Source organism: Salvelinus alpinus, chromosome 11 (assembly GCF_045679555.1).
Source record: "Salvelinus alpinus chromosome 11, SLU_Salpinus.1, whole genome shotgun sequence".
Lineage (NCBI taxonomy): Eukaryota > Metazoa > Chordata > Actinopteri > Salmoniformes > Salmonidae > Salvelinus > Salvelinus alpinus.
Window position 1 is genome coordinate 73,195,940 of NC_092096.1, and position 71,882 is coordinate 73,267,821.

General features: G+C 45.7%; 3 protein-coding genes across 12 annotated transcripts in view; 1 reads left to right on the plus strand and 2 right to left on the minus strand.

Annotated features, from left to right (window-relative positions):
* LOC139534773 (uncharacterized) overlaps nt 1–12,154 on the plus strand; it is a 27,171-nt gene extending 15,017 nt beyond the window's left edge. For both annotated transcript variants that reach the window (XM_071334204.1, XM_071334205.1), the window contains one exon: nt 10,720–12,154. In XM_071334204.1, the coding sequence (XP_071190305.1) occupies nt 10,720–10,776 (57 nt within the window). In that variant the 3' untranslated portion in view covers nt 10,777–12,154. The remainder of the gene's footprint in view (nt 1–10,719) is intronic.
* Nucleotides 12,155–23,316: 11,162 nt separating this feature from the next.
* LOC139534774 (putative nuclease HARBI1) lies at nt 23,317–27,783 on the minus strand. Of its 3 annotated transcripts, none has more exons than XM_071334208.1 (11): nt 26,690–27,783; nt 26,294–26,364; nt 26,030–26,206; nt 25,878–25,939; nt 25,709–25,795; nt 25,580–25,621; nt 25,338–25,511; nt 25,223–25,258; nt 24,570–25,124; nt 24,177–24,288; nt 23,317–24,082 (listed from the first exon to the last, which is right to left on the minus strand). In XM_071334208.1, the coding sequence occupies exons 1-8, from the start codon at nt 26,845–26,847 to the stop codon at nt 25,223–25,225; spliced, it is 807 nt and encodes a 268-aa protein (XP_071190309.1). In that variant the 5' UTR covers nt 26,848–27,783; the 3' UTR covers nt 23,317–24,082; nt 24,177–24,288; nt 24,570–25,124. The 3 variants fall into 3 exon arrangements, with proteins under 3 accessions (XP_071190309.1, XP_071190308.1, XP_071190307.1); XM_071334207.1 differs by adding an exon at nt 24,385–24,500 and having other exon boundaries at nt 25,338–25,621; XM_071334206.1 differs by adding an exon at nt 24,385–24,500 and having other exon boundaries at nt 25,338–25,795.
* A 1,810-nt stretch (nt 27,784–29,593) lies between these two features.
* On the minus strand, nt 29,594–60,371 carry LOC139534776 (E3 ubiquitin-protein ligase Topors-like). 7 transcript variants are annotated; one of them, XM_071334216.1, is made up of 12 exons: nt 59,992–60,371; nt 58,636–58,811; nt 57,610–57,661; nt 56,879–57,236; nt 52,629–52,936; nt 46,002–46,169; nt 45,743–45,886; nt 43,121–44,595; nt 38,761–40,972; nt 36,819–38,730; nt 35,147–35,693; nt 29,594–30,327 (listed from the first exon to the last, which is right to left on the minus strand). In XM_071334216.1, the coding sequence occupies exons 2-10, from the start codon at nt 58,806–58,808 to the stop codon at nt 38,503–38,505; spliced, it is 5,118 nt and encodes a 1,705-aa protein (XP_071190317.1). In that variant the 5' UTR covers nt 58,809–58,811; nt 59,992–60,371; the 3' UTR covers nt 29,594–30,327; nt 35,147–35,693; nt 36,819–38,502. The 7 variants fall into 7 exon arrangements, with proteins under 7 accessions (XP_071190317.1, XP_071190316.1, XP_071190315.1 ...); XM_071334215.1 differs by having other exon boundaries at nt 36,819–37,601; nt 37,714–40,972; nt 59,992–60,368; XM_071334214.1 differs by having other exon boundaries at nt 36,819–37,629; nt 37,714–40,972; nt 59,992–60,368.
* Nucleotides 60,372–71,882: the final 11,511 nt, after the last annotated feature.

Here is a 71,882-nt window from a genome sequence, read left to right on the forward strand (position 1 = left end):
CGCTCTCTCTCTCTCTGGGTTATTCAACTCTTCCCACACTGCTCTGCCAGCTCCAATTAACTGTAATTACCAGTACGTGTGTGTGTGAGCGTGTGTCATCAATGCATGTCTGTGTGTTAGCGTGTGTGTGTAAGCATGTGTGTGTTAGCGTGTGTGTGTAAGTGTGTGTGTTAGCGTGTGTGTGTTAGTGTGTATGTTAGTGTGTGTGTGTGTAAGCGTGTGTGTGTTAGTGTGTATGTTAGTGTGTGTGTGTAAGCGTGTGTGTATTAGTGTGTATGTTAGTGTGTGTGTGTAAGTGTGTGTGTGTAAGTGTGTGTGTGTAAGTGTGTGTGTGTAAGTGTGTGTGTGTTAGCGTGTGTGTGTAAGCGTGTGTGTGTTAGCGTGTGTGTGTTAGCATGTGTGTGTGCCACTTCAGGTTTTCAGGTTCCTTTAGGGAACCAGTGCTCGTCACCAGCTGCTCTCAGTTCTGTTAGAGAGGTAACCACCACGGCACACTACACATCACACATTATCACACTGTCACTGTCTCTGTCTCTCTCTCTCTCTCTCTCTCTCTCTCTCTCTCTCTCTCTCTCTCTCTCTCTCTCTCTCTCTCTCTCTCTCTCTGTCTCTCTCTCTGTCTCTCTCTCTCTCTCTCTGTCTCTCTCTCTGTCTCTCTCTCTCTCTCTCTGTCTCTCTCTCTGTCTCTCTCTCTCTCTCTCTCTCTGCTCTCTCTCTCTCTCTCTCTCTCTCTCTCTCTCTCTCTCTCTCTCTCTCTCTCTCTCTCTCTCTCTCTCTCTCTCTCTCTGTCTCTCTCTCTGTCTCTCTCTCTCTCTCTGTCTCTCTCTCTGTCTCTCTCTCTCTCTCTCTGTCTCTCTCTCTGTCTCTCTCTCTCTCTCTCTCTCTCTCTGCTCTCTCTCTCTCTCTCTCTCTCTCTCTCTCTCTCTCTCTCTCTCTCTCTCTCTCTCTCTCTCTCTCTCTCTCTCTCTCTCTCTCTCTCTCTCTCTCTCTCTCTCTCTGTATGTCTCTCTGTCTCTGTCTCTCTCTCTCTCTCTGTATGTCTCTCTCTCTCTCTCTCTCTCTCTCTCTCTCTCTCTCTCTCTCTCTCTCTCTCTCTCTCTCTCTCTCTCTCTCTCTCTCTCTCTCTCTCTCTCTCTCTCTCTCTCTCTCTCTCTCTCTCTCTCTCTCTCTCTCTCTCTCTCTCTCTCTCTCTCTCTCTCTCTCTCTCTCTCTCTCTCTCTCTTTCTCTCACACACACACACACACACACACACACCCTGCAGAGAGATGCAGAGTGTGTCAGACTGATAGCTGGTGGTGTGAACTGAGGTCTGCAGTGATAATACAAAACTAATGAAAATCAGTGTAGAGGAAAGGTGTGTTCACGTCAACATTAGACCTCTGAGTCCTCGCCGCACTCACACCACGCTAGGGGAGAGGGGGAGTTAGCAGTGTTAACCTTCTAATGTAGCATCAAATGGGAGGATAGCTGTGTGTGACTACCCCAACGTGTGTTCAGAGGCTCATTAGAATGTTCCCTTGCTGCAAGCAGAGGGATAATCTCTGTTCCTCTGGGAGAGGAGGGGAGAGGGAGAAGAGAATGAGAGAGGAGGAGGGAGGGAGAGAGGAGGGAGGGAGAGAGGAGGGAGAGGAGGGAGGGAGGGAGAGAGGAGGAGGGAGGGAGAGAGGAGGGAGGGAGAGAGGAGGGAGAGGAGGGAGGGAGGGAGAGAGGAGGGAGGGAGAGGAGGAGGGAGAGAAGAGGGAGAGAGAGAGGAAGAGAGAGGAGGGAGGGATGAGGATGGAGGGAGAGGAGAGGAGGAGGAAGGGAGAGAGAAGGGAGGGAGAGAGGAGGGAGGAATGAGTGAGAGAGGAAGGAGGGAGGGAGGGATGAGAGGGAGGAATGTATGTGTATGTATTATGGATCCCCATTAGTTCCTGCCAAGGCAGCAGCTACTCTTCCTGGGGTTTATTATGGAACCCCATTAGTTCCTGTCAAGGAAGCAGCTACTCTTCCTGGGGTTTATTATGGATCCCCATTAGTTCCTGCCAAGGCAGCAGCTACTCTTCCTGGGGTTTATTATGGATCCACATTAGTTCCTGCCAAGGCAGCAGCTACTCTTCTTGGGGTTTATTATGGATCCACATTACTTCCTGCCAAGGCAGCAGCTACTCTTCCTGGGGTTTATTATGGATCCCCATTAGTTCCTGCCAAGGCAGCAGCTACTCTTCTTGGGGTTTATTATGGATCCACATTACTTCCTGCCAAGGCAGCAGCTACTCTTCTTGGGGTTTATTATGGATCCACATTACTTCCTGCCAAGGCAGCAGCTACTTTTCCTGGGGTTTATTATGGATCCCCATTAGTTCCTGCCAAGGCAGCAGCTACTCTTCCTGGGGTTTATTATGGATCCCCATTAGTTCCTGACAAGGCAGCAGCTACTCTTCCTGGGGTTTATTAAGGATCCACATTACTTCCTGCCAAGGCAGCAGCTACTCTTCCTGGGGTTTATTATGGATCCCCATTAGTTCCTCCCAAGGCAGCAGCTACTCTTCCTGGGGTTTATTATGGATCCCCATTAGTTCCTGCCAAGGCAGCAGCTACTCTTCCTGGGGTTTATTATGGATCCCATTTAGTTCCTGCCAAGGCAGCAGCTACTCTTCCTGGGGTTTATTATGGATCCACATTATTTCCTGCCAAGGCAGCAGCTACTCTTCTTGGGGTTTATTATGGATCCACATTACTTCCTGCCAAGGCAGCAGCTACTCTTCCTGGGGTTTATTATGGATCCCCATTAGTTCCTGCCAAGACAGCAGCTACTCTTCCTGGGGTTTATTATGGATCCCCATTAGTTCCTGCCAAGGCAGCAGCTACTCTTCTTGGGGTTTATTATGGATCCCCTTTAGTTCCTGCCAAGGCAGCAGCTACTCTTCCTGGGGTTTATTATGGATCCACATTAGTTCCTGCCAAGGCAGCAGCTACTCTTCCTGGGGTTTATTATTGATCCCCATTAGTTCCTGCCAAGGCAGCAGCTGCTCTTCCTGGGGTTTATTATGGATCCCCATTAGTTCCTGCCAAGGCAGAAGCTACTCTTCCTGGGGTTTATTATGGATCCACATTAGTTCCTGCCAAGGCAGCAGCTACTCTTCCTGGGGTTTATTATGGATCCCCATTAGTTCCTGTCAAGGCAGCAGCTACTCTTCCTGGGGTTTATTATGGATCCACATTACTTCCTGCCAAGGCAGCAGCTACTCTTCCTGGGGTTTATTAGGGATCCCCATTAGTTCCTGCCAAGGCAGCAGCTACTCTTCCTGGGGTTTATTATGGATCCCCATTAGTTCCTGCCAAGGCAGCAGCTACTCTTCCTGGGGTTTATTATGGATCCCCATTAGTTCCTGCCAAGGCAGCAGCTACTCTTCCTGGGGTTTATTATGGATCCCCATTAGTTCCTGTCAAGGCAGCAGCTACTCTTCCTGGGGTTTATTATGGATCCACATTACTTCCTGCCAAGGCAGCAGCTACTCTTCCTGGGGTTTATTAGGGATCCCCATTAGTTCCTGCCAAGGCAGCAGCTACTCTTCCTGGGGTTTATTATGGATCCCCATTAGTTCCTGCCAAGGCAGCAGCTACTCTTCCTGGGGTTTATTATGGATCCCCATTAGTTCCTGCCAAGGCAGCAGCTACTCTTCCTGGGGTTTATTATGGATCCCCATTAGTTCCTGCCAAGGCAGCAGCTACTCTTCCTGGGGTTTATTATGGATCCCATTTAGTTCCTGCCAAGGCAGCAGCTACTCTTCCTGGGGTTTATTATGGATCCACATTATTTCCTGCCAAGGCAGCAGCTACTCTTCTTGGGGTTTATTATGGATCCACATTACTTCCTGCCAAGGCAGCAGCTACTCTTCCTGGGGTTTATTATGGATCCCCATTAGTTCCTGCCAAGACAGCAGCTACTCTTCCTGGGGTTTATTATGGATCCCCATTAGTTCCTGCCAAGGCAGCAGCTACTCTTCCTGGGGTTTATTATGGATCCCCTTTAGTTCCTGCCAAGGCAGCAGCTACTCTTCCTGGGGTTTATTATGGATCCACATTAGTTCCTGCCAAGGCAGCAGCTACTCTTCCTGGGGTTTATTATTGATCCCCATTAGTTCCTGCCAAGGCAGCAGCTGCTCTTCCTGGGGTTTATTATGGATCCCCATTAGTTCCTGCCAAGGCAGAAGCTACTCTTCCTGGGGTTTATTATGGATCCACATTAGTTCCTGCCAATGCAGCAGCTACTCTTCCTGGGGTTTATTGTGGATCCCCATTAGTTCCTGCCAAGGCAGCAGCTACTCTTCCTGGGGTTTATTATGGATCCCCATTAGTTCCTGCCAAGGCAGCAGCTACTCTTCCTGGGGTTTATTAAGGATCCACATTACTTCCTGCCAAGGCAGCAGCTACTCTTCCTGGGGTTTATTATGGATCCCCATTAGTTCCTGCCAAGGCAGCAGCTACTCTTCCTGGGGTTTATTATGGATCCCCATTAGTTCCTGCCAAGGCAGCAGCTACTCTTCCTGGGGTTTATTATGGATCCCATTTAGTTCCTGCCAAGGCAGCAGCTACTCTTCCTGGGGTTTATTATGGATCCACATTATTTCCTGCCAAGGCAGCAGCTACTCTTCTTGGGGTTTATTATGGATCCACATTACTTCCTGCCAAGGCAGCAGCTACTCTTCCTGGGGTTTATTATGGATCCCCATTAGTTCCTGCCAAGACAGCAGCTACTCTTCCTGGGGTTTATTATGGATCCCCATTAGTTCCTGCCAAGGCAGCAGCTACTCTTCTTGGGGTTTATTATGGATCCCCTTTAGTTCCTGCCAAGGCAGCAGCTACTCTTTCTGGGGTTTATTATGGATCCACATTAGTTCCTGCCAAGGCAGCAGCTACTCTTCCTGGGGTTTATTATTGATCCCCATTAGTTCCTGCCAAGGCAGCAGCTGCTCTTCCTGGGGTTTATTATGGATCCCCATTAGTTCCTGCCAAGGCAGAAGCTACTCTTCCTGGGGTTTATTATGGATCCACATTAGTTCCTGCCAAGGCAGCAGCTACTCTTCCTGGGTTTTTTTTATGGATCCCCATTAGTTCCTGTCAAGGCAGCAGCTACTCTTCCTGGGGTTTATTATGGATCCACATTACTTCCTGCCAAGGCAGCAGCTACTCTTCCTGGGGTTTATTAGGGATCCCCATTAGTTCCTGCCAAGGCAGCAGCTACTCTTCCTGGGGTTTATTATGGATCCCCATTAGTTCCTGCCAAGGCAGCAGCTACTCTTCCTGGGGTTTATTATGGATCCCCATTAGTTCCTGCCAAGGCAGCAGCTACTCTTCCTGGGGTTTATTATGGATCCCCATTAGTTCCTGCCAAGGCAGCAGCTACTCTTCCTGGGGTTTATTATGGATCCCCATTAGTTCCTGCCAAGGCAGCAGCTACTCTTCCTGGGGTTTATTATGGATCCCATTTAGTTCCTGCCAAGGCAGCAGCTACTCTTCCTGGGGTTTATTATGGATCCACATTATTTCCTGCCAAGGCAGCAGCTACTCTTCTTGGGGTTTATTATGGATCCACATTACTTCCTGCCAAGGCAGCAGCTACTCTTCCTGGGGTTTATTATGGATCCCCATTAGTTCCTGCCAAGACAGCAGCTACTCTTCCTGGGGTTTATTATGGATCCCCATTAGTTCCTGCCAAGGCAGCAGCTACTCTTCTTGGGGTTTATTATGGATCCCCTTTAGTTCCTGCCAAGGCAGCAGCTACTCTTCCTGGGGTTTATTATGGATCCACATTAGTTCCTGCCAAGGCAGCAGCTACTCTTCCTGGGGTTTATTATTGATCCCCATTAGTTCCTGCCAAGGCAGCAGCTGCTCTTCCTGGGGTTTATTATGGATCCCCATTAGTTCCTGCCAAGGCAGAAGCTACTCTTCCTGGGGTTTATTATGGATCCACATTAGTTCCTGCCAAGGCAGCAGCTACTCTTCCTGGGGTTTATTATGGATCCCCATTAGTTCCTGTCAAGGCAGCAGCTACTCTTCCTGGGGTTTATTATGGATCCACATTACTTCCTGCCAAGGCAGCAGCTACTCTTCCTGGGGTTTATTAGGGATCCCCATTAGTTCCTGCCAAGGCAGCAGCTACTCTTCCTGGGGTTTATTATGGATCCCCATTAGTTCCTGCCAAGGCAGCAGCTACTCTTCTTGGGGTTTATTATAGATCCCCATTAGTTCCTGCCAAGGCAGCAGCTACTCTTCCTGGGTTTTATTTTGGATCCCCATTAGTTCCTGCCAAGGCAGCAGTTACTCTTCCTGGGGTTTATTATGGATCCCCATTAGTTCCTGCCAAGGCAGCAGCTACTCTTCCTGGGGTTTATTATGGATCCCCATTAGTTCCTGCCAAGGCAGCAGCTACTCTTCCTGGGGTTTATTATGGATCCCCATTAGTTCCTGCCAAGGCAGCAGCTACTCTTCCTGGGGTTTATTATGGATCCCCATTAGTTCCTGCCAAGGCAGCAGCTACTCTTCTTGGGGTTTATTATAGATCCCCATTAGTTCCTGCCAAGGCAGCAGCTACTCTTCCTGGGTTTTATTATGGATCCCCATTAGTTCCTGCCAAGGCAGCAGCTACTCTTCCTGGGGTTTATTATGGATCCCCATTAGTTCCTGCCAAGGCAGCAGCTACTCTTCCTGGGGTTTATTATGGATCCCCATTAGTTCCTGCCAAGGCAGCAGCTACTCTTCCTGGGGTTTATTATGGATCCACATTAGTTCCTGCCAAGGCAGCAGCTACTCTTCCTGGGGTTTATTATTGATCCCCATTAGTTCCTGCCAAGGCAGCAGCTGCTCTTCCTGGGGTTTATTATGGATCCCCATTAGTTCCTGCCAAGGCAGCAGCTACTCTTCCTGGGGTTTATTATGGATCCACATTAGTTCCTGCCAAGGCAGCAGCTACTCTTCCTGTGGTTTATTATGGATCCCCATTAGTTCCTGTCAAGGCAGCAGCTACTCTTCCTGGGGTTTATTATGGATCCACATTACTTCCTGCCAAGGCAGCAGCTACTCTTCCTGGGGTTTATTAGGGATCCCCATTAGTTCCTGCCAAGGCAGCAGCTACTCTTCCTGGGGTTTATTATGGATCCCCATTAGTTCCTGCCAAGGCAGCAGCTACTCTTCCTGGGGTTTATTATGGATCCCCATTAGTTCCTGCCAAGGCAGCAGCTACTCTTCCTGGGGTTTATTATGGATCCTCATTAGTTCCTGCCAAGGCAGCAGCTACTCTTCTTGGGGTTTATTATAGATCCCCATTAGTTCCTGCCAAGGCAGCAGCTACTCTTCCTGGGTTTTATTATGGATCCCCATTAGTTCCTGCCAAGGCAGCAGCTACTCTTCCTGGGGTTTATTATTGATCCCCATTAGTTCCTGCCAAGGCAGCAGCTACTCTTCCTGGGGTTAAAAAACATTACAATACATTCATTACATAATTCACATCACACTTAGGCCCATACTCCACTACCACATATCTACAACACAAAATCCATGTGTACGTGTGTGTATAGTGAGTATGTTATCGTGTGTGTGTCTGTGTTTGTGTCTCTTCACAGTCCCTGCTGTTCCATAAGGTGTATTTTTATCTGTTTTTTAAAATCTGATTCTCCTGCTGCATCAGTTACCTGATGTGGAATAGAGTTCCATGTAGTCATGGCTCTATGTAGTACTGTGCACCTCCCATAGTCTGTTCTGGACTTGGGGACTGTGAAGAGACCTCTGGTGGCATGTCTTGTGGGGTATGTATGGGTGTCTGAGCTGTGTGTCTGAGCACTAGTTTCAATACCAAAAGCTGCACTGAAGTCTAACAAAACAGCCCCCGCAATCCTTTTATCACCAATTTCTCTCAGCCAATCATCAGTCATTTGTGTAAGTGCTGTGCTTGTTGAATGTCCTTCCCTATAAGCATGCTGAAATTCTGTTGTCAATTTGTTTACTGTGAAATAGCATTGTATCTGGTTAAACACCATTTTTTCCAGAAGTTTACTGATGGTTGGTAACAGGCTGATTGGTGGGCTATTTGAGACAGCAAAGGGGGCTTTACTATTCTTAGGTAGAGGAATGACTTTAGCTTCCCTCCAGGCCTGAGGGCACACGCTCTCTAGTCGGCTTAAATAGAAGATGTGGCAAATAGGAGTGGCAATATCGTCTGCTATTCTCCTCAGTAAGTTTCCATCCAGGTCGTCAGACCTCAGTGTCTTGTCATTGTTGACAGACAACAATACTTTTTTCACCTCTTCCACACCGACTTCACTTTACGGAATTCAAAAGTACAATTCTTGTCTTTCATAATTTGGTCCGATATACTTGGATGTGTCAGTGTTTGTTGCTGGCATGTCATCTCTACGATTGCTAATCTTGCCAATGAAAAAAAATCATTAAGGTCGGTTAAGGTTTTGTAATGAATGAGCCATCTGATTCAATGAATTTAGCCTTTTTACCCACAAAATGTCATTGAAGGTGCTCCAAAGCTTTTTACTGTCATTCTTTATGTCATTTATCTTTGTTTCATAGTGTAGTTTCTTCCTCTTTATATTCAGTTTAGTCACATGATTTCTCAACTTGCTGTACGTTTTGCCAATCGGTTGTGCAGCTGCACCATCGAGAGCATCCTGACCGGTTGCATCACTGACTGGTATGGCAACTGCTCAGCCTCCGACCGCAAGGCGCTTCAGAGGGTAGTGCGTACAGCCCAGTACATCACTGGGGCCAAGCTTCCTGCCATCCAGGACCTCTATACCAGGCGGTGTCAGAGGAAGGCCCTAAAAATTGTCAAAGACTCCAGCCACCCTAGTCATAGACTGTTTTCTCTGCTACCTCACGGCAAGCGGTACCGGAGCGCCAAGTCTAGGTCCAAGAGGCTTCTAAACAGCTTCTACCCCCAAACCATAAGACTCCTGAACATCTAATCAAATGGCTACCCAGACTATTCACATTGCCCCCCCCCCCTTTACACCACTGCTACCCTCTGTTGTTATCTATGCATAGTCACTTAATTAACTCTACCTACATGTACATATTACCTCAACTAACGGGTGCCCCCGCACATTGACTCTATACCGGTAACCCCCTGTATATAGCCTCGCTATTGTTATTTTACTGCTGCTCTTTAATTATATGTTACAACAAACAAACAAAAAGTTACATTTTTTAGGTATTTTTTCTGAAAACTACATTGTTGGTTAAGGGCTTGTAAGTAAGCATTTCACTTGTTGTATATGGTGAATGTGACAAATACAATTTGATTTGTCATGAGATCCTCTCTAATCTTTACAGGAAGGTGGTTCTGAATATAAACAGCAACACCTCCACCTTTGGCATTTCTGTCTCTTCTGTAAACGTTACAACTGTTAGGTTCTAATTTTCAGAGTAAATAACTCACGGACACTAGAGAAGATTGACCTAGTTTAATTACTCCCAAAGGGTCGACAAAGCTGTATTCAGACACAGACATGGCTTCCCCCGTGGTGGATTCATACCCCACTGTGGGTGGAGTCTCCTCCTTATCGCTAAACATTGCATCATTATTGCTAAGCAGGGAACTAAGTGATATGAGCCTTCAACGGTTTCTCCCCTTATCAGTACTGTCACATGCGATCGTGTTCCCTGCACTCAGCCCCTCCCAAGCTTCGTTATGGCACCCCTCATGTCTCTTTCCAGTCTCTATTCCCACTGGTCAGTATTCTAACAGTCCAGTCTCTATTCCCACTGGTCAGTATTCTAACAGTCCAGTCTCTATTCCCACTTGTCAGTCTCTAACAGTCCAGTCTCTATTCCCACTGGTCAGTATTTAACAGTGTGTTTCCTTCTCTCCTCAGAGTCCTCCCTCTATTCCCACTGGTCAGTATTTAACAGTGTGTTTCCTTCTCTCCTCAGAGTCCTCCCTCGGTGCCCAGTGGTCAGTATTTAACAGTGTGTTTCCTTCTCTCCTCAGAGTCCTCCCTCTATTCCCACTGGTCAGTATTTAACAGTGTGTTTCTGTTAGTGGAATTAAATAATTCCTACAATATACTCATTAATTAAACTCAATCTGTCTATCTATAAGAATTTGTAAGATACTTATCAACATAAAATAGACAGGATACAGTCATATCAAAACTAGACAATAGTGTTTATTCTCGGAGCAAGCTCCCATTTGATCATAAACACAGGTTTATATACAATATATGACGTCATAGATTACAGAATGAGTCTTATTGTCCTAACAAATAGAAAACAGGTTCAAAAGTTCATTCTAACCTCACAGGACACTCACATGAAACACCATATAATCATTTATCCTGAAGGCTCACTATAATTGATTACCACTTCAGCAGACAACTCAAGATAATGAAAGACCTAAAAAGTGACCCACAGCCTTATCTAAACATCTCAGGGCTAAGTTGGGTCAGTTCAACCAGAGTTGAATGACCCTTTCTGCTTACTTTATAACCCACAACACAAATCTCTTTTCACCAGGCATGCAGAGTTCAATTTGTTATATTTTTATCTAAAGCTAGAATTTGTTTTAACTATTTATTAACAAAATTCCTAACAGTTTCCTTCTCTCCTCAGAGTCCTCCCTCGGTGCCCACTGGTCAGTATTTAACAGTGTGTTTCCTTCTCTCCTCAGAGTCCTCCCTCTATTCCCACTGGTCAGTATTTAACAGTGTGTTTCCTTCTCTCCTCAGAGTCCTCCCTCTATTCCCTCGGTGCCCAGTGGAGAAGCTTTCAGATGGTTCTTCTAGATGTCGGACCACAACCTCCCTCCAACGTGACCACAACCTCCCTCCAATGTGACCACAACCGCCCTCCAATGTGACCACAACCTCCCTCCAATGTGATCACAACCAACCTCCAATGTGACCACAACCTCCCTCCAATGTGACCACAACCTCACTCCAATGTGACCACAACCTCCCTCCAACGTGACCACAACCTCACTCCAATGTGACCACAACCTCCCTCCAATGTGACCACAACCTCCCTCCAATGTGACCACAACCTCCCTCCAATGTGACCACAACCTCCCTCCAATGTGACCACAACCTCCCTCCAATGTGACCACAACCTCCCTCCAATGTGACCACAACCTCCATCCAATGTGACCACAACCTCCCTCCAATGTGACCACAACCTCACTCCAATGTGACCACAACCTCCCTCCAATGTGACCACAATCTCCCTCCAATGTGACCACAACCTCCCTCCAATGTGACAACAACCTCCCTCCAATGTGACCACAACCTCCCTCCAATGTGACCACAACCTCCCTCCAATGTGACCACAACCTCACTCCAATGTGACCACAACCTCCCTCCAATGTGACCACAACCTCCCTCCAATGTGACCACAACCTCACTCCAATGTGACCACAACCTCCCTCCAATGTGACCACAACCTCCCTCCAATGTGACCACAACCTCCCTCCAATGTGACCACAACCTCCCTCCAATGTGACAACAACCTCCCTCCAATGTGACCACAACCTCCCTCCAATGTGACCACAACCTCCCTCCAATGTGACCACAACCTCCCTCCAATGTGACCACAACCTCCCCCCAACGTGACCACGGTTGAATAGTGTGGTCCAACCACGACTACACTACTACTACTATACTACTACTATACTACAGTGGACTACACTACCACTATACTACAGTGGACTACACTACCACTATACTACAGTGGACTACTATACTACAGTGGACTACACTACTACAGTGGACTACACTACTACTATACTACAGCGGACTACACTACTACAGTGGACTACACTACTACTATACTACAGCGGACTACACTACTACTATACCACAGTGGACTACACTACTCCTATACTACAGCAGACTACTATACTACTATACTACAGTGGACTAAACTACTACTATACTACAGTGGACTACACTACTAATACTATACTACAGCGGACTACACTACTACTATACTACAGCGGACTACACTACTACTATACTACAGGGGACTACACTACTACTATACTACAGTGGACTACACTACTACAGTGGACTACACTACTACTATACTACAGTGGACTACACTACCACTATACTACAGTGGACTACACTACTACTATACTACAGTGGACTACACTACTACTATACTACAGTGGACTACACTACCACTATACTACAGTGGACTACACTACTACTATACTACAGTGGACTACACTACTACTATACTACAGTGGACTACACTACTACTATACTACAGTGGACTACACTACCACTATACTACAGTGGACTACACTACTACTATACTACAGTGGACTACACTACCACTATACTACAGTGGACTACACTACTACTATACTACAGTGGACTACACTACTACAGTGGACTACACTACTACTATACTACAGCGGACAACACTACTACTATACTACAGCGGACTACACTACTACAGTGGACTACACTACTACTATACTACAGTGGACTACACTACCACTATACTACAGTGGACTACACTACTACAGTGGACTACACTACTACTATACTACAGCGGACTACACTACTACAGTGGACTACACTACTACTATACTACAGTGGACTACACTACCACTATACTACAGTGGACTACACTACTACTATACTACAGTGGACTACACTACTACTATACTACAGTGGACTACACTACTACTATACTACAGTGGACTACACTACTACTATACTACAGTAGACTACACTACTACTATACTACAGTGGACTACACTACTACTATACTACAGTGGACTACACTACTACAGTGGACTACACTACTACTATACTACAGTGGACTACACTACCACTATACTACAGTGGACTACACTACTACTATACTACAGTAGACTACACTAATACTATACTACAGTGGGCTACACTACTACTATACTACAGTAGACTACACTACTACAGTGGACTACACTACTACTATACTACAGTAGACTACACTAATACTATACTACAGTGGACTACACTACTACTATACTTCCAGGACTTCTCCCTATGTGAAACTATGGATCTTTATTGCCTCACCTCTCTCTAAACTCCAGACCGTTCTTCAACACTGGGCTGACCTTTAACCAGATCTAAAACCAGGACAATACCAGGTCTACAACCAGGATATTACCAGGTCTCAAACCAGGACAATACCCGGTCTAAAACCAGGACAATACCAGGTCTCAAACCAGGACAATACCAGGTCTAAAACCAGGACAAAACCAGGTCTCAAACCAGGACAATACCAGGTCTAAAACCAGGACAATACCAGGTCTAAAACCAGGACAATACCAGGTCTAAAACCAGGACAATACCAGGTCTAAAACCAGGACAAAACCAGGTCTAAAACCAGGACAATACCAGGTCTAAAACCAGGACAATACCAGGTCTAAAACCAGGACAATACCAGGTATGAAACCAGGACAATACCAGGTCTCAAACCAGGACAATACCAGGTCTAAAACCAGGACAATACCAGGTCTAAAATCAGGACAATACCAGGTCTAAAACCAGGACAATACCAGGTCTAAAACCAGGACAAAACCAGGTCTAAAACCAGGACAATACCAGGTCTAAAACCAGGACAATACCAGGTCTAAAACCAGGACAATACCAGGTATGAAACCAGGGCAATACCAGGTATGAAACCAGGGCAATACCAGGTATGAAACCAGGGCGAACCGTTGGACCATCATTTAACTTAACCATGGATGATGTTATCATGGATTATAACAAGGGTTCTTTTTTGGAACTCTGAAGACAAGTATTGTTAGACCACAACTAACTGACTGGCAAAGGAACAGAACTTTAAGAACTCTAGAAGGTTCCGCTCATTTCCTCACGTTCCAAGAGGAGTGCAACTACAGAGCTGTCAGGAGTCATCACATAATATTCCAGAAACATTTTGTTTCCATCCCAAACAGCACCCTATTCCCTATATCGTGCACTATTTTTGAATTTTGCATATAGTGCATTATATAGTGTATTACTTTGAAAGTAGTACACTATATAGGGAATAATAGGGTGCCCTTTGGGACCCTTTTCATTGAATAAGCCCCTCCTCACTAAACTGTCTGGGACCCTTTTCGTTGAATAAGCCCCTCCTCTCTAAACTGTCTGGGACCCTTTTCATTGAATAAGCCCCTCCTCACTAAACTGTCTGGGACCCTTTTCATTGAATAAGCCCCTCCTCACTAAACTGTCTGGGACCCTTTTCGTTGAATAAGCCCCTCCTCTCTAAACTGTCTGGGACCCTTTTCATTGAATAAGCCCCTCCTCTCTAAACTGTCTGGGACCCTTTTCGTTGAATAAGCTCCTCCTCTCTAAACTGTCTGGAACCCTTTTCGTTGAATAAGCCCCTCCTCTCTAAACTGTCTGGGACCCTTTTCATTGAATAAGCCCCTCCTCTCTAAACTGTCTGGGACCCTTTTCGTTGAATAAGCTCCTCCTCTCTAAACTGTCTGGAACCCTTTTCATTGAATAAGCTCCTCCTCTCTAAACTGTCTGGAACCCTTTTCGTTGAATAACCCCCTCCTCTCTAAACTGTCTGGGACCCTTTTCATTGAATAAGCTCCTCCTCTCTAAACTGTCTGGGACCCTTTTCATTGAATAAGCCCCTCCTCTCTAAACTGTCTGGAACCCTTTTCATTGAATAACCCCCTCCTCACTAAACTGTCTGGAACCCTTTTCGTTGAATAAGCCCCTCCTCACTAAACTGTCTGGAACCCTTTTCGTTGAATAAGCCCCTCCTCACTAAACTGTCTGGGACCCTTTTCATTGAATAAGCTCCTCCTCTCTAAACTGTCTGGGACCCTTTTTATTGAATAACCCCCTCCTCTCTAAACTGTCTGGAACCCTTTTCATTGAATAAGCCCCTCCTCACTAAACTGTCTGGGACCCTTTTCGTTGAATAAGCCCCTCCTCTCTAAACTGTCTGGGAACCTTTTCATTGAATAAGCCATTATGGATCTTTATTGCCTCACCTCTCTCTAAACTCCAGACCATTCTTCAACACTGGGCTGACCTTTAACCTTCTCTAAACTGTCTGTCGCATGGATAATAACGTGTTTTGGTTTTTGAAAGGTTCCAAAACGTTTGTATATTAACGTTGTGATTCCTCCATGTGTCGAGTAATAAAAAAGTTTGAAATAATCTGTGTGTGTGTGTGTGTGGGTGGTGTGTGTGTGTACACATGTGTTTGTGAATATGTAGAGAAGTACGATTATAACACAAAATGGACCTGGATAGGTATTTTACATATCAGTTCACCACATCATATGTTATAGCAAACTGTCAGTCGGTGACGTGGCACGTGTCACGTCTACTCCTGCTTCTTTCCTCCGGCGCTCGACGTCGCCGGTCTACTAACCACCGGTTCTGGCAACCATCATTAAGCACACCTACTCCCCATCGTTACGCACACCTGGACTTCATCACCATCCTGTTTACTCTCCCTTCAGAGATGTTCCATCGGGTTTGCTCCGTTCATCTTTCCCTCGATCCTGCCGCTGAAAAACTTCCCCACAGCATGATGCTGCCACCACCATGCTTCACCGTAGGGGTGGTGCCAGGTTTCCTCCAGACGTGACGCTTGGCATTGAGGCCAAAAAGTTCAATCTTGGTTTCATCAGACCAGAGAATCTTGTTTCGCATGGTCTGAGAGTCTTTAGGTGCCTATTGGCAAACTCCCAGCGGGCTGTCATGTGCCTTTTTACTGAGGAGTGACTTCAGTCTGGCCACTCTACCATTAAGGCCTGATTGGTGGAGTGCTGCAGAGATGGTTGTCCTTCTGGAAGGTTCTCCCACCTCCACAGAGGAACTGGAGCTGTCAGAGTGACCATCAGGTTCTTGGTCACCTCCCTGACCAAGGCCCTTCTCCCTCCATTGCTCAGTTTGGTCGAGCGGCCAGCTCTAGGAAGCGTCTTGGTGGTTCCAAACTTCTTCCATTTCAGAATGATGGAGGCCACTGTGTTCTTGGGGACCTTCAATGTTGCAGACATTTTTTGGTACCCTTCCCCAGATCTGTGCCTCAACACAATCCTGTTTCGGAGCTCTACGGACAATTCCTTTGATCTCATGTCTTGATTTTTGCTCTGACGTGCACTGTCAACTGTGGGACCTTATATAGACAGGTGGGTGCCTTTCCAAATAATGTCCAATCAAGTTGTAGAAACATCTCAAGGATGATCAATGGAAACAGGATGCACCTGAGCTCAATTTCGAGTCTCATAGCAAAGAGTCTGAATACTTACGTAAATAAGGTATTTCTCTTTTTTTATTGTAACAGACATTTTTGCAAATGTATTTTCTCTTTGTCATTATGGGGCATTGTGATGTCATTATGGTGCATTGTGATGTCATTATGGGGCATTGTGAAGTCATTATGGGGCATTGTGATGTCATTATGGGGCATTGTGTATAGTTTGATGAGGATTTTTTCAAATCAATTTTAGAATAAGGCTGTGATGTAACAAAATGTGGAAAAAGGGAAGGGGTCTGAATACTTTCCGAATGCCCTGTATGTACATATCTATCTCAATACCTGGTACCCCTGCTCATTGGCTCAGTACTGGTACCCCGTGTATTTAGCCAAGTTAACGTTACCCATTGGCTCGGTTCTGGTACCCCATGTATTTAGCCAAGTTAACGTTACCCATTGGCTCAGTACTGGTACCCCGTGTATTTAGCCAAGTTAACGTTACCCATTGACTCGGTACTGGTACTCCGGTTCTATCCAGATCAGTTGGGTGACGGAGGGTTCTATCCAGATCAGTTGGGTGAATAGAGGGTTCTATTCAGATCAGTTGGGTGACGGAGGGTTCTATCCAGATCAGTTGGGTGACGGAGGGTTCTATCCAGATCAGTTGGGTGACGGAGGGTTCTATCCAGATCAGTTGGGTGACGGAGGGTTCTATCCAGATCAGTTGGGTGAAGGAGGGTTCTATCCAGATAAGGTTGGGTGAAGGAGGGTTCTATCCAGATCAGTTGGGTGAAGGAGGGTTCTATCCAGATAAGGTTGGGTGAAGGAGGGTTCTATCCAGATAAGTTGGGTGAAGGAGGGTTCTATCCAGATCAGTTGGGTGAAGGAGGGTTCTATCCAGATAAGGTTGGGTGACGGAAGGTTCTATCCAGATCAGTTGGGTGAAGGAGGGTTCTATCCAGATCAGTTGGGTGAAGGAGGGTTCTATCCAGAATAGTTGGGTGACGGAGGGTTCTATCCAGATAAGGTTGGGTGAAGGATGGTTCTATCCAGATCAGTTGGGTGAAGGAGGGTTCTATCCAGATCAGTTGGGTGAAGGAGGGTTCTATCCAGATCAGTTGGGTGAAGGAGGGTTCTATCCAGATCAGTTGGGTGAAGGAGGGTTCTATCCAGATCAGTTGGGTGAAGGAGGGTTCTATCCAGATCAGTTGGGTGACGGAGGGTTCTATCTAGATAAGGTTGGGTGAAGGAGGGTTCTATCCAGATCAGTTGGGTGAAGGAGGGTTCTATCCAGATCAGTTGGGTGACGGAGGGTTCTATCCAGATAAGGTTGGGTGACAGAGGGTTCTATCCAGAGGAGACAGTAGCAAAAGCTAGACAAAGAGCCATTTTACTGGTTGAAGTTGAAGTGTTTAAGTATTATGCAGTTGATTGATGATGACAAACATTATATTAAGCAGGACATTCATACAAGCCTTAAAATCCAATTATAATCCTAAAGTAGTAGTGTGAAATGCACTCATAGAGGCCTTTTGGCATGTGTTCTATGAGAACGCCCCCTTGTTCTGCCACCACGCGCATCGCCCTCTATAACCCTTACCCTTTTTATTTTAATTTCAATGGGATACGGATGTCACAAGACCAAAGTGGAAACCACCATGGCTGCCCCGCCGGAGATACTTTGAGGAGATGAGAAACGTTGACCGTACGTTGTCAATGGGCCACGCGGTGCATTCTGGGTATACTGCAGTAGAGGCTCCTCCGAGCCAGTTATAATTTTCAGATAAAACTATGCTACATATATTGATATGTCACCAAATAATTGATTCAAACACAGTTTTGCAATGAAGGTCTACAGTAGCCTCAACAGCACTCTGTAGAGTAGCACCATGGTGTAGCTGGAGGACAGCTAGCTTCCATCCTCCTCTAGGTACATTGACTTCAATACAAAACCTAGGAGGCTCATGGTTCTCAACCCCTTCCATAGACCTACATGGTAATTATGACAACTTACAGAGTACGACCTCAGTAGTGAACTAACATGTTGTCCATCCAATCATATAATTAGGATCAGAGAATGAACCTAGTGTGTAGCATTGGGGTTGTGCCGCAGAGCATTATGGGGGGGTTCTATGTGTTGAGAAGCTTGGTGAGTTGGTGACATTATTGGAGAGATTGAAAAGTGATAGTTGAGCATTTTTTTGATAATATTAAATTCAAATTTGTTTCTTCAAATTACAGGACATGGAGGAGGTAGATTATAAATAGTTTTCTTTGTTTGAGAACTTTATTTTTGTGTCCCGTTAGTAAGGCAAATTGAAATAAATGTCACTAATTTCAGTAGCAAGTAGCAGTGGCTAGCTAGCTACTAGCTCGAGTGTGCACCTTTCGCTGCCAACACTACTGAAAATGTTGTGGACTTTTTGTTGAAGAACCCCTTTCAGTCTCTGGGGTACACGGAAAAGGTGTGAATTAAAACCGAGGGTCGTCCTCTGCCTGAGATCAGTTTCATAAAGAAGGATGAAAAGGGGAGGGCGTTCAACACCACCTGGTATCAAAAGGTATAGCTGGTTAACAGGGAGTCTTTCATCAATACCACCTGGTATCAAAAGGTACAGCTGGTTAACAGGGAGCCTTTCATCAATACCACCTGGTATCAAAAGGTATAGCTGGTTAACAGGGAGACTTTCATCAACACCACCTGGTATCAAAAGGTACAGCTGGTTAACAGGGAGCCTTTCATCAACACCACCTGGTATCAAACGTATAGCTGGTTAACAGGGAGCCTTTCATCAACACCACCTGGTATCAAACGTATAGCTGGTTAACAGGGAGCCTTTCATCAATACCACCTGGTATCAAACGGTATAGCTGGTTAACAGGGAGTCTTTCATCAACACCACCTGGTATCAAAGTATAGCTGGTTAACAGGGAGCCTTTCATCAACACCACCTGGTATCAATAGTATAGCTGGTTAACAGGGAGTCTTTCATCAACATCACCTGGTATCAATAGTATAGCTGGTTAACAGGGAGTCTTTCATCAATACCACCTGGTATCAAAAGTATAGCTGGTTAACAGGGAGCCTTTCATCAACACCACCTGGTATCAAAAGTATAGCTGGTTAACAGGGAGCCTTTCATCAACACCACCTGGTATCAATAGTATAGCTGGTTAACAGGGAGTCTTTCATCAATACCACCTGGTATCAAAAGTATAGCTGGTTAACAGGGAGCCTTTCATCAACACCACCTGGTATCAAAAGTATAGCTGGTTAACAGGGAGCCTTTCATCAATACCACCTGGTATCAAAAGGTATAGCTGGTTAACAGGGAGACTTTCATCAACACCACCTGGTATCAAAAGGTACAGCTGGTTAACAGGGAGCCTTTCATCAACACCACCTGGTATCAAACGTATAGCTGGTTAACAGGGAGCCTTTCATCAACACCACCTGGTATCAAACGTATAGCTGGTTAACAGGGAGCCTTTCATCAATACCACCTGGTATCAAACGGTATAGCTGGTTAACAGGGAGTCTTTCATCAACACCACCTGGTATCAATAGTATAGCTGGTTAACAGGGAGTCTTTCATCAACATCACCTGGTATCAATAGTATAGCTGGTTAACAGGGAGTCTTTCATCAACACCACCTGGTATCAAAAGTATAGCTGGTTAACAGGGAGTCTTTCATCAACATCACCTGGTATCAATAGTATAGCTGGTTAACAGGGAGTCTTTCATCAACACCACCTGGTATCAAAAGTATAGCTGGTTAACAGGGAGCCTTTCATCAACACCACCTGGTATCAATAGTATAGCTGGTTAACAGGGAGTCTTTCATCAATACCACCTGGTATCAAAAGTATAGCTGGTTAACAGGGAGCCTTTCATCAACACCACCTGGTATCAATAGTATAGTTGGTTAACAGGGAGCCTTTCATCAAGCCGCCTGTATTGCTGGCCTTGCTTGCTATTTGGAAAGGCTGAGCTTTCTGCGAAAGAGGGGCACATTGACCTGAACATCGATCGTTCAGCTAAACGGCAAAACAAAAGCAGGGAGCGTATAAATGCCCACATCAGGTTCAAGCTTCTGGGGAAAAAGCCGCATCGATCATGACGAAGGTCCGCGAACTCAAACTGCTCAACACAACGAGGAAGTAAAAAGAAACTGGGATGTTCTCAAACTGCTTCTCAACGCCACTGTGTTTTTGGGCCTGAAAGAACTGGCTTTTAGAGGACACGACGAGAGGGGACGTTCCTCTAACAAGGGCAACTACTGCTTCTCAACGCCACTGTGTTTTTGGGCCTGAAAGAACTGGCTTTTAGAGGACACGACGAGAGGGGACGTTCCTCTAACAAGGGCAACTACTGCTTCTCAACGCCACTGTGTTTTTGGGCCTGAAAGAACTGGCTTTTAGAGGACATGACGAGAGGGGAAGTTCCTCTAACAAGGGCAACTACAAGGAGCTTGCAGAGGTCACGTTACAATGCTTTACTTGCTGAACATATAGAACGTTCTACTGTCTTCTCTAGGATGTCGAAACCAATTCATAATGATTTGATAGCTTCAATCGCATCATCCATTCAAAGTTAGATTAAAGAGAGAGGTTGACGCGGCGCAATTTTTTCACGCGTCTCAAGTCGGCTTTCCACTTTCCTCCGGTATATATTTTGCAAAAATGATAACACTCCAAGACAGACATGTTAACAGTTTATGTTACTCTTCAATAACACAGACCCCAGAGCAAACCAGGGGGAGAAAAACAGGTTTATTCAAAGAGGACAAATCATAGATTTGCTTGGAGGTAGATGTTTTCTCCAGTGATTCTCTCCTCAGTGATTATCTCCCCAGAACAAAGGGACAGGATCTAGTTTTAGAACCCAGCCCCAGCCTGTGGTTGACCAATTAAAATTCCTTGCAATAAAACTGGGCCAATGGCTAAATAACAAGTATCCTATTTCAGGCCCACTGTATAGACAAATTCCTCACATGTCTCTGATCCATTGATCATTAATCCCCTATTACAGAACAAACACTTCACATTGATCATTAATACCCTATTACTGAAAAACACTACTTCCATTGATCGTTAATCCCCTATTACAGAACAAACACTTCACATTGATCATTAATCCCCTATTACTAAACAAACACTATTGACCTTTAGTCCTCTTGACCTTTAGTCCCTTTGACCTTTAGTCCATTTTACTTTTAGTCCCTTTGACCTTTAGTCCTCTTGACCTTTAGTCCCCTTGACTTTTAGTCCTCTTGACCTTTAGTCCCTTTGACCTTTAGTCCATTTGACCTTTAGTCCATTTGACCTTTAGTCCCTTTGACTTTTAGTCCTCTTGACCTTTAGTCCTCTTGACCTTTAGTCCTCTTGACCTTTAGTCCCTTTGACCTTTAGTCCCTTTGACCTTTAGTCCTCTTGACTTTTAGTCCTCTTGACCTTTAGTCCTCTTGACTTTTAGTCCTCTTGACCTTTAGTCCTCCGCATTGTGTATTTATCTTCAAAAAATTCTTACAGACACAAGCAACAACAGGGTAAACTAATTAGTAACGTTATGTATTTATAATCCATCTGGTCAGAGTAACGTTATGTATTTATAGTCCATCTGGTCAGGGTAAACTAATTGGTAACGTTATGTATTTGTAGTCCATCTGGTCAGGGTAAACTAATTGGTAACGTTATGTATTTATAGTCCATCTGGTCAGGGTAAACTAATTGGTAACGTTATGTATTTATAGTCCATCTGGTCAGGGTAAACTAATTGGTAACGTTATGTATTTATAGTCCATCTGGTCAGGGTAAACTAATTGGTAACGTTATGTATTTATAGTCCATCTGGTCAGGGTAAACTAATTGGTAACGTTATGTATTTATAGTCCATCTGGTCAGGGTAAACTAATTGGTAACGTTATGTATTTATAGTCCATCTGGTCAGGGTAAACTAATTGGTAACGTTATGTATTTATAATCCATCTGGTCAGGGTAACGTTATGTATTTATAGTCCATCTGGTCAAGGTAAACTAATTGGTAACGTTATGTATTTATAGACCATCTGGTCAGGGTAAACTAATTGGTAACGTTATGTATTTATAATCCATCTGGTCAGGGTAACGTTATGTATTTATAGTCCATCTGGTCAGGGTAAACTAATTGGTAACGTTATGTATTTATAGTCCATCTGGTCAGGGTAAACTAATTGGTAACGTTATGTATTTATAGTCCATCTGGTCAGGGTAAACTAATTGGTAACGTTATGTATTTATAGTCCATCTGGTCAGGGTAAACTAATTGGTAACGTTATGTATTTATAGTCCATCTGGTCAGGGTAACGTTATGTATTTATAGTCCATCTGGGGCCTGTTGCACAAAACTAGGATAAGGGATTAAGCCAGGATATCTTGGTGATCCTGGCTCAATTGATCCGTAATCCGGTTGCACTAAAGATGGATAGGGGGCAGGAGGATATGTTATGGTATAAATTACCATGGAGATTTATTCTGTGGAGCTAGCCTGCTCCAGACCAGGCTAAATTCCAGGATCTATTTAATCTCATCCCTAATGTCAGTCAGCAGTCACCACAAATGGAAACCAATAGTTATTTCACTGCTCACTATACATTGTTATCACATATAACTAGACCCACTGTTATTATTTAAACGTTTGTGATCATTAATTTCAATGATTTTGGATAAAAAATGATTTTTAGATGATGTTGCTATCATTAGATAATTTACAGTTTCCCATAGACTATAAGGCTATATATAAAATGATAGAATATTAGGGCCACAGAGGGGGAAAAAACACAAGTCATAATATTGTAACCAGTTGTTTTAAAGGAGGACAGTTGTTAAAATGACAGATGTGGGGCATTTCGTGAAATTGTACTTCAGTATGGTTTCATAAACAAAGACATGCTGATGTGCCAGAATATTAAGTATCACATTGTCATAAGTATCAAAACTGTAAAAACAATATGTAGCTTTTCTGCAGAAAGAACCAGCCTCATAAATTTATGACTTTATCCTTTTTCTTCAGTGTGGCCCTAGTACTCTGTCATATGAACAAATACACATTCCATATGAATATAAAAACACAATGTGTAACATTATGTTCCTTTATTGAATAAGGACAAAACAAAGCAGGTAAACCATCAGCTCCTTTCGAAACTGAAGTCACAGTGACTCTACAAGATGGAAAGCACAGAATCCAAGCATATTATACAAAATGATACATACACATTCAAAGGTCTGTATATAACACACCCTGCATGTCTGCACACTAAAATAAATGCAGGACAAATCCATACACATCAACTGAACAGACAAATGAATGGATGCAGTAGCCTCCCTGCAGCCTTGTATTACACACAGTATACCGCACAAACATCATAAGAGGCCAAATTCGTCAAAAAACGAACCCAAAAAAACCCAAATTCCTCTGCCACCGCAGGACATATTTAACCAAAATTGAAAGCACACATACTAACTAAAATAATTCAACACATATTGGTCCCTCAGCAGCCGACCACTGTCGTCATCAGGGAAGATTGCCAGATTGTCCCAGTCCATGGCTGGTGGCACTCTGGGGGCCCTCTCCTTCCTCAGGCAGGCCACATTGTGGAGGACAGCACAAGCCACAGTAATATCACATGCCCTAACAGGGCTGACCCTTAATTTGTGAAGGCGTGCCTTCAGGAGGCCAAAGGTCATTTCAACTCTGGCCCTGGTCCTGGCATGGGCATGGTTGTAGGCCTGCTGTGCTTCCTGGGGGTCTGTGAAAGGTGTCAGGAGAAAAGGCTGGCAGCCATACCCCCTGTCTCCCAGCAACACACCAGAGAATTCACCTGTCAACACAAAATCTCATCATTACTACCTCATAAACACAGTGATATTCTTGACACAGCCATGATGGTTATAAATAGGGGTTGTGTGGCTTACCTTGTGATAGGCACTGATAGATTTCAGAGGCCCGAAAGATTCTGGAGTCATGGACTGAGCCAGGCCATTTTGCCACAACATTGCTGATCACACAGTCAGCATTGCAGACCATCTGAAATCATAAGATGAGGAATATTACACCAATCAATGCACATCACTGGCAATGCAGAGTGTTCGTCAATGGACAATATCAAAAAGTTATGTTCACCTGAACATTAATGCTGTGAAAGGATTTCCTATTCACAAAATCGGCCTCATGGGCACCTGAGGGGGCTTTTATCCTTATGTGTGTGCAGTCCACTGCACCAATGACATTGGGGAAACCTGTCACACAAAGTAATGAGTATCCTACTATGTGTTAACAGTTGTCCTGTAATTTGTAGATCCTCTTACCTGCAATCCTATAGAACTCCTCTTTGATGTCACAGAGTCTTCTGTGGCCAGGGAAGGAGATGAAGACATCTGCTAATGCTTTGATAGCCAGACACACACTCCTTATTGTGCGGCAAATTGTGGGCTTGTTCAGCTGTTCTGCATCCCCCACTGAGTACAGGAAGGCTCCACTAGCAAAAAAGCGCAAGGCCACACAAACCATTTGCTCCACACTCAGTGCATGGCTCCGTGCAGTGCGGTGCTTAATCCTGGGACCCAGTAGTCTGCATAGATACCTGATGCCATCTGCAGAAAACCTGTATCTTTCATATAGATGGTCATCAGGGAAGGCCAGTGGGTCCAACCGGTCCCTGAAGACCCTTTCTCGCCTGAAGGCTCTCCTCAGCACAAGTGCTTCTTCATCCACCACATCTCGCACGAATGGGCATGCCATTGTCAGAGCAGAAAGGAACACACAATTTTGGGCCTTCATATAGGCTAGTGGCCACACCTGGTGCTGGGGGGGTGGGCAAAAGAGGGCGATGCCTTATAACGATGACTTGGTTGTACTGATTGCTGGGAAAATAAAAAAAACCTTAGAAAGATGCCACCGTCCTGTGTGCTCACAATAAGAGCTCATATGTCATGGCTCACTTGACTTTACGAGAATATACCTAATTTTTATTTTGAGCTGTGTCATCTTCTTGGAGCTGGGGGAGGAAAGAAAAATAATGAATAATACATTTGTGTTACAGTTAGCATACAGTGTACATTGAAGGCATATCTCACCTCCCTCTCAAGTTTTTTTATTTCAAGGTCCAGTTTCCTAATTGTCCTCTTTTTTATTTCGGACTCCAGTGCAAGATTTTCCATCTTTTTCTTCTTGTACTGAATGTCTATGTCTGCCAGTTCTATTTGGCGCCGGAGGTGGTTGCCATACAACTTTCTGATAGCTTGTGAGCTCTGTGAACACAATACAATTAGCGCAGCTGGAATTTGGCAGGATGTGGTGTCCTTTTATTAATACGCACTATGTTGCCAGGCTGGTTTTCCCACTGTATAGCATCTGGGTCCTGTAAAATAAATTAGATTTTTTGATTTTGATGAGGACTCCTCACCATTGTAGAGTAAATAGTACTTTCACAGTCTTAACATGATACCTCATGCCTTCTGGAATCCAGAGAGATGGTCTCCTCCTCATCATCGTCTCCATCATGTGCTGTTGCTGCTGCACTGGGGCCTTCACCCTATCACATTTAATCGGATTCATATTGAAGCTAGTAGACAAGACATGCCAGGCCTACAGTATGCCTTTGATGGAGTACTCACTGGATCAGCATCGTCTGGTGCTTGTGCTGGTGGCTCTAACAGGAACACAGTGCTGCCAGACACTGCAAGGCAATAGGTAAACCAAAGTCAGACAGTCCAAATTGATTCAATATGAATGTGGTTGTATCCCATGTAGAGATGGAAGGACATACCTTGAATGAAGCGGGTGGCATCTTGGGAGGAACCTATGCTCGTCTCTTTCCCCCCAGGGATCCCCTCTAAGACGGGCCTGCCTTTATTTAGCTCCAAGGCCATGTCCTCTGCTGGGGTAAGGTCAGCCTTTGGTGACCCACCACCCATGCCTTGTCTGTGGGTATTCTTTTTCACTGCTAAAACAGTACAGACAATGTGTGAGCAGGCACCTTCTGGGTACAATATATGCTTGTGCTTTGTTAAATATTAGTCAGGGACCATACCATTCTGCAGAATGTTCTTGTATTTGATTTTGACCTGCTGCCATGTCCGTTTTGGCCCGTTCATGTTTAATCTACACACACACACACACACACACACACACACACACACACACACACACACACACACACACACATTTAATGGAGTCACACTGCAAAAAATTACTTGGTATTTTTGTCTTGTTTTCAGTAAAAATATCCAAAAATTTATCATAGCTTTATACAGTGTGATGGAGTTACTTTACACAATTTCACTCATATCTGCAGTGCATTTCAATTAAAAATTTAACCGTTTCACAATTACAGTACAACTGCATTTTTGGAGATGTGAATTAAATATTTGAATTGTAATTGTGATGTTTCAGCGGAGCGGTGAGTGTGTAATTGTGCACTACTTACGCATTCAGGCGGTCTGCAATACTTTGCCACGCTTTTTCTCTTTGCTTTATCACTGTGGCGGTGTTGCCTTTCTTCTTAATTATATCTTTTACCTCCTCGTATGCCTCCATGAGGATTTGTGCTTCCGACGGGGAAAAGTACGCGGCTCTAGTTGCCATGGTAAATCAGTTAATCTGTGATCTGTGGCGGGTCTATTTGAGTGAGCCGTGAGCGCGCACCTATCCAGGATTGGTTTCACCTGGCTTAATGAATCCGTGTCTGCTCATCCTGGCTTGGTCTTTGTGCAACCAATTAAGCCTGGACGCACATGTTTTGGCTTCATTGAGCTCAGCTGAGTCATTTATCCCGGATGTCTTAATTCTACTTTTGTGCAACAGGCCCCTGGTCAGGGTAAACTAATTGGTAACGTTATGTATGTATAGTCCATCTGGTCAGGGTAAACTAATTGGTAACGTTATGTATTTATAGTCCATCTGGTCAGAGTAACGTTATGTATTTATAGTCCATCTGGTCAGGGTAAACTAATTGGTAACGTTATGTATGTATAGTCCATCTGGTCAGGGTAAACTAATTGGTAACGTTATGTATTTATAGTCCATCTGGTCAGGGTAACGTTATGTATTTATAGTCCATCTGGTCAGGGTAAACTAATTGGTAACGTTATGTATTTATAGTCCATCTGGTCAGGGTAACGTTATGTATTTATAGTCCATCTGGTCAGGGTAAACTAATTGGTAACGTTATGTATTTATAGTCCATCTGGTCAGGGTAAACTAATTGGTAACGTTATGTATTTATAGTCCATCTGGTCAGGGTAAACTAATTGGTAACGTTATGTATTTATAGTCCATCTGGTCAGGCTAAACTAATTGGTAACGTTATGTATTTATAGTCCATCTGGTCAGGGTTAACTAATTGGTAATGTTATGTATTTATAATCCATCTGGTCAGGGTAAACTAATTGGTAACGTTATGTATTTATAGTCCATCTGGTCAGGGTAAACTAATTGGTAACGTTATGTATTTATAATCCATCTGGTCAGGGTAAACTAATTAGTAACGTTATGTATTTATAGTCCATCTGGTCAGGGTAAACTAATTGGTAATGTTATGTATTTATAGTCCATCTGGTCAGAGTAAACTAATTGGTAACGTTATGTATTTATAGACCATCTGGTCAGGGTAAACTAATTGGTAACGTTATGTATTTATAATCCATCTGGTCAGGGTAAACTAATTGGTAACGTTATGTATTTATAATCCATCTGGTCAGGGTAAACTAATTGGTAACGTTATGTATTTATAATCCATCTGGTCAGGGTAAACTAATTGGTAACGTTATGTATTTATAGTCCATCTGGTCAGGGTAAACTAATTGGTAACATTATGTATTTATAGTCCATCTGGTCAGGGTAAACTAATTGGTAACGTTATGTATTTATAATCCATCTGGTCAGGGTAAACTAATTAGTAACGTTATGTATTTATAATCCATCTGGTCAGGGTAACGTTATGTATTTATAATCCATCTGGTCAGGGTAAACTAATTGGTAACGTTATGTATTTATAGTCCATCTGGTGAGGGTAAACTAATTGGTAACGTTATGTATTTATAATCAATCTTCACATAATCACTAGTTAACAACACATGGTTGATGATATTACTAGGTTAACTAGCTTGTCCTGCGTTGCATATAAATCGATGCGGTACCTGTTAATTTATCAGCGAATCACAGCCAACTTCGCCAAAAGGGTGATTTAACAAGCGCATTTGTGTAAAAAGCACTGTCGTTGCACCAATGTGTACATAACCACAAACATCAATGCCTTTCTTAAAACCAATACACAAGTATATATTTTTTTAAACCTGCATATTTAGTTAATATTGCCTGCTAACATGAATTTATTTTAACTAGGGAAATTGTGTCACTTGTCTTGCGTTCCGTGCATGCAGAGTCAGGGTATATGCAGCAGTTTGGCCGCCTGGCTCGTTGTGAACTGTGTGAAGACCATTTCGTCCTAACAAAGACCGTAACTAACTTGCCAGAATTGTACTTAATTATGACATAACATTGAAGGTTGTGCAATGTAACAGCAATATTTAAACTGATGGATGCCACCCGTTAGATAAAATACGGAACGGTTCCGTATTTCACTGAAAGAATAAATGTTTTGTTTTCAAAATGATAGTTTCCAGATTTGACCATATTAATGACTTAACACTCGTATTTATGTGTGTTTATTATATTATAATTAAGTCTATGATTTGATATTTGATAGAGCAGTCTGACTGAGCGGTGGTAGGCAGCAGCAGGCTCGTAAACATTCATTCAAACAGCACTTTACTGCGTTTGCCAGCAGCTCTTCACAATGCTTCAAGCACAGCGCTGTTTATGACTTCAAGCCTATCAACTCCTGAGGTTAGACTGGCAATACTATAGTATCTATAAGAACATCCAATAGTCAAAGGTCTATGAAATACAAATGGTATAGAGAGAAATAGTCCTATAATTCCTATAATAAACTACAACCTAAAACTTCTTACCTGAGAATATTGAAGACTCATGTTAAAAGGAACCACCAGCTTTCATATGTTCTCATGTTCTGAGCAAGGAACTTAAACGTTAGCTTTCTTACATGGCACATATTGCACTTTTACTTTCTTCTCCAACACTGTGTTTTTGCATTATTTAAACCAAATTGAACATGTGTCATTATTTATTTGAGACTAAATTGATTTTATTTATGTATTATATTAAGTTAAAATAAAAGTGTTCATTCAGTATTGTTGTAATTGTCATTATTACAAATATACATATATAAAAATCGGCATTGGCTTTTTTGGGCCTTCATTAATCGGTATCGGCGTTGAAAAATCATAAATTGGTCGACCTCTAGTTCATAGACAGTATAAATAAAATATAAATTTATTTAAAATCAATCACACACATTTGGGCAACAAGGAAACATGACCAAAAGAAAAAAAGAACACTTATAAAATCACAAAGATAAAATCACTGCATGCACACACAGAACACCTAAAGCCGTCCTGCATTCAGAGTTCAAACTGCAGAATCAATCAATCAAATGTATTTATAAACCCCTTTTTACCTCAGCTGATGACATAAAGTGCTGTACAGAAACCCAGCCTAAAACCCCAAACAGCAAGCAATGCAGGTGTAGAGGCACGGTGGCTATGGAAAAACTCCCTAGAAAGGCCAAAACCTAGGAAGAAACCTAGAGAGGAACTAGGCTCTGAGGGGTGGCCAGTCCTCTTCTGGCTGTGCCGGGGTGGAGATTATAACAGAACATGGCCAAGATGTTCAAACGTTCATAGATGACCAGCAGGGTCAAATAATAATAATCACAGTGGTTGTCGAGGGTGCAGCACCTACGGAGTAAATGTCAGTTGGCTTTTCATAGCCGATCATTAAGAGTATCTCTACCGCTCCTGCGGTCTCTAGAGAGTTGAAAACAGCAGGTCTGGGACAGGTAGTACGTCCGGTGAACAGGTCAGGGTTCCATAGCCATAGGCAGAACAGTTAAAACTGGAGCAGCAGCACGGCCAGGTGGACTGGGGACAGCAAGGAGTCATCAGGCCAGGTAGTCCTGATGCATGGTCCTAGGGCTCAGGTCCTCTGAGACGGAGAAAGAAAGAAAGAGAGAAAAAGAGAGAATTAGAGAGAGCATACTTAAATTCCCACAGGACACCGGATAAGACAGGAGAAATACTCCAGATATAACAGACTGACCCTAGCCCCCCGACACAAACTACTGCAGCCTAAATACTGGAGACAGGAGGGGTCAGGAGACACTGTGGCCCCATCCGATGATACCCCCGATGATACCCCCGGACAGGGCCAAACAGGAAGGATATAACCCCACCCACTTTGCCAAAGCACAGCCCCCACACCACTAGAAGGGATATCTTCAACCACCAACTTACCATCCTGAGACAAGGCCGAGTATAGCCCACAAAGATCTCCCCACGGCACGAACCCGAGGGGGCGCCAACCCGGACAAGAAGACCACTCAAGTGACACACCCCTCCCAGGGACGGCATGGAAGAGCACCAGTAAGCCAGTGACTCAGCCCCTGTAATAAGGTTAGAGGCAGAGAATCCCAGTGGAGAGAGGGGAACCGGCCAGGCAGAGACAGCAAGGGTGTTTCGTCGCTCCAGAGCCTTTCCGTTCACCTTCACACTCCTGGGCCAGATTACACTCAATCATATGACTGAAAAGAGATGAGTCTTCAATAAAGCCTTAAAGGTTGAGACCGAGTCTGCGTCTCTCACTTGGGTAGGCAGAGCATTCCATACAAATTGAGCTCTATAGGAGAAAGCCCTGCCTCCAGCTGTTTGCTTAGAAATTCTAGGGACAGTAAGGAGGCCTGCGTCTTGTGACCGTAGCGTACGTGTAGGTATGTACGGCAGGACCAAATCGGAAAGATAGCTAGGAGCAATCCCATGTAATGCTTTGTAGGTTAGCAGTAAAACCTTGAAATCAGCCCTTACCTTAACAGGAAGCCAGTGTAGGGAGGCTAGCACTGGAGTAATATGATCAAATTTTTTGGTTCTAGTCAAGATTCTAGCAGCCATGTTTAGCACTAACTGAAGTTTATTTAGTGCTTTATCCGGGTAGCCGGAAAGTAGAGCATTGCAGTAGTCTAACCTAGAAGAGACAAAAGCATGGATACATTTTTCTGCATCATTTTTGGACAGAAAGTTTCCGATTTTTGCAATGTTACGTAGATGGAAAAAAGCTGTCCTTGAAACAGTCTTGATATGTTCGTCAAAAGAGAGATCAGGGTCCAGAGTAACGCCGAGGTCCTTCAGTTTTATTTGAGGCGACTGTACCACCATCAAGATTAATTGTCAGATTCAACAGAAGATCTCTTTGTTTCTTGGGACCTATAACTAGCATCTCTGGAAGATTCGATAGAGGCCGATAGTTTTTTATCCGGTCACCTGAATGAGCGACACCGGTTGAGCATTCCTACAGCATTTCCTTCCAGAAGCCACGAGAAAGTTGTCAGGCTGCGGGGACTGTACGAGGGTATTTATACTAACGTTACCATCTGTATTTACTGGTGGCACAGACGCTGTTTCATTCTTTCCTAAACTGAAATTACCCTTGCCTAACGATTGCGTCTGAAGCTGGGCTTGCAGCATGAGCGAGGGAAAAATTCAAATATAAAAAGGTAATTAAAAACCGTAAAGTTGGCAGGTAGCAAAGTAACGTTAGCAACAAACTGCACAGCAGCACGTAAACAAGTCCCTTGGCTGCGAAGCAACCCCACACATGGTCTCAGGATGCTTTACTGTTGGCATGACACAGGACTGATGGTAGCGCTCACCTTGTCTTCTCCGGACAAGCTTTTTTCCGGATGCCCCAAACAATCGGAAAGGGGATTCATCAGAGAAAATGACTACCCCAGTCCTCAGCAGTCCAGTCCCTGTACCTTATTCAAAATATCAGTCTGTCCCTGATGTTTTTCCTGGAGAGAAGTGGCTTCTTTGCTGCCCTTCTTGACACCAGACCATCCTCCAAAAGTCTTCACCTCACTGTGCGTGCAGATGCACTCACACCTGCCTGCTGCCATTCCTGAGCAAGCTCTGTACTGGTGGTGCCCTGATCCCGCAGCTGAATCAACTTTAGGAGATGGCCCTGGCGCTTGCCGGACTTTCTTGGGTGTCCTGAAGCCTTCTTCACAACAATTGAACCGCTCTCCTTGAAGTTCTTGATGATCCGATAAATGGTTGATTTAGGTGCAATCTTACTGGCAGCAATATCCTTGCCTGTGAAGCCCTTTTGGTGCAAAGCAATGATGATGGCACGTGTTTCCTTGCAGTTAACCATGATTGACAGAGGAGGAACAATGATTCCAAGCACCACCCTCCTTTTGAAGCTTCCAGTCTGTTATTCGAACTCAATCAGCATGACAGAGTGATTTCCAGCCTTGTCCTCGTCAACACTCAAACCTGTGTTAACGAGAGAATCACTGATATGATGTCAGCTGGTCCTTTTGTGGCAGGGCTGAAATGCAGTGGAAATGTTTTTGGGCGATTCAGTTCATTTGCATGGCAAAGAGGGACTTTGCAATTAATTGCAATTCATCTGATCACTCTTCATAACATTCTGGAGTATATGCAAATTGCCATCATACAAACTGAGGCAGCAGACTTTGTGAAAATGTATATTTGTGTCATTCTCAGAACTTTTGGCCACGACTGTAGGCTTTGCCAGACCAAGAACAATGACACCTGAGTAACTAAATACAATGAAAAGAGACGTGATGTTCCTCAGATCTGTTAATTTACATTTCCAGGTAGCAAACTAATTTCAATCGGAACACACAACTAAACACAACTGATGGCGTTTGCGAAATAGCAGATGACCGACTTCAACAACTCTCCTTAAAAAAAAAAAATCTAATTAAATTACGACTCAAACTCATCATTGTTAAAATTAACAACGTATTTATACAATTTGACTGCTGTTTTTTGTTGATTAGACAGTCTCTGTTTCAACCACCATTCAACCGTAAAGCTGTTGGGATGCTGAAAAACGGCAAATGATGATTGGTCATGAGCCTGCGGGGCGAAGCGATATGTTGGTTTCTCCATTCATTTCCCGCCGGGATTCTAATCTCCTCCTTTTCTCTAAAATCTCCGCCAACCTGCTACAGAAACTAAATTGAAACTTATGAGTGGCAATAAAACTTAACCCCGGCTTCATAGTAAAGTCCCTAGAGGTGGTGGTATAGACACAGATCTAGAATCAGATGAATTTAACTCAACCGTTTTCTAACCCACTCGGGGTGGGGAACACAAAACTGACCCACAATCAGTCTCTAGAGGCGAGGTGAACTATTGCTGTTTCTATGTCAAACTGATTGTGTATCATATAGGCAGAGATGCATATGTGTATACAGGTAACTGCCAAAATAATGGAAACACATCCCGTCATGTTTAGGATGACGTATAACTGATGGGCAGGCCAATATTCCTGCTACCTTGGCCCCCATAGGATGACAATGCCCCCATCCACAGGGCACGACTGGTCACTGAATGGTTTGATGAGCATGAAAACGAGGGAAACCATTATGCTATGGCCGTCTCAGTCACCAGATCTCAACCCAACTGAACACTTCTGGGAGATTCTGGAGCAGCGCCTGAGACAGCGTTTTCCAACACCATCAACAAAACACAAAATGATGCAATTTCTCATAGAAGAATGATGTCACATCCATCCAAGAGTCCTAGACAACCAGGTGAGGAGAGTTCCTTACTGAGCCCTAGACAACCAGGAGAGGAGAGTTCCTTACTGAGCCCTAGACAACCAGGTGAGGAGAGTTCCTTACTGAGCCCTAGACAACCAGGTGAGGAGAGTTCCTTACTGAGACCTAGACAACCAGGTGAGGAGAGTTCCTTACTGAGCCCTAGACAACCAGGTGAGGAGAGTTCCTTACTGAGACCTAGACAACCAGGTGAGGAGAGTTCCTTACTGAGCCCTAGACAACCAGGAGAGGAGAGTTCCTTACTGAGACCTAGACAACCAGGTGAGGGGAGTTCCTTACTGAGCCCTAGACAACCAGGTGAGGGGAGTTCCTTACTGAGACCTAGACAACCAGGTGAGGGGAGTTCCTTACTGAGCCCTAGACAACCAGGTGAGGGGAGTTCCATACTGAGCCCTAGACAACCAGGTGAAGGGAGTTCCTTAATGAGACCTGGACAACCAGGTAAGGGGAGTTCCTTACTGAGACCTAGACAACCAGGTGAGAGGAATCCCTTACTAAGCCCTGGACAACCAGGTGAGGGGAGTTCCTTACTGAGCGCTAGACAACCAGGTGAGGGGAGTTCCTTACTGAGACCTGGACAACCAGGTGAGGGGAGTTCCTTACTGAGACCTAGACAACCAGGTGAGGTGAGTTCCTTACTGAGCCCTAGACAACCAGGTGAGGTGAGGGGAGTTCCTTACTGCGATCTAGACAACCAGGTGAGGGGAGTTCCTTACTGAGATCTAGACAACCAGGGGAGGGGAGTTCCTTACTGAGACCTAGACAACTAGGTGAGGAGAGTTCCTTACTAATCAGTGACCTTTATTCATCAATCAAGTAACAAGGGATGCACATTGTTGTTTTTGCCCTAGCACTCGCATACCTTATTCAATTCAAAGGATTGATGATGAGTTGCTAAGTTGCATCATGAGTGGGAGGGCCCCTTTGATCCTCAGGACCAGGAAACACTGCGGTACAGAGCCAATTAGAGGGATGATGCTAATGATATGATAATTTCTCTCATTTGTGTCATCATCACTGTTTGCTCTGTACTGAAAGTGCTCCATCCTGAACATTTGATTGCTAACAGGCACAATTGTTGGCATTGTATTAACAGTGGACTAATAAACAAAAAACTACAAGAAATCATTTTAAAAACATCCCATTCATAGCACCTACCACTCCATTCAGGAAAACTGTGTAGAGTAACTTTCGCTCCATCGCCTCCACATCCTGGACAGTATTCATAGGGAAACAGCACTGCCGGGTTCATAGGGAAACAGCACCGCCGGGATCATAGGGAAACAGCACCGCCGTGTTCATAGGGAAACAGCACCGCCGGGTTCATAGGGAAACAGCACCGCCGTGTTCATAGGGAAACAGCACCGCCGTGTTCATAGGGAAACAGCACCGCCGTGTTCATAGGGAAACAACACCGCCGGGTTCATAGGGAAACAGCACCGCCGGGTTCATAGGGAAACAGCACCGCCGTGTTCATAGGGAAACAACACCGCCGGGTTCATAGGGAAACAGCACCGCCGGGTTCATAGGGAAACAGCACCGCCGTGTTCATAGGGAAACAGCACCGCCGGGTTCATAGGGAAACAGCACCGTCGTGCTGCTGTCACGGTGTTACCACTGTCAGGTCCTGACTCTTCTTCATCCATGTCTGAGTCGGTCTGAGATCAGAAGTCTCTTCTGCCTTTTTAAAAAGTTTGATCCGGGTCTGTTCAGAGGGGAAAGAAAACATCATTATTTATTTACACTATTGATCTTGTGCAACATTTTGTCTTTATCCAAGGACTCTAAATGGACATTTTACCAAGTACCTAGTTGGGTTTAAAACCTTTTGAACAAACCTATGTGGGCTACAACATTATTCCCTATGGCTGCGTTTACACAAGCAGCCCAATTCTGATCATTGTTTCCACTAAATTGGTCTTTTGACCAAATCAGATCAGCTCTTTTGCCAATAAAATTGGGCAAAAGATCAAAATTGGGCTGCTTGTGTAAACGCAGCTAAGTGGACCCTTAAGCATTTTGAATAGGCTGCAGTTGACATAAAGTAACCTTTTCCGCATATATAAATCATTATTTATTTAATTTGAAAGACCATTCGGAATAAATTCAAGATTATGTCATTTGAATTGTTCTGGTCAGTCTGTAACGAGTTAGGCCAGCTCAATAATTTAACATGGTATTTAATTCCAGTTAGTGTAAGAGAACGTTTCTAGTTTACATTTAGTTTCAGTTTTTTTTACGAAACTATAATTAACCTTTATAAAATTAAACATTCCGCTAAAAAACTTGATCCCTTAAAAATAGATTCCCAACATATTACAGCATGTGAATAATGTCCCAATGGATTCCTAAACAATTCAATAGCAGCAGTCATCAGTCCTGTCAAATTGTATTTGCCTCGGTTCAAACATGACAGGAAACCAACATCCGACAAATACAGCGAAGGCAGTATGATTAACTAACGACTGAGAAGTTTACACTCAAACCAAAAATTAACTCAGCGGTTCAAACACGACTCTCATTTACTACTAACGCAAAGTTGTTCAACAAGCAAACTATGTGCTAACGTTAGCTCCCATGCAAAACAAGCTGGCTAGCCGACGTTAGCTAGACAGCACAACGAGGCCGGCTATAGGTTTAGCATGGCTGGCTAGTTAGCGAACTCGACACATAATATAATGGATTATAAATTAGTTACATAGCGCTAGCTAGTAACCATGCCAAACATGAGCTAGTTAGCTATACGAATCTGCAGCCAGGCAGCAGAAAATACCAAAACGGATTAGCTAACAACACGGAACAAACATTACATTTAGTCAGTTCCACTTACCAGTCGAGTCACTCTGTAGATGTCCAGATCCCGTAGTCTTGCATGGACATGATGTAGCTACAATCCCAATGTTTATACTGTACAATCTATGGTTTAGCGCCTGAATATTAACCCCCCCAAAAAAGAAAAATCACCATTCAAAATGTGACATCACGCACTACATACAGGCTTTTCAGGCAAACACACTGAATAAAGTTGCCAGTTCACTCAGCATATTTGCAGAGGAATTTCACAAGCATTATAGGATACGTTTTCTCAGTTAAACTCACACAAACATGAAAATGTTGACAACTTTATTTTAGCTTCTCAAACATTTCATTTGTTGCCGTTTTTTAACAGTGCATTAAAACAGTATTCAGGGTCTCATACATGACCCGGGTAGTATGTCCAATAGAGTCCCAGAGACAATCCCTGACCATATTCACAGCAGATAGCCCATTTCGTACCACATCTTGTAGCCCATGTGTGACTCAGTTGGTATGCCCGACTCAAGTTTTACATTTAAATGTCAAGTAAAGTGAAATGCCTTTCTACCCAGCTCTTTTCCCCAACAATGCAGTAATCAATCTAGTACTGTGTCCCATAGACAGTGCCTGCCCATATTCACACCAGATAACCATGTATAAATGGGCTATAAAGTAGGCCAAGGGCCAACACTATAAACTACACAGGTTTGTCCATGTCTGTCCCAAAATGTTAACCCACTCGGTACCACCTAAGGCACTGCCTTACCAGGGCCCTATATAGTCCACTACCTTACCAGGGCCCTATATAGTCCACTACCTTACCAGGGCCCTATATAGTCCACTAGCTTACCAGGGGCCTATATAGTCCACTAGCTTACCAGGGCCCTATATAGTCCAATAGCTTACCAGGGGCCTATATAGTCCACTACCTTACCAGGGCCCTATATAGTCCACTACCTTACCAGGGCCCTATATAGTGCACTACCTTACCAGGGCCCTATATAGTCCACTACCTTACCAGGGCCCTATATAGTCCACTACCTAACCAGGGCCCTATATAGTCCACTACCTTACCAGGGCCCTATATAGTGCACTACCTTACCAGGGCCCTATATAGTGCACTACCTTACCAGGGCCCTATATAGTGCACTACCTTACCAGGGCCCTATATAGTGCACTACCTTACCAGGGCCCTATATAGTGCACTACCTTACCAGGGCCCTATATAGTGCACTACCTTACCAGGGCCCTATATAGTCCACTACCTTACCAGGGCCCTATATAGTGCACTACCTTACCAGGGCCCTATATAGTCCACTACCTTACCAGGGCCCTATATAGTGCACTACCTTACCAGGGCCCACATGTAGCAAGTGTCAAATTACAGTACTGGAAAATACAGTACTGAAAATACAGTACTGAAAATACAGTACGCTGCACCTGAAAATGATCAAACGTAACAAAAGAAAAGAAAATGATCGTCAAATGTGATTTTATTTTGTATTTTTTTTTCTGCAGAAAGATAGTTTCATTCAAGAGTCCATCTGGCAGAAGACCGTCAAATAACGGTTAAAGACCGTCAAATAACGGTTAAACAACCTCAGCATATTCAAATGGTGTGTGTGGCAGTTCAAGTGTGCGTGACTGTGCCAGAATGTGTGTGTGTGTGTGTGTAATAGTGTGTGTGTCCAGGTGATCAGTCAGTGCCGTATACTGTGTTAGTGTATAGGCCCCTCCTGATCATGTCTGGCCGATACAGGACTGGCCGATACAGGACTGGCCGATACAGGACTGGCCGATACAGACGATCCAGTGCTAGACGGTAAGCGGGGGTTATCTACCGATATAGAGCCAGCTATGGGTGATGATAAAGGACTGTTAGAAGGGTGGACAACGGGTGATACTGCATTAGAGTTCTGATGTACAGGACTAGCATAGTGACCTACAGGAGATATAGGACCGGCAGAGTGACCGAGAGGAGATATAGGACCGGCAGAGTGACCTATAGGACTAGCATAGTGACCTACAGGAGATATAGGACTAGCAGAGTGACTTACAGGAGATATAGGACTAGCAGGGTGACCTACAGGAGATATAGGACCAGCAGAGTGACCTACAGGAGATATAGGACTAGCAGAGTGACCTACAGGAGATATAGGACTAGCAGAGTGACCTACAGGAGATATAGGACTAGCAGGGTGACCTACAGGAGATATAGGACTAGCAGGGTGACCTACAGGAGATATGGGACTAGCAGAGTGACCTACAGGAGATATAGGACTAGCAGGGTGACCTACAGGAGATATAGGACTAGCAGGGTGACCTACAGGAGATATAGGACAAGCAGAGTGACCTACAGGAGATATAGGACTAGCAGAGTGACCTACAGGAGATATAGGACTAGCAGGGTGACCAACAGGAGATATAGGACTAGCAGAGTGACCTACAGGACTAGCAGAGTGACCTACAGGAGATATAGGACTAGCAGGGTGACCTACAGGAGATATAGGACTAGCAGGGTGACCTATAGGAGATATAGGACTAGCAGAGTGACGTACAAGACTAGCAGAGTGACCTACAGGAGATATAGGACTAGCAGAGTGGCCTACAGGAGATATAGGACTAGCAGAGTGACTTACAGGAGATATAGGACTAGCAGGGTGACCTACAGGAGATATAGGACTAGCAGGGTGACCTACAGGAGATATAGGACTGGCAGAGTGGTAGTCTGTGAATGATTCAGAACTCAGAGAGTGATTGGCTGTAGGTGAAACAGGGCTGTTGAAGTTAGTCTCTCCCTCAGAGGACCAAGGAGTCGGTGTGGTCTCTCTGGCCGGCCTGGCGTTCTCTCCCTCAGAGGACCAAGGAGTCGGTGTGGTCTCTCTGGCCGGCCTGGCGTTCTCTCCCTCAGAGGACCAAGGAGTCGGTGTGGTCTCTCTGGCCGGCCTGGCGTTCTCTCCCTCAGAGGACCAAGGAGTCGGTGTGGTCTCTCTGGCCGGCCTGGCGTTCTCTCCCTCAGAGGACCAAGGAGTCGGTGTGGTCTCTCTGGCCGGCCTGGCGTTCTCTCTCTCAGAGGACCAAGGAGTCGGTGTGGTCTCTCTGGCCGGCCTGGCGTTCTCTCTCTCAGAGGACCAAGGAGTCGGCGTGGTCTCTCTGGCCGGCCTGGCGTTCTCTCCCTCAGAGGACCAAGGAGTCGGTGTGGTCTCTCTGGCCGGCCTGGCGTTCTCTCCCTCAGAGGACCAAGGAGTCGGTGTGGTCTCTCTGGCCGGCCTGGCGTTCTCTCTCTCAGAGGACCAAGGAGTCGGCGTGGTCTCTCTGGCCGGCCTGGCGTTCTCTCTCTCAGAGGACCAAGGAGTCGGCGTGGTCTCTCTGGCCGGCCTGGCGTTCTCTCCCTCAGAGGACCAAGGAGTCGGTGTGGTCTCTCTGGCCGGCCTGGCGTTCTCTCCCTCAGAGGACCAAGGAGTCGGTGTGGTCTCTCTGGCCGGCCTGGCGTTTTCACTGTGGTCCGGTGTGGTTGAATTACGGCTGTGGTTAGGGTTTGGGTTCAGGTTGGGGAAAAAGGACAGGTTAGGGAGCGCGATGTGTTCCAGGTCCTGTAGGATGGTCGCTAGGAGACGAGAGTCAGAGGTCGCGACCCCAGGGTCACAGCTAAGATTGACCTGGGGGAGAACATGGCCGCCCACGTTCTGGGGACGGTCGATCGCATTCGCATTAGTGTTTGTGTTCAGAACGCGGTCCTTGACGTTGACAGAAACGTCAACCACACAGTCGTCGTCGACATTAGTTTTACGGTCGATGACGTCATCGCGGTCAATGTCCGAGTTACGGTCCGAAACGCTCAGAAAACGGTCGAGAATATCGACCGCTAAATCGCTGATATCAACCCCCATGTCCGGGTTGTTGTGGTCGCCTAGCGGAAGACCAGGCGCGGTCAAAGAACGGTCGGAGAAATCCAGAGCGCCGTCATCTTCCAGCGTGGTCGTTTGGACCGTGTGTTTGTTGTCGCTGTCGCTGTCTATGGTGATGACCACGGGAGAGCGTTGGAGGGCGTGGTCGTGACGCTGTTTTCTCCGGTGGTTGCCGTGGCGTTTGTGTTTGGGTCGTAAGGGGCTAGCAGCGGTCACAGTCATCCCTTCATAGATGATTTCAACACTGGGGCTGCGGGACTGACGTCTCCTCTTCTTCCCACTGGGGACGGACACAAAGACAAAGACAGACACAGTCAGAAATGACATACCTAGTCAGAACACACTAATGGAGACATTTGTTAGGAATAAAAAACAACAGTGGATGTGTACCAAATAGCACCCTAGCCCCTCAAACTACCCTTTGGACCTCTAAGCTAGTTCCATCGCATTTTTTACATTGTTCCCCTCTGAACAGGGACTGGTTTAGACCTGGGACACCAGGTGGGTGCAATTAATTATCAGGTAAAACAGAAATCAGCAGGCTCTGGACCTCGTGGGGTCAGAGGTGAATACCCCTTCCCTACATAGTGCACTACCCATAGGGCTCTGGTCTAAAGTAGTGCACTACCATAGGGCTCTGGTCTAAAGTAGTGCACTACCCACAGGGCTCTGGTCTAAAGTAGTGCACTACCCATAGGGCTCTGGTCTAAAGTAGTGCACTACCTATAGGGCTCTGGTCTAAAGTAGTGCCCTACCCATAGGGCTATGGTCTAAAGTAGTGCACTACCTATAGGGCTCTGGTCTAAAGTAGTACACTACCTATAGGGCTCTGGTCTAAAGTAGTACACTACCTATAGGGCTCTGGTCTAAAGTAGTGCACTACCTATAGGGCTCTGGTCTAAAGTAGTACACTACCATAGGGCTCTGGTCTAAAGTAGTACACTACCAAAGGGCTCTGGTCTAAAGTAGTACACTACCATAGGGCTCTGGTCTAAAGTAGTGCACTACCTATAGGGCTCTGGTCTAAAGTAGTGCACTACCTATAGGGCTCTGGTCTAAAGTAGTGCACTACCTATAGGGCTCTGGTGTAAAGTAGATAGAGACCATAGGACTAACCTACATATCATCATATTATTGAATGACCACAACAGATATATATATATATAGAGATATATAGAGATATAGATATATAGAGATATAGATATATATATAGAGATATATATATATATATAGAGATATAGATATATATAGAGATATATATATATAGAGAGATATATATATATAGAGAGATATATATATATAGAGAGATATATATATATAGAGAGATATAGATATATAGATATATATATAGAGATATATATATATATAGAGATATAGATATATATATAGAGATATAGATATATATATATAGAGATATAGATATATATATATAGAGATATTGATATATATAGAGATATAGATATATATATAGAGATATTGATATAGATATATAGATATATATACAGTGCCTTCAGAAAGAATTCAGACATCTGGACTTTTTCCACATTGTGTTAGGTTACAGCCTTATTCTAAAATGGATTAAACAAATTTTTCCCCTTAATCAAAGCAAAAACAGGTTTTTCAAAATTGTTAATTTATAAAAAATAAAAACTGTAAATATCACATTTACATAAGTAAAAACAACCTCATGGCTTGTTTTTGCAGTTACATGCACTGTCAACTGTGGGACCTTATATAGACAGGTGTGTGCCTTTTCAATTAATGTCCAATCAATTTAATGTACAACAGTTGGACTCCAATCAAGTTGTGGAAACATCTCAAGGATGATCAATGGGAACAGGATGCACCTGAGCTCAATTTCGAGTCTCATAGCAAAGAGTCTGAATACTAATGTAAATAAGGTATTTTAGATTTGTATTTTTTTTGTGCAAAAATTTCAAAATAACCTGTTTCCGCTCTGTCATTATGGGGTATTGTGATGTCATTATGAGGTATTGTGATGTCATTATGGGGTATTGTGATGTCATTATGGGGTATTGTGATGTCATTATGGGGTATTGTGATGTCATTATGGGGTATTGTGATGTCATTATGGGGTATTGTGATGTCATTATGGGTTATTGTGATGTCATTATGGGGTATTGTGATGTCATTATGGGGTATTGTGATGTCATTATGGGGTATTGTGATGTCATTATGGGGTATTGTGATGTCATTATGGGGTATTGTGATGTCATTATGGGGTATTGTGTGTAGATTGATGAGGAAATGTTTTATTTAATCCATTCTAGAATAAGGCTGTAAAGTAACAAAATGTGGAAAAAGTCAAGGGGTTTGAATACTTTCTGAAGGCTCTGTATAAGGAATACAGTAACATTTCCCCAGTATGTTATGGTATAGCCCCTCTCCAAGCCCCAGTCCTCCTCACCTCTCTTTCAGACTGCCTCTGCTCTTCCGGGGGCTAGCGGTGGCCTCTGTCCCGCCTCTCCCCCTCTCTCGCTCACCGCCTCTCCCCTTCTCTCGCTCCCCGCCTCGCCCCTTCTCTCGCTCCCCGCCTCGCCCCTTCTCTCGCCCCTTCTCTCGCTCCCCGCCTCGCCCCTTCTCTCGCTCCCCGCCTCGCCCCCTCTCTCTCCGTGCAGAGCTGGATGGCTCCCAGGAAGGGTCTTCCAGATGCCGTGTCTTATATTTCCTCTTTCCTCCCGGCTTGTCGGAGCGTGGGGAATGTCGGGAATGCTGTCTGTCTGTAGAGAGATGGGACAGGGAGCTGGAGGAAGAGAGGCTGTCGGAGCGTGGGGAATGTCGGGAATGCCGTCTGTCTGCAGAGACAGAGAGATGGGACAGGGAGCTGGAGGAAGAGAGGCTGTCGGAGCGTGGGGAATGCCGGTGTTCCCCAGGAGATTCTGGTCCTCGCTGGCTACTCCGGGATAAGGACGGGGAATGGGATAGGACGCAGTTTTCCGGACTAAAGAATATTCCTGTGTTAGAATATTGGGACCTGGCTGGTTCGTACGGAATCCTTTCTCTCTCTCTACCTCGGTTCCTCTCACTTCCTCCACTGTGCTCTCTGCTGTGTTGTCTATAGGAGCCTCTGTCGTGGGAGTCTCTTCCTTTCTCCTGTCTCCTTTTCTCCCGCTCTCTCGCCAGTCTCTTCCGGCGCCGTTCCTGGCTGCTGTCATCGCTCCGTACGGACACGGGGCTCCGTGCTGACCAGCTCCGTTCAGAACTCCTGGACCGACCGGACCGTGACCACACGCTCGCTGACCGATGTCTGCTTCTAGACCGCGACCCTGAACACGACCGTTCTCGCTGTCTGCCCTCCCTTCTCTCCCCTAGAGGGCAATAGAGGAGTCTCTCTTCTACCTGCTCGCTCTCTCTGTCTAGATGTCTCTCCCCCCCTCCTCCCTGTCTCTCCCCCCCTCCTCCCTGTCTCTCTGTGCTGGTGTTTTTAAACAGAGAGATGGGGGGAACTGGAATGGAGAGGGGAGGGATAACGAGAGAGAGAGGGGTTAACGCTGTTTGTTGAACAGTCTTCTCCTGTTTCTCCCCCTCTTCGTCTGAGGGGTCAGAGGACAGTTGGACCAGTTCAGGAGTTCTCTCAGCCATGGCTTTTACAAACCCTACTATCATACATTGTTCCCCCTCCTCTTCCTCTCCTCCCTCCTCAACCCTCTCTCCATCTCCTGCCGTTGTCATGTCCTGAGCAGGATTCTGATTAGCCCCTGCTGGACCAGAGTCCCGCCCCCCTGGGCTGATCGACAGCGGCATGGGGGACTGGGACGGCTCAGCTGTAGAGTAGGAGGGTCCTGGTGTTTCATCGTCCCAAGCAGATTGGCTCAGAGCGCTACTTCCTGCTACCGACACCGGCCGTCTCTCTCGTTCTCCCTCCGACCCTCCTTCCTCTTCCTAGATAGACAGACAGACATATTCCTGAGAGGAAATATCTTACTTCCTCTTCCTAGATAGACAGACAGACATATTCCTGAGGGGAAATATCTTACTTCCTCGTCCTAGATAGACAGAAAGACATATTCCTGAGGGGAAATATCTTACTTCCTCTTCCTAGATAGACAGACAGACATATTCCTGAGGGGAAATATCTTACTTCCTCTTCCTAGATAGACAGACAGACATATTCCTGAGGGGAAATATCTTACTTCCTCTTCCTAGATAGACAGACAGACATATTCCTGAGGGGAAATATCTTACTTCCTCTTCCTAGATAGACAGACAGACATATTCCTGAGGGGAAATATCTTACTTCCTCTTCCTAGATAGACAGACAGACATATTCCTGAGGGGAAATATCTTACTTCCTCTTCCTAGACAGACAGATTCCTGAGGGGAAATATCTTACTTCCTCTTCCTAGATAGACAGACAGACATATTCCTGAGAGGAAATATCTTACTTCCTCTTCCTAGATAGACAGACAGACATATTCCTGAGGGGAAATATCTTACTTCCTCTTCCTAGACAGACAGACAGACATATTCCTGAGGGGAAATATCTTACTTCCTCTTCCTAGATAGACAGACAGACATATTCCTGAGGGGAAATATCTTACTTCCTCTTCCTAGATAGACAGACAGACATATTCCTGAGGGGAAATATCTTACTTCCTCTTCCTAGATAGACAGACAGACATATTCCTGAGGGGAAATATCTTACTTCCTCTTCCTAGATAGACAGACAGACATATTCCTGAGGGGAAATATCTTACTTCCTCTTCCTAGATAGACAGACAGACATATTCCTGAGAGGAAATATCTTACTTCCTCTTCCTAGATAGACAGACAGACATATTCCTGAGGGGAAATATCTTACTTCCTCTTCCTAGATAGACAGACAGACATATTCCTGAGAGGAAATATCTTACTTCCTCTTCCTAGATAGACAGACACAGACATATTCCTGAGAGGAAATATCCTCCTTTTCCTCAAATGAAATGCACAGGATACAGCGTAGTGTCCACAGTACAGTGACATGATAACTCACCAACTCTTCTCTCAAGGGGTGAAACAACTATTTAAAAAAAGTAGTAATAAAAAAAACCTCTTCATCCGAGATGGCGATGACAGAGTCGTCAGTGTCGCTAGATGATGATGTCATCCTGTCCTCGTAGGACGGCGCAGGAGGGTCGTAGATGGACAGCTGGTCATACACATCCATACTGAGAGGGGAACGCGCAAAACTGATCTGGAGGACACACACACACACACACACACACACACACACACAAGGGTTAGTGAGGGTGTGAGTGAGTGCGTGATTGGTTTAGGGAGAGGGTGAGTGTGTGTGTGTGCGCGCTCACAAGCTCGTGAAGGAAGTGATCAGTCCTCGCCAGCAGGAAAGGACGGAGTTCGTCCTGGATGGCCCCACCCCCTCCCTCCATGTCGTGACGTGCGATTCGAGAGGTGATGATGCGTTGGACGATGTTGACCAATGATCCATGGGCGCCGTACAGCACCGTCAGCTCCCTCTGTAACCAGGGGTCAAGGGTTATAGGTCAAGGGTCTAAGTTTCAATTAATCAAATATGCAGACTAAAAACACGCTCTGAAAGACTCGACACTAGCAGCAGTAAAATGTGAGAGCTTACTGGCTTGGCCCTACAAAAATCCCCCTACGGCCCAAAAAAATCAGACACAGAAAACACCGACTGAATCACGGAAACCAGACATTAAAAGAGAATTCTACAATATTAAAAAATGTATTGAACTTAGTAGGGAATCAACTAAATGTATTAAACTTAGTAGGGAATCAACTAAATGTATTAAACTTAGTAGGGAATCAACTAAATGTATTAAACTTAGTAGGGAATCAACTAAATGTATTAAACTTAGTAGGGAATCAACTAAATGTATTAAACTTAGTAGGGAATCAACTAAATGAATTGACCTTAGTAGGGAATCAACTAAATGTATTGACCTTAGTAGGGAATCAACTAAATGTATTGAACTTAGTAGGGAATCAACTAAATGTATTGAATTTAGTAGGGAATCAACTAAATGTAAGGAATCAACTAAATGTATTAAACTTAGTAGGGAATCAACTAAATGTATTGACCTTAGTAGGGAATCAACTAAATATATTGAATTTAGTAGGGAATCAACTAAATGTATTGACCTTAGTAGGGAATCAACTAAATGTATTGAATTTAGTAGGGAATCAACTAAATGTATTAAACTTAGTAGGGAATCAACTAAATGTATTGAACTTAGTAGGGAATCAACTAAATGAATTGACCTTAGTAGGGAATCAACTAAATGAATTGACCTTAGTAGGGAATCAACTAAATGAATTGACCTTAGTAGGGAATCAACTAAATGAATTGACCTTAGTAGGGAATCAACTAAATGTATTGACCTTAGTAGGGAATCAACTAAATGAATTGAACTTAGTAGGGAATCAACTAAATGTATTGACCTTAGTAGGGAATCAACTAAATGAATTGACCTTAGTAGGGAATCAACTAAATGAATTGACCTTAGTAGGGAATCAACTAAATTAATTGACCTTAGTAGGGAATCAACTAAATGTATTGACCTTAGTAGGGAATCAACTAAATGAATTGACCTTAGTAGGGAATCAACTAAATGTATTGAATTTAGTAGGGAATCAACTAAATGTAAGGAATCAACTAAATGTAAGGAATCAACTAAATGTAAGGAATCAACTACATGTATTGAACTTATTAGGGAATCAACTACATGTATTGAAAACGAATTTTCCCAAGTTGATCATAAGACATGAACAGAAGGCATCAGTGATCTGATGAGGAGAGACAAACAGAATTCTGATTTCAATAGGTCCTTGTGCGACAGTATTATTGTGATGCGTAATAAATCGGAATGTTCAGTCAATGAGTATTATGGGTGTGTAAACTCAGCAACAACAAAAAAGAAAACGTCTCTTTTTCAGGACCCCGTCTTTCAAAAGATAATTCGTAAAAATCCAAAACTTCACAGATCTTCATTGTAAAGGGTTTAAACACTGTTTCCCATGCTTGTTCAATGAACCATAAACAATTAATGAACATGCACCTGTGGAACGGTCGTTAAGACACTAACAGCTTGCAGACGGTAGGCAATTAAGGTCACAGCTATGAACACTTAGGACACTAAAGAGGCCTTTCTACTAGTCATTTAGGCAGGTTACCTTTGCGTTTTTGGGCACAGGGACTATGGTGGTCCGCTTGAAACATGTTGGTATTACTGACTCGGACAGGGAGAGGTTGAAAATGTCAGCGAAGACACTTGCCAGTTGGTCAGAGCATGCTCAGAGTACACGGCCTGGTAATCCGTCTAGCCCTGCGGCCTTGTGAATGTTGACCTGTTTAAAGGTCTTACATCGGCTTCGTGGAGCGTGATCATACAGTCGTCCGGAACAGCTGGTGCTCTCATGCATGCTTCAGTGTTAATTGCCTCGAAGCGAGCACAGAAGTTATTTAGCTCGTCTGGTAGACTCGTGTCACTAGGCAGCTCTCGGCTGTGTTTCCCTTTGTAGTCTGTAATGGTTGGCAAGCCCTGCCACATCCGACGAGTGTCAGAGCCGGTGTAGTACGATTAGATCTTAGTCCTGTATTGACGCTTTGCCTGTTTGATGGTTCGTCGGAGGGCATAGCGGGATTTCTTATAAGCTTCCGGGTTAGAGTCCCGCTCCTTGAAAGCGGCAGCTCTAATCTTTAGCTCAGTGTGAATGTTGCCTGTAAACCATGGCTTCTGGTTGAGATATGTACGTACGGTCACTGTGGGGACGACATCCTCGATGCACTTATTGATGAAGCCAGTGACTGATGTGGTGTCCTCCTCAATACCATTGGAGGAATCCCAGAGCATATTCCAGTCTATGCTAACAAAACAGTCCTGTAGCTTAGCATCTGCTTCATCTGACCACTTATTTTAATAGACCGAGTCACTGGTGCTTCCTGCTTTAATTTTTGCTTGTAAGCAGGAATCAGGAGGATAGAATTATGGTTTTATTTGCCAAATGGAGGGCGAGGGAGAGCTTTGTATGTGTCTCTGTGTGTGGAGTAAAGGTGGTCTAGAGTTATTTTTAAATCTGATTGCACATGTGACATGCTGATAGAAATGAGGTAAAACTGATTTAAGTTTCCTTGCATTAAAGTCCCCAGCCAATAGGAGCGCTGTCTCAGGATGAGCGTTTTCCTGTTTGCTTATGGCCCTATACAGCTCATTGAGTGCTGTGTTAGTGCCAGCATCGGTTTGTGGTGGTATATAGACAGCTACAAAAAATACAGATGAAAACTCTCTAGGTAGATAGTGTGGTCTACAGCTTATCATGAGATACTCTACCTCTGGCGAGCAAAACCTCGAGACTTCCTTAGATATTGTGCACCAGCTGTTGTTTACATTAATGCATAGTCCGCCGCCCCTTGTCTTACCAGAAGCTGCTGTTCTGTCCTGCCGATAGAGTGTATAACCCGCCAGCTGTATGTTCTTAATGTCGTCGTTCAGCCACGACTCGGTGAAACATAAGATATTACAGTTTTTAATGTCCCGTAGGTAGGATATACATGCTTTCAGCTCGTCCCATTTATTTTTCAGCAATTGAACATTAACTAGCAGGACGGAAGGCAAAGGCAGATTAGCCACTCATTGTCTGATCCTCGTAAGGCACCCTGACCTTTTTCCACTAAATCTCAGTTTCCTTCTCCAGCGAATCACAGGGATCTGGGCCTGGTCGGGTGTCTGTAGTAGTATTATATATATATACACATTATATATATACACTGCTCAAAAAAATAAAGGGAACACTTAAACAACACAATGTAACTCCAGGTCAATCACACTTCTGTGAAATCAAACTGTCCACTTAGGAAGCAACACTGATTGACAATACATTTCACATGCTGTTGTGCAAATGGAATAGACAAAAGGTGGAAATTATAGGCAATTAGCAAGACACCCCCAAAAAAGGAGTGATTCTGCAGGTGGTGACCACAGACCACTTCTCAGTTCCTATGCTTCCTGGCTGATGTTTTGGTCACTTTTGAATGCTGGCGGTGCTCTCACTCTAGTGGTAGCATGAGACGGAGTCTACAACCCACACAAGTGGCTCAGGTAGTGCAGCTCATCCAGGATGGCACATCAATGCGAGCTGTGGCAAGAAGGTTTGCTGTGTCTGTCAGCGTAGTGTCCAGAGCATGGAGGCGCTACCAGGAGACATGCCAGTACATCAGGAGACGTGGAGGAGGCCGTAGGAGGGCAACAACCCAGCAGCAGGACCGCTACCTCCGCCTTTGTGCAAGGAGGAGCACTGCCAGAGCCCTGCCAAATGACCTCCAGCAGGCCACAAATGTGCATGTGTCAGCATATGGTCTCACAAGGGGTCTGAGGATCTCATCTCGGTACCTAATGGCAGTCAGGCTACCTCTGGCGAGCTCACGGAGGGCTGTGCGGCCCCACAAAGAAATGCCACCCCACACCATGACTGACCCACCGCCAAACCGGTCATGCTGGAGGATGTTGCAGGCAGCAGAACGTTCCCCACGGCGTCCCCAGACTCTGTCACGTCTGTCACATGTGCTCATGTGCTCAGTGTGAACCTGCTTTCATCTGTGAAGAGCACAGGGCGCCAGTGGCGAATTTGCCAATCTTGGTGTTCTCTGGCAAATGCCAAACGTCCTGCACGGTGTTGGGCTGTAAGCACAAACCCCACCTGTGGACGTCGGGCCCTCATACCACCCTCATGGAGTCTGTTTCTGACCGTTTGAGCAGACACATGCACATTTGTGGCCTGCTGGAGGTCATTTGGCAGGGCTCTGGCAGTGCTCCTCCTTGCACAAAGGCGGAGGTAGCGGTCCTGCTGCTGGGTTGTTGCCCTCTTACGGCCTCCTCCACGTCTCCTGATGTACTGGCCTGTCTCCTGGTAGTGCCTCCATGCTCTGGACACTACGCTGACAGACACAGCAAACCTTCTTGCCACAGCTCGCATTGATGTGCCATCCTGGATGAGCTGCACTACCTGAGCCACTTGTGTGGGTTGTAGACTCCGTCTCATGCTACCACTAGAGTGAGAGCACCGCCAGCATTCAAAAGTGACCAAAACATCAGCCAGGAAGCATAGGAACTGAGAAGTGGTCTGTGGTCACCACCTGCAGAATCACTCTTTTATTGGGGGTGTCTTGCTAATTGCCTATAATTTCCACTTTTTGTCTATTCCATTTGCACAACAGCATGTGAAATGTATTGTCAATCAGTGTTGCTTCCTAAGTGGACAGTTTGATTTTACAGAAGTGTGATTGACTTGGAGTTACATTGTGTTGTTTAAGTGTTCCCTTTATTTTTTTGAGCAGTGTATATATATATCCCTCCTGTCCGACTCATTGAAGAAGAACTCCTCGTCCAGTTGGAGCTGAGTAATCTCAGTTCTGATGTCCAGAAGCTCTTTTCGTTCATAAGAGACGGTAGCAGCAACATTACGTACAAAACAAGTTACGAACAAAGCAAAAAAAACTAAATAGCACAGTTGGTTAAGAGCCGATAAGACGGCAGCATCGTAGTACAGAGGATTGGAGTCCATATGTGATAAATTCCATTGATTGGAAATTATGTGGAAAAGCACACCTGTCTATATAAGGTCCCACAGTTGACTGTGCATATCAGAACAAAAACCAAGCCATGATGTCGAAGGAATTGTCTGTAGAGCTCAGAGACAGGATTGTGTCGAGGCACAGATCTGGGGAAGGGTACCAAAACATGTCTGCAGCATTGAAGGTCTCCAAGAACACAGTGGCCTCCATCATTCTTAAATGGAAGAAGTTTGGAACCACCAAGACTCTTCCGAGAGCTGGCTGTCCGACCGCACTGAGCAATTGGGGGAGAAGGGCCTTGGTCAGGGAGGTGACCAAAAACCTGATGGTCACTCTGACAGAGCTCCAGAGTTCCTCTGTGGAGATGGGAGAACCTTCCAGAAGGACAACCATCTCTGCAGCACTCCACCAATCAGGCCTTTATGGTAGAGTGGCCAGACTGAAGACACTCCTCAGTAAAAGGAACATGACAGCCCGCTTGGAGTTTGACAAAAGGCACCTAAAGACTCTCAGACCATGAGAAACAAGGATCTCTGGTCTGATGAAACTAAGATTGAACTCTTTGGCCTGAATGCCAAGCGTCAAGTCTGGAGGAAACCTGACACCATCCCTACAGTGAAGCATCATGCTGTGGGGATGTTTTTCAGCGGCAGGGACTGGGAGACTAGTCAGGATCGACAGAAAGTTGAACGGAGCACGGAGAGATCCTTGATGAAAACCTGCTCCAGAGCGCTCAGGACCTCAGACTGGGGCGAAGGTTCACCTTCCAACAGGACAACGACCCAAAGCACACAGCCAAGACAACGCAGGAGTGGCTTCGGGAAAAGTCTCTGAATGTCCTTGAGTGGCCCAGCCAGAAACCGGACATGAACCCGATTGAACATCTCTGTAGAGACCTGAAAATAGCTGTGCAGCGACGCTCCCCATCCAACCTGACAGAGCTTGAGAGGATCTGCAGAGAATAATGGGAGAAACTCCCCAAATACAGGTGTGCCAAGCTAGTAGCGTCATACACAAGAAGCGTCATACCCAAAGTATTGAGTAAAGGGTCTGAATATTTCTGCAATGTGATATACATTTATTTATTTATTATATAAATGCGCAATTTATATTTCTAAAATCCTGTTTTTGCTTTGTCATTATGGGGTATTGTGTGTAGATTGATGAAGGGAAAAAACAATTTAATTCATTTTAGAATAAGGCTGTAAGGTAACTAAATTTGGAAAAAGGGGTCAAGGGGTCAAAATACTTTTCGAACACACTGTATGTGGAAACAGCATCTGTAACCACACACACACACACACACACACACACACACACACACACACACACACACACACACACACACACACACACACACACACACACACACACACACACACACCTGTAACCAGGGGAGGAGTCTATGGAGAGCCACCGGGTTCCGCTGGTAAAACGCCGCAGTGATGTCACGGGGCCTCTCGCAGCCCCCGCGGGCGTTCCTGACACGTACGCCACTGCGGTAGAGCGCCCGGCGGAAAGAAAGCATCTCCCGTGGTCGGAGCAGCCTTACGGAGCGCCCCTCTCTCTGGGACCGTCGCCTAGCAGCCAGACGCACCATGAGACGCTGCACCCCTCGATCGTGAGGTGGGGGGGCGGACGCACCTGTCAGCCCATCAAAGATGACCCCCGGGTCCTCTCCATCCATCTCCCCTGAGAGGAAGGGGGAGGGAAAAGGGACAGAGAGAGAGAGAGAAAAAAACATTTTCACTCAATATGGCATGAGAGCCTTCTATACAAATTGATGGAAAGTGGTGTTGGGGGGAAAACATACGACATTATAAAATCCATGTACACAAACAACAAGTGTGGGGTTAAAATTGGCAAACAAATACACACATTTCTTTCCACAAGGTCGTGGGGTGAGACAGGGATGCACCCTCTTCAACATATACATCAACGAATTGGCGAGGGCACTAGAACAGTCTGCAGCACCCGGCCTCACCCTACTAGAATCTGAAGTCAAATGTCTACTGTTCGCTGATGATCTGGTGCTTCTGTCCCCAACCAAGGAGGGCCTACTGCAGCACCTAGATCTTCTGCACAGATTCTGACAGACCTGGGCCCTGTCAGACCTGGGCCCTGTCAGACCTGGGCCCTGTCAGACCTGGGCCCTGTCAGACCTGGGCCCTGTCAGACCTGGGCCCTGACAGACCTGGGCCCTGACAGACCTGGGCCCTGACAGACCTGGGCCCTGACAGACCTGGGCCCTGACAGACCTGGGCCCTGACAGTAAATCTCAGTAAGACTAAAATAATGGTGTTCCAAAAAAGGTCCAGTCGCCAGGACCACAAATACAAATTCCATCTAGACACCGTTGCCCTAGAGCACACAACAACTATACATACCTCGGCCTAAACATCAGGAACTGTATGTCCTACAGGCTGAGGTACCCACACTGGGGTGGTGTATAACTCCTACAGGTACCCACACTGGGGTGGTGTATAACTCCTACAGGCTGAGGTACCCACACTGGGGTGGTGTATAACTCCTACAGGCTGAGGTACCCACACTGGGGTGGTGTTTAAACCCTACAGGCTGAGGTACCCACACTGGGGTGGTGTATAACCCCTACAGGCTGAGGTACCCACACTGGGGTGGTGTATAACCCCTACAGGCTGAGGTACCCACACTGGGGTGGTGTATAACTCCTACAGGCTGAGGTACCCACACTGGGGTGGTGTATAACCCCTACAGGCTGAGGTACCCACACTGGGGTGGTGTATAACTCCTACAGGCTGAGGTACCCACACTGGGGTGGTGTATAACCCCTACAGGCTGAGGTACCCACACTGGGGTGGTGTATAACTCCTACAGGTACCCACACTGGGGTGGTGTATAACTCCTACAGGCTGAGGTACCCACACTGGGGTGGTGTATAACTCCTACAGGCTGAGGTACCCACACTGGGGTGGTGTATAACTCCTACAGGTACCCACACTGGGGTGGTGTATAACTCCTACAGGTACCCACACTGGGGTGGTGTATAACCCCTACAGGTACCCACACTGGGGTGGTGTATAACTCCTACAGGTACCCACACTGGGGTGGTGTATAACTCCTACAGGCTGAGGTACCCACACTGGGGTGGTGTATAACTCCTACAGGTACCCACACTGGGGTGGTGTATAACTCCTACAGGTACCCACACTGGGGTGGTGTATAACTCCTACAGGCTGAGGTACCCACACTGGGGTGGTGTATAACCCCTACAGGCTGAGGTACCCACACTGGGGTGGTGTATAACCCCTACAGGCTGAGGTACCCACACTGGGGTGGTGTATAACCCCTACAGGTACCCACACTGGGGTGGTGTATAACCCCTACAGGTACCCACACTGGGGTGGTGTATAACTCCTACAGGTACCACACTGGGGTGGTGTATAACCCCTACAGGTACCCACACTGGGGTGGTGTATAACTCCTACAGGTACCCACACTGGGGTGGTGTATAACCCCTACAGGTACCCACACTGGGGTGGTGTATAACCCCTACAGGCTGAGGTACCCACACTGGGGTGGTGTATAACCCCTACAGGCTGAGGTACCCACACTGGGGTGGTGTATAACCCCTACAGGCTGAGGTACCCACACTGGGGTGGTGTATAACCCCTACAGGCTGAGGTACCCACACTGGGGTGGTGTATAACCCCTACAGGCTGAGGTACCCACACTGGGGTGGTGTATAACTCCTACAGGCTGAGGTACCCACACTGGGGTGGTGTATAACCCCTACAGGCTGAGGTACCCACACTGGGGTGGTGTATAACCCCTACAGGCTGAGGTACCCACACTGGGGTGGTGTATAACCCCTACAGGCTGAGGTACCCACACTGGGGTGGTGTATAACTCCTACAGGCTGAGGTACCCTCACTGGGGTGGTGTATAACTCCTACAGGCTGAGGTACCCACACTGGGGTGGTGTATAACCCCTACAGGTACCCACACTGGGGTGGTGTATAACCCCTACAGGCTGAGGTACCCACACTGGGGTGGTGTATAACTCCTACAGGTACCCACACTGGGGTGGTGTATAACTCCTACAGGTACCCACACTGGGGTGGTGTATAACCCCTACAGGCTGAGGTACCACACTGGGGTGGTGTATAACCCCTACAGGCTGAGGTACCCACACTGGGGTGCTGTATAACTCCTACAGGCTGAGGTACCCACACTGGGGTGGTGTATAACTCCTACAGGCTGAGGTACCACACTGGGGTGGTGTATAACCCCTACAGGCTGAGGTACCCACACTGGGGTGGTGTATAACCCCTACAGGTACCCACACTGGGGTGGTGTATAACTCCTACAGGCTGAGGTACCCACACTGGGGTGGTGTATAACTCCTACAGGCTGAGGTACCCACACTGGGGTGGTGTATAACCCCTACAGGCTGAGGTACCCACACTGGGGTGGTGTATAACCCCTACAGGCTGAGGTACCCACACTGGGGTGGTGTATAACCCCTACAGGCTGAGGTACCCACACTGGGGTGGTGTATAACTCCTACAGGCTGAGGTACCCACACTGGGGTGGTGTATAACTCCTACAGGCTGAGGTACCCACACTGGGGTGGTGTATAACTCCTACAGGCTGAGGTACCCACACTGGGGTGGTGTATAACCCCTACAGGTACCCACACTGGGGTGGTGTATAACCCCTACAGGTACCCACACTGGGGTGGTGTATAACTCCTACAGGCTGAGGTACCCACACTGGGGTGGTGTATAACCCCTACAGGTACCCACACTGGGGTGGTGTATAACCCCTACAGGCTGAGGTACCCACACTGGGGTGGTGTATAACTCCTACAGGTACCCACACTGGGGTGGTGTATAACTCCTACAGGTACCCACACTGGGGTGGTGTATAACCCCTACAGGCTGAGGTACCACACTGGGGTGGTGTATAACCCCTACAGGCTGAGGTACCCACACTGGGGTGCTGTATAACTCCTACAGGCTGAGGTACCCACACTGGGGTGGTGTATAACTCCTACAGGCTGAGGTACCACACTGGGGTGGTGTATAACCCCTACAGGCTGAGGTACCCACACTGGGGTGGTGTATAACCCCTACAGGTACCCACACTGGGGTGGTGTATAACTCCTACAGGCTGAGGTACCCACACTGGGGTGGTGTATAACTCCTACAGGCTGAGGTACCCACACTGGGGTGGTGTATAACCCCTACAGGCTGAGGTACCCACACTGGGGTGGTGTATAACCCCTACAGGCTGAGGTACCCACACTGGGGTGGTGTATAACCCCTACAGGCTGAGGTACCCACACTGGGGTGGTGTATAACTCCTACAGGCTGAGGTACCCACACTGGGGTGGTGTATAACCCCTACAGGTACCCACACTGGGGTGGTGTATAACCCCTACAGGTACCCACACTGGGGTGGTGTATAACTCCTACAGATTAAGGTACCCTCTAGTCTAGACCAACCTCAGGCACTGAATTTAATTTATTTGGATAAAAAAAACACAAAAAAACAAAGAGCACTTAAAAATATGAATGAATATACATCTTTCCAAAGTGGTCCTCAAAAGGTAACAACAAATCACACCTAAGGATTAAAAGACAAGGTTACCTCTCATCCCTCCATCCTCGGGCCTGGGTAGAAGAGGAGGATGAAGAGGAGGGAGAGGCGGAGCAGAAGAGAGGCCCCTCCCTCTCCACAGTCGTCCTGACTGTCTCCTCTCTCTCACTTCTCTCCCCTGCCCCACCCCTCCTCCTCCTCTTCTCCTCGTCCTCCTTCGTTCTCCACGACTACCATCTACCCTGGCGGTCACCAAGGCAACGGCGGCTGCTTCGGCAGCTGCGATCATTGCGGTCCCGTTCTCTCCAGGAACAGGCGGTGGTCTGAGAGTGAACTCTTTAAAGTTGTCCTGGGCCTTGATCGAGTGAAGGATGGAGGAGAACGGCTGCTTACAGAGAGGACATTCCACCTGGAGATAGGATCAGAAATAACATAAGAAATTATTTTTTCATCCCAGAGGGCAAATCAGTTTGTCCATCATTTCAGTGATCAAAATGCTACTCAGAGCTATGCTATTATAAAACACACAAAGGTCTAACCTAGTATTTGTTCTGTGCACAAAAATGTAGTGCACTACATAGGGAATATGGTGCTGTTTGGGACGTATAGGGTCTGATCAAAGGTAGTGTACTACATAGGGAATATGGTGCTGTTTGGGACGTATAGGGTCTGATCAAAGGTAGTGCACTACATAGGGAATAGGGTGCTATTTGGGACGTATAGGGTCTGATCAAAGGTAGTGCACTACATAAGGAATAGGGTGCTGTTTGGGACACTAATACCTTGTTGTTGCTCCACTCCTGTATGCATCGGAAGCAGAAGCGATGGAGGCACCTGTTCAGGTAATGAAGAAACGGGTGAAAAGGGGTGACATCCTAAACCTGAGAATACTGGTGCCGGGCTAAAATAATATACTACAAAAAATATACACATTTTGAATTCACACAAGTGTTCGTCAGGTGAAGTCTGCTGAAGTTAGAACTTATATTTGGGTAAACCACTAGGGAGCAGCAATATGCCGGGCCTCTCATTTACCTAGGCCCTAGTTTTGGCGCACCAGGACTACTGTTCAGTTGTGTGTTTATGTAACCGGTGTGAAATGGCTAGCTAGTTAGCGGTGGTGAGCGCTAATAGCGTTTCCAATCGGTGACGTCACTCGCTCTGAGACCTTGAAGTAGTTATTCCCCTTGCTCTGCAAGGGCCGCGGCTTTTGTGGAGCGATGGGTAACGATGCTTCGAGGGTGGCGGTTGTTGATGTGTGCAGAGGGTCTCTGGTTCGAGCCCAGGTAGGGGCGAGGAGAGGGACGGAAGCTATACTGTTACATTCAGGCGAAGCAAAGAAGGACTTACGCAAATGGCAGTTGGTCCAAAACTTAAGAAGCTCAATTTGATTGCACTAAGATGTACACGGAGGGAAAACGTCAATGACATGTCAATCTCTCCTGGTTCAAAGTTCAGGAGAGATTGACTGCATCACCATTGGTCTTTGTGAGAGGTGTTGATGGTACCAAACAGGACTGTTCAAGCAGCTGGCATACAGTTCAGACACTCATCTGTACAACACAAGACATGCAACCAGAGGTCTCTTCACAGTTCCCAGGTCCAGAACAGAGGCTGGGAAACAAACAGTATTAAATGCATTTTGCATTGTATTATGTATGTGATATGTGGGTGTCCCGCTGCACTAGCTGGGGGGAATGGCTAAATTGCAATGTAAATGTAGTGATATGTATGTTATGCATTTTATTTATTGTTTCCTGTTTGGACCCCAGGAAGCCTCGGGCAGCGGCTAATTGGGATCCTAATACCTGTCCAGATAAGACATGTTGTTGAAGCGGTCCAGACAGATTGGGCATTTAGAGTCAGGAGACGCCTCGGCCGAAACCGACTGGGAGGAGGCCTTCGAGGTTTCTTCCTGTTCCTGACCGGCTCCTCCGCTCTCCCTCCGCCGGACACGCAGTTTCATCTTAGTAGGGGCCATCTTCTAGAGAGGGGGGGGGGGGAAGTGTCAAGACAGTGGATACACCTCCCAGACACATCAACTGGAAACATTTTGCTACAGCGCATGTATGCAAGTTTTAGATGAATGTAAGTTAGCCTACTATGGGGATGTGAGTGAATAAACATGCTACCAGTGGCTAGTCTAGGGCCTAACCCTTCACCATGGCTCTCTGTTCCATTACACTACACATATAAGAGTCATTGGACGAAGGCTACAACGCTTGGATCTGAACAATAACAGGCATCGCTTGGGGTATGGTTTTGGAAACATAAAGGACCTTATCAGCGAGAATATATATATTTTTTAAAGGGTTAAATTGATACACACTTTTATAGGGTTCCCACACGGACATATTTCCATGTTACAGCGCTTGTTTATGTAAACGTCACCTACCTTTGCTAATTAGCTATCTGCGTCTCCGAACAACTGTGTGTAAACGGAAGACAGACGCCAAACGTGTTGTCACTGGAAAAACACTGTTGGCAGCAACTGTGTTAAAACGGTTAAAACAGTGTAGAGTAAAACGCGCTGCATTGTCAATCCGAAGTCTGCATTGGCCGCACAGCATTTCCGGTGATACGGCCTCTGCAGAACACAGGGTATTCATACTTATTGCGCTTGTTGAGAAGGAAGTTGTCAAGACAACAAGTTTGTGTTTTTACAGCATTCACCTACCGTCAACGCGTAACTATACAGAGCCCCCCGCGTTGTTACAACATTTGAGAGGCGCACGGCGATGCGGTTCAGAGTTCAAGTTGGCCTATGCGTGCCTACGGAGGCTCCGCATTGCGTCACACCAACCATACGGTGCCTCCGACCACATTTTCAGATCTTATTGTGTTTTTAGCGACCAGATCTAGCATATATACATAATTCACAGCTGGCTTTGGTAACGACGTGCTGCTTCCGCTTCCGTGTCTGTCCAGCTAGCTAGTTAGCGTACCAACCCTGAATGCTAACCATCCGTGCCCTGGTTCTTCGCTCACCAATCCCAGTCACTCACCACCTACAAAGATAGCTAGGTAGCTGCATCACTAGTTAGCACGAATGATGATAATCAAACGATACAAAACAAAAGAGGTTGATAGTTAGCTCGTCAGTTGACAGGTTAGCCGGGTAACGTTAGCCAGCTAACATAGTTAGCTAACGTCTCTCTTCCTACCTGACAACTCGAATCCCTGCAGAGATCTCCGGTTCACGGTCAAAACATCACAACACCTAACGTTACCACCGAATCCGTTAGTGTCGCTCATCAGCTAGCTATCTGACGACATTACGGCGAATTCAGACCTAAAGAAAGGTATAAATTGTCAATTGTATGGTAGGATGTCGGCGAGCTAGCAAACTTGGTATTGTTAATCAGAAAGCAGAGCGCAAATCGGTAACAAAGAGGATTTCGGGATACTGGAGGACTTTATCTTCGCGCAGCCGCACGCTTTACTAATGGCCAGGGTCTCTTTACTAAGAGGTTGATTGCCTGCGTACACATCTGTTGTTGGTAGAAACTATTTCATCTTGCCTTCTTAGTATTACACGTCCACTACCCATCTATAAATGAGCAAATTGTCATGTAATTGTTAGATTTCAGACCTGGGCCCAGTTTCCCGATAGTGATGGAATTTAGGTGACGATGTCACTGACACCCGTTTCCCAAAACACCACGCAGGGCGCTCGTTTCAAAGTGTCCTTACAGGAGCTGTCCTGTGCTGCAAATTATTCCAGAATGTAGACTAAAGAGCTTGCTGTAGCTCGTAAATTATTTATGGCTATTTAAAGTATTTTCTTTATTTTTTACACAATACAGTTTTCCCACTAAGAGAAGAAATGTTCTGTATGCTTTTATGTATCGAGGTGTTTGTATTATGTTTGACAAGTTCGTTATCATGCTATTTTGTATGCAGTGTTTGATTATGTAAATGATGCATTTCTTCAGTTTGTCTAAACTGAGCAAGAATCAATAACGCCAAAGTCAGGGTCGCTCGTTCCATCATTCACTATAGAAAATATCAACGTGACTTAAAAATAGGATGAGTACACACATATGAAAGTGAATATTTAGCCTAATAATCTAGCTATTATACAATGCGGTTATCTCGGGTTTCTTTATTTGATTTTATTATCCTTGCTTCGCTTGTTTATAACTTTGGCAATTTTTTTGGGGGGGGGCTATTCATATTCAACACTGAAGTTTTCAGTGGTCACAGACAAATAAACATATACATTTAATGTTTAGCAGAGATTTTCTGTGTGTAAAGTGACGACGGGAAACGATGATCTAACGGCGCACTTAGCTCTTCTACGAGTGGTCATAATGCGTTTATAGCCAATCAGTTGTGTTGTGACAAGGTAGGGGCGGTATACAGAAGATAGCCAATCAGTTGTGTTGTGACAAGGTAGGGGCGGTATACAGAAGATAGCCAATCAGTTGTGTTGTGACAAGGTAGGGGCGGTATACAGAAGATAGCCAATCAGTTGTGTTGTGACAAGGTAGGGGCGGTATACAGAAGATAGCCAATCAGTTGTGTTGTGACAAGGTAGGGGCGGTATACAGAAGATAGCCAATCAGTTGTGTTGTGACAAGGTAGGGGCGGTATACAGAAGATAGCCAATCAGTTGTGTTGTGACAAGGTAGGGGCGGTATACAGAAGATAGCCAATCAGTTGTGTTGTGACAAGGTAGGGGCGGTATACAGAAGCCCTATTTTATGAGTAGTGATTGACCCTAGGATGGCAACAGGTGAATTCTAGGTGGTGTTACTGTCTTCCTCTATTCAGATTGTTTTATACTCAACCAAACTAGGACAACACTGACAGTTATTTCTTTAGCACGGTATCAAAACACCTTTATAGACTGTATTGGAAAGATCCATACTGGTATGTTGACCAATACTGGTATACTTTAAAATACAATGTATCGCCCAGCCCTAGTCTGTGTGTCTGTATCTGTGTTTGTGTGTGTGTATCTTTTTCTGTGTGTGTGTTTGTACCCCGGTTGAGCGGTACAGTATCTCTTTGTTGAGCAGGACATCGTTCAGACTTCCTTAAGGACAATACTCAGTGATGATGGCAACGTTAGGAATCTCCACACAACTTTTAAAATAATTTTCACAGGTTAGGGTGGCCCAGTATCATATTGGACAGAGGCAGTGGTTAATTTGTCATTTGGGAGGTACCGGAACAGAGAGTGAGCGAGAGAGGAGGTTGACCCGCGGGCCTCTGAGGTACCAGAACGCATGAGAAAAAAAAAACTTTATAATAAAGCAGGGGGAAAATGTGTCCTCTTATAAATGCGATTCATGCAATTCTACATAACTTTCCGTCAATAGTCTAGGCCTGGGTGTGTGGAGGTAACTACAATATGAGGAGGAAATGATAAATTATAGTGATTAAACAGTGGAGGCTCCTCAGAGGAGGAAAGGGGAGGACAGCGAATAAAAAAAAAAAAATTGTGCAACACAAAAAAAGGATAAAACTAGACCCTTTACTCAGTACTTTGTTGAAGCACCTTCGGCAGTGATTACAGCCTCGAGTCTTTTTTTATTTATTTTTTATTTTAGCTTTATTTAACCAGGTAGGCTAGTTGAGAACAAGTTCTCATTTGCAACTGCGACCTGGCCAAGATAAATCAAAACAGTTCGACACAAACAACAACACAGAGTTACACATGGAATAAACAAACATACAATCAATAATACAGTAGAAAAATATACAGTGGGGAGAACAAGTATTTGATACACTGCCGATTTTGCAGGTTTTCCTACTTACAAAGCATGTAGAGGTCTTTCATTTTTATCATAGGTACACTTCAACTGTGAGAGACGGAATCCAGAAAATCACAGACAAAAATCCAGAAAATCACATTGTATGATTTTTAGGTAATTAATTTAATTAATTTATACAGCGTGTGCAAATGAGGTAGGATAAGAGAGGTAAGGCAATATGCCATGTTGGCAAAGTAATTACAATATAGAAATTAAACACTGGAATGGTAGAATGTGCAGAAGATGAATGTGCAAGTAAAGATACTGGGGTGCAAAGGAGCAAGATAAATAAATAAATACAGTATGGGGATGAGGTAGATTGGATGCGCTATGTACAGGTGCAGTGATCTGTGAGCTGCTCTGACAGCTGGTGCTTAAAGCTAGTGAGGGAGGTAAGAGAATCCAGCTTTAGTGATTTTTGCAGTCTTCTTGGGTATGACGCTACAAGCTTGGCACATCTGTATTTGTGGAGTTTCTTCCATTCTTCACTGCAGATCCTCTCAAGCTCTGTCAGGTTGGATGAGAAGCGTCACTGCAAAGCTATTTTCAGGTCTCTCCAGAGATGTTTGATCGGGTTCCAGTCCTGGCTCTGGCTAGGCCACTCAAGGACATTCAGAGACTTGTCCTGAAGCCACTCCTGCGTTGTCTTGGCTGTGTGCTTAGAGTCATTGTCCTGTTGGAAGGTGAACCTTCACCCCAGTCTGAAGTCCTTAGCGCTCTGGAGCATGTTTTCATCAAGGATCTCTCTGTACTTTGCTCCGTTCATCTTTCCCTTTATCCTGGCTAGTCTCCCAGTCCCTGCCGCTGAAAAACATCCTTACAGCATGCTGCCACCACCATGCTTCACCGTAGGGATGGTGCCAGGTTTCCTCCAATCTTGGTTTCGTCAGACCAGAGAATTTTGCAAACTACTTTAACTTCTTATGGCTGAAGGGGCAGTATTGAGTAGCTTGGATGAAAGGTGCACAGAGGTGCCCATATTAAACGGCCTGCTCCTCATTCCCAGTTGCTAATATATGCATATTATTATTCGTATTGGATAGAAAACACTCTGAAGTTTCTAAAACTGTTTGAATTATGTCTGTGAGTATAACAGAACTCACATGGCAGGCAAAAACCTGAGATGTTCCATCTCATATTGCTCAAATGAACAGTAAACCTGTTTAAAAAAACAAACAGATAAAGCAACGTCTCTCCCCTATTTGACCTAGATAGTTTGTGTTTATGTATTGATGTGTAGGCTATTTGACCTAGTTAGTTTGTGTGTATGTATTGATATGTAGGCTATTTGACCTAGCTAGTTATAGATAGATTATATTATATACATAGATTTAGCCGGTGGTAATAGACACAGGCTAGAATGTGTTTTTATTAACCTATCAGCATTCAGGATTAGAACCACCCTTTGTATAATGACCTATATACTTGTGATAAATGCAAACAGCTCAGTGCCTTAACGGAGCGGATCACTGAGCTACTGAGAATAGGGTCGTAAGAGAACGTCCATCCAGGGTCTCTGGCTCTTTGCGACCAATCAACAAGCCCCTCCTCCCAAGGTAGCCATTTTCCTGAGTTACATTGTCCGGGATATGGTGGTTACCGGGGCAAAGACTTTCTGCTTCTCTGGAGCCATGGGGCGTGACATTACCCTGGAGCTTACAACATTACCCTGGAGATTACGACATTACCCTGGAGATTACAACATTACCCTGGAGCTTACGACATTACCCTGGAGATTACGACATTACCCTGGAGCTTACAACATTACCCTGGAGTTTACAACATTACCCTGGAGATTACGACATTACCCTGGAGCTTACAACATTACCCTGGAGCGTACAACATTACCCTGGAGATTACAACATTACCCTGGAACTTACGACATTACCCGGGAGCTTACGACATTACCCGGGAACTTACGACATTACCCGGGAGCTTACGACATTACCCGGGAGCTTAGAACATTACCCTGGAACTTACGACATTACCCTGGAGCTTACGACATTACCCTGGAACTTACAACATTACCCCGGAGCTGATGACATTACCCTGGAACTTACAACATTACCCTGGAGCTTACAACATTACCCTGGAACTTACAACATTACCCTGGAGCTTACAACATTACCCTGGAACTTACAACATTACCCCGGAGCTGATGACATTACCCTGGAACTTACAACATTACCCTGGAGCTTACAACATTACCCTGGAACTTACAACATTACCCTGGAGCTTACAACATTACCCTGGAACTTACAACATTACCCTGGAGCTTACAACATTACCCTGGAACTTACAACATTACCCTGGAGCTTACAACATTACCCTGGAACTTACAACATTACCCTGGAGCTTACAACATTACCCTGGAGCTTACAACATTACCCTGGAACTTACAACATTACCCTGGAACTTACAACATTACCCTGGAACTTACAACATTACCCTGGAGCTTACAACATTACCCTGGAACTTACAACATTACCCTGGAGCTTACAACATTACCCTGGAACTTACAACATTACCCTGGAGCTTACGACATTACCCTGGAACTTACAACATTACCCTGAGGCTTACAACATTACCCTGGAACTTACAACATTACCCTGGAGCTTACAACATTACCCTGGAGCTTACAACATTACCCTGGAACTTACAACATTACCCTGGAACATACATTACCCTGGAACTTACAACATTACCCTGGAGTTTACGCAGTGGTAGAAAAAGTATGCAATTGTCATATTTGAGTAGAAGATAACTTCATAGAAAATAACTCTAGTGAAATTGAAAGTCACCCAGTAAAATACTACTTGAGTAAAAGCCTAAAAATATTTGGTTTAAAATATACTTAAGTATCAAAAATAAAAGTGAAGTATAAATCATTTTATATCAAGCAAAAATGTTCTTGTTTTTTTTTATTGACTGACAGCCAGGGGCACACTCCAACACTCTGACGTAGTTTACAAAGGAAGCATTTGTGTTTAGTGAGTCCTCCAGATCAGAGGCAGTAGGGATGACCAGGGATGTTCTCTGTTTAGTGAGTCCTCCAGATCAGAGACAGTAGGGATGACCAGGGATGTTCTCTGTTTAGTGAGTCCTCCAGATCAGAGGCAGTAGGGATGACCAGGGATGTTCTCTGTTTAGTGAGTCCTCCAGATCAGAGGCAGTAGGGACGACCAGGGATGTTCTCTTGATAAGTGCGTGAATTGGACCATTTTCCTGTCAAACGAGTACTTTTGGGTGTCAGGGAAAATGTATGGAGTAAAAAGTACATTCTTTTCTTTAGGAATGTAGTGGAGTAAATGTGAAAACATAAATAGTAAAGTAAAGTACAGATATCCCCAAAAAATGACTTAACTAGTAATATATTTTTACTTACACAATGGTCATGCATGCTGGTACTAATGACATCAGGCTGCAGGAATGCGGGGAGTTAAGACAGGATTTAGAACACCTGAGGAAAAGGCTATTGGCTATCGCAAGCAGACTAGGGGCCTATTCCTACACACGATCGTGGAGTTGATCGTTTCTCCCTGCTATTTACACTGGACTCTTGGATGACGTCGAAACTCTACCTCGAAAGAGCTGTGGGGGAATAATTCTAATCAAATCGAATCAAAGTTTATTTGTCACGTGCGCCGAATACAACAGGTGTAGTAGACCTTACAGTGAAATGCTTACTTACAGGCTCTAACCAATAGTGCAAAAAAGGTATTAGGTGAACAATAGGTAAGTAAAGAAATAAAACAACAGTAAAAAGACTGGCTATATACAGTAGCGAGGCTATAAAAGTAGCAAGGCTACATACAGACACCGGTTAGTCAGGCTGATTGAGGTAGTATGTACATGTAGATATGGTTAAAGTGACTATGCATATATGATGAACAGAGATTAGCGTAAAAGAGGGGTTGGCAGAGAGACTTTTAGATTTCCTCAAAACTATTTAACTTTCATATTTAATTAGTGCAGTAATGGAGTTGGTCGGTAATCCCCCCTGGAGGTGATCCCTGAGAACTCAGAGTTAAAGCTCTTTGTAGCAAAGACACATCCTTCTGAATACATGACAAACAACAGCTGTGTGGAATGGGTCAAAAGGTTAGGATTTTTATGAAGGAAACGAATAATTCACAGCAGACAGTATCTGCTGTGAAGACTATTCTCAATGTAAGGACACTAGAGTTTGGCCGCCTAAACGAGGTTCCTCTCAACCCGAGCCATTTCTCTCCTGGTACCTTCCAGTCAGACTGGAGCCATCTCTCTCTGGTACCTTCCAGTCAGACTGGAGCCATCTCTCTCTGGTACCTTCCAGTCAGACTGGAGCCATCTCTCTGGTACCTTCCAGTCAGACTGGAGCCATCTCTCCCTCTGGTTCCTTCCAGTCAGACTGGAGCCATCTCTCTCTGGTACCTTCCAGTCAGACTGGAGCCATCTCTCCCTGGTACCTTCCAGTCAGACTGGAGCCATCTCTCCCTGGTACCTTCCAGTCAGACTGGAGCCATCTCTCTCTGGTACCTTCCAGTCAGACTGGAGCCATCTCTCTCTGGTTCCTTCCAGTCAGACTGGAGCCATCTCTCCCTGGTACCTTCCAGTCAGACTGGAGCCATCTCTCTCTGGTACCTTCCAGTCAGACTGGAGCCATCTCTCCCTGGTACCTTCCAGTCAGACTGGAGCCATCTCTCCCTGGTACCTTCCAGTCAGACTGGAGCCATCTCTCTCTGGTACCTTCCAGTCAGACTGGAGCCGTCTCTCTCTGGTACCTTCCAGTCAGACTGGAGCCATCTCTCTCTGGTACCTTCCAGTCAGACTGGAGCCATCTCTCTCTGGTACCTTCCAGTCAGACTGGAGCCATCTCTCTCTGGTACCTTCAAGTCAGACGGGAGCCATCTCTCCCTGGTACCTTCCAGTCAGACTGGAGCCATCTCTCTCTGGTACCTTCCAGTCAGACTGGAGCCATCTCTCTCTGGTACCTTCAAGTCAGACTGGAGCCATCTCTCCTGGTACCTTCCAGTCAGACTGGAGCCATCTCTCACTGGTACCTTCCAGTCAGACTGGAGCCATCTCTCTCTGGTACCTTCCAGTCAGACTGGAGCCATCTCTCTCTGGTACCTTCCAGTCAGACTGGAGCCATCTCTCACTGGTACCTTCCAGTCAGACTGGAGCCATCTCTCCCTGGTACCTTCAAGTCAGACTGGAGCCATCTCTCCCTGGTACCTTCCAGTCAGACTGGAGCCATTTCTCTCTGGTACCTTCCAGTCAGACTGGAGCCATCTCTCTCTGGTACCTTCCAGTCAGACTGGAGCCATCTCTCTCTGGTACCTTCCAGTCAGACTGGAGCCATCTCCCTCTGGTACCTTCCAGTCAGACTGGAGCCATCTCCCTCTGGTACCTTCCAGTCAGACTGGAGCCATCTCTCCCTGGTACCTTCCAGTCAGACTGGAGCCATCTCTCCCTGGTACCTTCCAGTCAGACTGGAGCCATCTCTCTCCTGGTACCTTCCAGTCAGACTGGAGCCATCTCTCCCTGGTTCCTTCCAGTCAGACTGGAGCCATCTCTCCCTGGTACCTTCCAGTCAGACTGGAGCCATCTCTCTCTGGTACTTTCCAGTCAGACTGGAGCCATCTCTCTCTGGTACCTTCCAGTCAGACTGGAGCCATCTCTCTCTGGTACCTTCCAGTCAGACTGGAGCCATCTCTCTCTGGTTCCTTCCAGTCAGACTGGAGCCATCTCTCTCTGGTACCTTCCAGTCAGACTGGAGCCATCTCTCTCTGGTACCTTCCAGTCAGACTGGAGCCATCTCTCTCTGGTACCTTCCAGTCAGACTGGAGCCATCTCTCTCTGGTACCTTCAAGTCAGACTGGAGCCATCTCTCCCTGGTACCTTCCAGTCAGACTGGAGCCATCTCTCTCTGGTACCTTCCAGTCAGACTGGAGCCATCTCTCTCTGGTACCTTCAAGTCAGACTGGATCCATCTCTCCTGGTACCTTCCAGTCAGACTGGAGCCATCTCTCACTGGTACCTTCCAGTCAGACTGGAGCCATCTCTCTCTGGTACCTTCCAGTCAGACTGGAGCCATCTCTCTCTGGTACCTTCCAGTCAGACTGGAGCCATCTCTCACTGGTACCTTCCAGTCAGACTGGAGCCATCTCTCCCTGGTACCTTCAAGTCAGACTGGAGCCATCTCTCCCTGGTACCTTCCAGTCAGACTGGAGCCATTTCTCTCTGGTACCTTCCAGTCAGACTGGAGCCATCTCTCTCTGGTACCTTCCAGTCAGACTGGAGCCATCTCTCTCTGGTACCTTCCAGTCAGACTGGAGCCATCTCCCTCTGGTACCTTCCAGTCAGACTGGAGCCATCTCCCTCTGGTACCTTCCAGTCAGACTGGAGCCATCTCTCCCTGGTACCTTCCAGTCAGACTGGAGCCATCTCTCCCTGGTACCTTCCAGTCAGACTGGAGCCATCTCTCTCCTGGTACCTTCCAGTCAGACTGGAGCCATCTCTCCCTGGTTCCTTCCAGTCAGACTGGAGCCATCTCTCCCTGGTACCTTCCAGTCAGACTGGAGCCATCTCTCTCTGGTACCTTCCAGTCAGACTGGAGCCATCTCTCTCTGGTACCTTCCAGTCAGACTGGAGCCATCTCTCTCTGGTACCTTCCAGTCAGACTGGAGCCATCTCTCCCTGGTACCTTCCAGTCAGACTGGAGCCATCTCCCTCTGGTACCTTCCAGTCAGACTGGAGCCATCTCTCTCTGGTACCTTCCAGTCAGACTGGAGCCATCTCTCTCTGGTACCTTCCAGTCAGACTGGAGCCATCTCTCTCTGGTACCTTCCAGTCAGACTGGAGCCATCTCCCTCTGGTACCTTCCAGTCAGACTGGAGCCATCTCTCTCTGGTACCTTCCAGTCAGACTGGAGCCATCTCTCTCTGGTACCTTCCAGTCAGACTGGAGCCATCTCTCCCTGGTACCTTCCAGTCAGACTGGAGCCATCTCTCTCTGGTACCTTCCAGTCAGACTGGAGCCATCTCTCTCTGGTACCTTCCAGTCAGACTGGAGCCATCTCTCTCCTGGTACCTTCCAGTCAGACTGGAGCCATCTCTCTCTGGTTCCTTCCAGTCAGACTGGAGCCATCTCTCCCTGGTACCTTCCAGTCAGACTGGAGCCATCTCTCTCTGGTACCTTCCAGTCAGACTGGAGCCGTCTCTCTCTGGTACCTTCCAGTCTGACTGGAGCCATCTCTCTCTGGTACCTTCCAGTCAGACTGGAGCCATCTCTCTCTGGTACCTTCCAGTCAGACTGGAGCCATCTCTCTCTGGTTCCTTCCAGTCAGACTGGAGCCATCTCTCTCTGGTACCTTCCAGTCAGACTGGAGCCATCTCTCTCTGGTACCTTCCAGTCAGACTGGAGCCATCTCTCTCCTGGTACCTTCCAGTCAGACTGGAGCCATCTCTCTCTGGTTCCTTCCAGTCAGACTGGAGCCATCTCTCCCTGGTACCTTCCAGTCAGACTGGAGCCATCTCTCTCTGGTACCTTCCAGTCAGACTGGAGCCATCTCTCTCTGGTACCTTCCAGTCAGACTGGAGCCATCTCTCTCTGGTACCTTCCAGTCAGACTGGAGCCATCTCTCCTGGTACCTTCCAGTCAGACTGGAGCCTTCTCTCCCCGGTACCTTCCAGTCAGACTGGAGCCATCTCTCTCTGGTACCTTCCAGTCAGACTGGAGCCATCTCTCTCTGGTACCTTCCAGTCAGACTGGAGCCATCTCTCTCTGGTTCCTTCCAGTCAGACTGGAGCCATCTCCCTCACATGAATGGAATATATCTTGTTAGGTTTATCACCTAAGGCATCGTCAATCTACTGTCAGTGTTAACACAGGCACATGAGAGTTCTAAGAACCTATTACATAAAACATGTCTAGGCCTAGACATGATGAGTCAGGTTACAATCCATGTAACTAGGCCTTGGACCCCTAGACATGATGAGTCAGGTTACAATCCATGTAACTAGGCCTTGTACCCCTAGACATGATGAGTCAGGTTACAATCCATGTAACCTGGCCTTGGACCCCTAGACATGATGAGTCAGGTTACAATCCATGTAACTAGACCTTGGACCCCTAGACATGATGAGTCAGGTTACAATCCATGTAACCTGGCCTTGGACCCCTAGACATGATGAGTCAGGTTACAATCCATGTAACTAGGCCTTGTACCCCTAGACATGATGAGTCAGGTTACAATCCATGTAACTAGGCCTTGGACCCCTAGACATAATGAGTCAGGTTACAATCCATGTAACTCGACCTTGGACCCCTAGACTTAGCCAGTGCAACAATATTAGTAGGCTAGTTATAGGGCTACATAGGGCTACATAGGGCATTACTTCTGACCAGGGCCCATGGGGGTAGTTAGGGTATGAGACCATCGATAAGCCTCTGGTCTAAAGTAGTGCACTATATAGGGAATAAGGCTCTGGTTAAAGTAGTGCACTATATAGGGAATAGGGTTCCATTAAGGACACAGCCTGTGTCTTATAGATTCTGTAATGTCATTTTGTAACTACCAATGTTCTTTTGGAATACAGCCTGCATCTGTCTGTTTGAGTTCCATATGGCAGTTCTCTCTAATGTCCACAGGGCGGCAGCAGAGTGCCAGTTATGGTGCAGACCAACAGAATGGGAATTTTATTTTAACTAGGCATTAATCAATCCCACTATCCCATTCCTCTGCAACCTCCCCAGACACCCAGGTTAGGACCAGAGGGTTCTACTATCCCATTCCTCTGCAGCAGCCCCAGATACCCAGGTTAGGACCAGAGGGTTCTACTATCCCATTCCTCTGCAGCAGCCCCAGATACCCAGGTTAGGACCAGAGGGTTCTACTATCCCATTCCTCTGCAGCAGCCCCAGATACCCAGGTTAGGACCAGAGGGTTCTACTATCCCATTCCTCTGCAGCAGCCCCAGACACCCAGGTTAGGACCAGAGGGTTCTACTATCCCATTCCTCTGCAGCAGCCCCAGATACCCAGGTTAGGACCAGAGTGTTCTACTATCCCATTCCTCTGCAGCAGCCCCAGACACCCAGGTTAGGACCAGAGGGTTCTACTATCCCATTCCTCTGCAGCAGCCCCAGATACCCAGGTTAGGACCAGAGGGTTCTACTATCCCATTCCTCTGCAGCAGCCCCAGATACCCAGGTTAGGACCAGAGGGTTCTACTATCCCATTCCTCTGCAGCAGCCCCAGACACCCAGGTTAGGACCAGAGGGTTCTACTATCCCATTCCTCTGCAGCAG

Excerpts from the sequence above, each read along its gene's own strand:
- LOC139534774 (XM_071334207.1), bottom strand. The coding sequence starts at position 25,041 with ATGAAGGCCCAAAATTGTGTGTTCCTTTCTGCTCTGACAATGGCATGC. Across the intron at positions 24,501-24,569 it reads GGAGTTCTATAGGATTGCAG|GTTTCCCCAATGTCATTGGT; the intron begins GTAAGAGGATCT and ends TTTGTGTGACAG. Across the intron at positions 24,289-24,384 it reads TTCACAGCATTAATGTTCAG|ATGGTCTGCAATGCTGACTG; the intron begins GTGAACATAACT and ends TTATGATTTCAG.
- LOC139534776 (XM_071334210.1), bottom strand. The coding sequence starts at position 58,808 with ATGGCCCCTACTAAGATGAAACTGCGTGTCCGGCGGAGGGAGAGCGGA. Across the intron at positions 57,237-57,609 it reads AGGAGTGGAGCAACAACAAG|GTGGAATGTCCTCTCTGTAA; the intron begins GTATTAGTGTCC and ends TCCTATCTCCAG. Across the intron at positions 45,887-46,001 it reads ATCACTTCCTTCACGAGCTT|ATCAGTTTTGCGCGTTCCCC; the intron begins GTGAGCGCGCAC and ends TGTGTCCTCCAG.